Source organism: Capra hircus, chromosome 20 (assembly GCF_001704415.2).
Source record: "Capra hircus breed San Clemente chromosome 20, ASM170441v1, whole genome shotgun sequence".
NCBI lineage: Eukaryota > Metazoa > Chordata > Mammalia > Artiodactyla > Bovidae > Capra > Capra hircus.
The window spans coordinates 22,320,709-22,381,656 of record NC_030827.1 but is presented as its reverse complement, the minus strand read 5'-3'; the positions used below and the strand labels follow the sequence as shown (position 1 = coordinate 22,381,656).

The 60,948-nt window shown below is 39.0% G+C and overlaps 2 protein-coding genes and 1 non-coding gene across 4 annotated transcripts; 2 read left to right on the top strand and 1 right to left on the bottom strand.

Annotated features, from left to right (window-relative positions):
* Positions 6,265 to 14,516, top strand: SETD9 (SET domain containing 9). Its single transcript, XM_005694689.3, has 6 exons — positions 6,265 to 6,560; positions 8,287 to 8,654; positions 10,399 to 10,522; positions 11,575 to 11,690; positions 12,375 to 12,480; positions 14,039 to 14,516. The coding sequence occupies exons 1-6, from the start codon at positions 6,463 to 6,465 to the stop codon at positions 14,124 to 14,126; spliced, it is 900 nt and encodes a 299-aa protein (XP_005694746.1). The 5' UTR covers positions 6,265 to 6,462; the 3' UTR covers positions 14,127 to 14,516.
* TRNAY-GUA lies at positions 9,697 to 9,767 on the top strand. Its single transcript has one exon. It is a non-coding gene; the product is annotated as a tRNA-Tyr (tRNA).
* On the bottom strand, positions 19,938 to 48,648 carry MIER3 (MIER family member 3). 2 transcript variants are annotated; one of them, XM_018065695.1, is made up of 13 exons: positions 48,544 to 48,648; positions 47,069 to 47,093; positions 43,642 to 43,787; positions 34,887 to 35,021; positions 33,567 to 33,687; positions 32,608 to 32,693; positions 32,346 to 32,418; positions 30,184 to 30,335; positions 27,824 to 27,905; positions 26,326 to 26,420; positions 24,268 to 24,395; positions 24,042 to 24,184; positions 19,938 to 23,927 (listed from the first exon to the last, which is right to left on the bottom strand). In XM_018065695.1, exons 1-13 carry the CDS (start codon positions 48,550 to 48,552, stop codon positions 23,470 to 23,472), a joined length of 1,653 nt encoding a protein of 550 aa, XP_017921184.1. In that variant the 5' UTR covers positions 48,553 to 48,648; the 3' UTR covers positions 19,938 to 23,469. The 2 variants fall into 2 exon arrangements, with proteins under 2 accessions (XP_017921184.1, XP_017921185.1); XM_018065696.1 differs by lacking the exon at positions 48,544 to 48,648 and adding an exon at positions 47,949 to 48,171 and having other exon boundaries at positions 19,939 to 23,927.

The window sequence follows — 60,948 nt, the reverse complement described above, 5'->3', positions numbered from 1 at the left end:
CTGGCTAAAGACTCTTAATTTTATCTCTGATTATGGCTCCAGGTGTGAATATTCAACTATTTACTTGACATTTCTCACAGGTATTTTAAAACTTCACCCTCCACATCCATTCATCAGCAAGTCCCGTCAGCTCCTCCAAAATATAGTCCTAATCCATTCACTCTCTACATCTCCATAGCTACCACTTAGTCTAAACTATCATTATCTCTCACCTGAACTATTATATTAGCCTTCTAATTAACCTTCCAGGTATGGTGACAGCCCACCTATTATCCACAAAATACTCAAACTGGTCTTTTAAAAACAAGAATCAAATCCTATTACTTCTCGGCTCATAACCCTCCAAAGACTTCCCACTACACTAAGAATCTCAGATCCTTTCCTGAACCTGCAGTGCCCCACATGATTCGGCCTCTTCCCTGACGTCATCTTTTCCTTCTCCTTTACTATCATGTTCCAGCCACATGGCCCTCTCTTCCTTGCTTGAATATAGCAAGCTCCTGCCCATCTCACTGCCTTTGCATTTCCTATCCAGAGGCTCTCCCCACAGATCTTCCCACGTTTTGTGCCTTGTCATTTAGAGCTCAGTCATACATGCCACTACCCTATCCAATGTTGCTACACCAGTTCCCACCCCTAAGTGACCTTTAGAAAGAGAGTGAAGTCCCAGGAGGAAACAGATGACACGCACGAAGTCCTCCATCCCACTCTCTTCTCAGGACTCTACCTCATTTTCTCCAGGGCACTCATCACTGTCTGATATTATCTATGTGTTTAGTATCTGTCTCCTACACTAGAGCTTCAGATGCAGCAGGTGCTCAATGGATTATCTGTTGAAATCTCATTCTGAACTAATTCTGGAAGTTAGAATCCATTTAGGGACACACGCAGTATTTGTGGATTTTTAGGATATTAATAATAAACTTTATCTTTCCTACATGGCATTTTTGTGATTAACAGCATAAATGGGCTTTAAATGAAAAAATACAGCACACATATCTTTAACTGGGTAGAGTATTTCAAGAGACTGAAAACAATAGGAAGCAGGGGTAAAGAATCAGAGAGAAGAGGGCAATTTTGGACAACAGTACATCTCCATGCCTACCAATAGTAATCTTTTGATTGTCATATATTTTATATTAGAAAATTGTCTGGCAGTCTGTTGTTTCTCATTTATCTGTACTTAAAATTTTATGTAAATCATTGAAGACACAGATGATCTAAAGGACACTACCAGCCACTATGACCTAATATTTATAGAATTTTAAACCAAAAAGCTATGAAGTATACACTCTTTTCAACAGCATTTGGTATGTTCACCAAGAGAGAGCATATCCTGGGATATAAGACAAGTTAATAAATTTAAAAGAACTGAAAACATACTTATTCTCTAATGACAAAAAAATTAAGAACTAATTACAGTAACACATCTAGGGAAATCCCAAATATTTAGAAATTAAAAACACTTCTAAATCATGAATCAAAAAAGAAATCACAAGGGAAATTTTTAAAGTATTTTATACTGAATGCTAATGACAATACAATATATCAAAATTTCCAGGACTCAGCTAACATAATGCTTGGAAGGAAATTTTTAACTTTAGATGCATATATTAGAAAAGAAAAAAGGTCTAAAAACACTGATGCTAAAGTTCTAACTCAAGAAGTTGGAAAAAGGGCAAAATAAACCCAAAGTGAGTCAGATATATAAAATAATAAAATGAACAAAACAGAAAATAGACAAACAACAGAGAAAATTAATGAAGGAAAAAAGAAAACACAAATCACCAAAATTATGAATGAATTTATCACTACAGATCATATAGACATTAAAAAGACAGTAAGATTATATTTATGGACAACTTTCTACTACCAAATTTGACTACTTAGATGAAATGAACAAATTCCATGAAAAATATAACTTATCAAACTTAAGACAAGATGAAAGAGAAATTCTGAATAGCCCTACAATCTTTAAAAGAAACTCAATTCGTTATCAAAGAAAACTAGAAGCCCATGGTTTCAGTGGTGAATTCTATTAACATTCAATAAAGGAAGAACACCAATCTTACAGTTAAATTTTTTTTTGTTTTTTTTTGTAGAAAATAGAGGAGACAGGAACACTTCTGAACTAATTTCAGGAGGTCAGCATAAGCCTAATACCAAAATCTGAAATAAAACTACAAACAAGCCATGAAACTGAAGAAAGAATCCACGTGCATTTGATTCCTGGTTAGGAAAGATTCCACATGCTGCGGAGCAACTAAGCCCATGCACCGTAACTACTGAGCCTGCCCTCTAGAACCTGTGCGCCACAACTCCTGAGCCCACGTGCTGCAACTACTGCAGCCCAAGTGCCTAGAACCTGTGTGCCACAAGAGAAGCCCCCACAATGAGAAGCCTGCATACTACAAGGAAGAGGAGCCCCTGCTCTCTGCAACTAGAGAAAGCCTGCGTGCAGCAATAAAGACCCAGCACAGCCAAAAATACATAAACAAATAAATAAAAAAAATTTTAAATGATAGAGTGTGACAAAAGTGTCACTCACAACTGAGTAGTGTCATCTCAGGAATCCAAGGATGGTGCACCATTTGACAATGTGGCTTCCCCAGTGACACAGCAGTAAAGAATCTGCCTGTAATGCAGGAGATCTGAGTTTGATCCCTGGGTGGGAAAGATCCCTGGAGAAGGAAATGTAAACCCACTCCAATATTCTTGTCTGGGAAATCCCATGGACAGAGGAACCTGGAGAGCTACAGTCCATGGATTGCAAAGAATTGGACATGACTGACTGACTAAACAACAACAATATTACAATTTACTACATTAACGGGAGAACAGAGAAAAATTATGTGATCATCTCAATAAATAGCAAAGACAAGTATTTGATATTCACCATTCATTTAAAACTTAAGACAAAAATTCTTGACAAGTCAAAAACAGAAGAGAACTTTTTAAACTATAAATTATACCTACCAGAAAACTACACTGAATATTAAACTTAAAGGTGAAACCTTAGAAACAGACAGAAGAATGAAGTATACTTTTACAAACTAACGGGAGACTCCAAAATATATCTTTAATAAATAAAAGAAATTGAGTATACAAAATATAAAAAACTCTAAAGACTCCACCCAAAAACTGTTAAACTAACAAATTCAGTAAACTTGTGGGGAACAATTTCAACATGCAAAAATCTGTTGCATCTCTATACACTAATAAAGAACTAGGAGAAAGACAAATTAAAAAACAACCACATTTACAAATGCATCCAAAAAAATACTTAGGAATAAATTTAACCAAGGAGGCGAAAGACCTAGACAGTGAAAACTACAAGACATTGAAGAAATAAACTGAAGAAAACACAAATAGATGGAAAGATATTTCATGCTCATGGATTAGAAGTATTAATATTGTTAAAATACCCATAAGACCCAAAGCAATCTACAGATTCAGTGCAATCCCTATCAATGCAATCAACTTCCCAAAGGTATTTCTCACAGAAACAGAACAATCCTTAAACTTGTACAGAACCACAAAAAATCCCAAACGACCAAAGCAGTATTGAAGAAGAGCAAAGCAGGAGGCAGCATGCTGCCTGGTATCAAATATTACAAAGCTATAGTAATTAAAACAGGATGACACTGGCATAAAAATAGACACACAGATCAAAAGAACATAACAGAGAGCCCAGAAATAAAGCCATGCACATAAATAAACTTACAACAATAAATTGACAAGAAAGGAGAGAAGAATACACAATGGAGAAAGGACAGTATCTTCTATAAACAATCTTGGGGAAACTAGACAGCCACATGAAAAAGAATTAAACTAGACTACCAATTTACAGTATATACAAAAATTAACTCAAAATAGATTAAAGACTTGAATGTATAAGACCTGAAATCATAAAACTCCTCAAAGAAAACACAGGCAGTAAGCTCATTCTTACCAATGATTTTTTGGATTTGACATCAAAAGAAAAGGCAACAAAAGCAAAAATCGAAAATAAGTGCAACTACACCAAACTAAAAAGCTTATGTACAGCAAAGAAAACCATGAGCAAAGTGAAAAAGCAAGCTTCTGAGTGGGAAAAAAGATCTGCAAACCACAAATCTGATAAGGGGGCTACTGTCCAAAACATATAAAGTGAAGTGAAAGTCACTCAGTCATGTCCCACTCTTTGTGACCCCATGGTCTCTATAGTCCATGGAATTCTCCAACTCATACAAATCAAAGCAGCAAAACAATCTGATTTTTAACATGGGCTAAAGATCTGAACAATTTTCCAAAGAAGATATCTAAATAGCTAACAGGTACATGCAAAGATGCTAACAACACTAAGTAATCAGAGAAGTACAAATCAAAATCACAATGAGATATCACCTTGCATCTGTCAGAATGGCTATTATAAAGAAGACAGCCAAAAACAAGTGTTGGTAAGTTTGAGTGAACTCCAGGAGATGGTGATGGACAGGAAGGCCTGGCGTGCTGCAATTCATGGCGTCGCAGAAAGTTGGACACGACTGAGCGACTGAACTGAACTGAACTGAAGGATATAGAGAAAGGCAAACCCTCGTGCACTGTTTGTGAGAATGTAAATCCATGCAGTCACTATGGAAAACAGTATGGCTGTTCCTCAAAAAAATTAAAATTAGAACTACCATATGATCCAACAATTCCACTTCTGGTTGTTTCCAAAGGAAACCAAATCATAATCTCGAAAAGCTATCTGCACCACGTTCACTGCAGCATCATTACTGAAACCACCTAAGTGCCCGTCAATAGATGAATGGATAAAGAAGATACAGTAAATACACACACACATACAATGACTACTACTCAGTCACAAGAGAAACATGAAACTTTGCCATTTGCAACAACTGGATGAACCCTAAAGGCATTATTAAGTGAGATAAAACAGAGACAGACAAGTAGCATATATTCTAACCTATATGTGGAATCAATAAAAAAGAACTGGAAAAAAACAAAAACACAAGCTCATAGAAACAGAACAGACTGGTCGTTGTCAGGGGTGGACGAAATGCATGAAGCGGGTGAAAAGCTACAAACTTTCTTTTAGTAAGTCATGGGGATGTAATGTACAGCATAGAAATGACAGCTAATAAAACTGTACTGCACATTTCAAAGTAAGAGCACATCTTAAAGGTTCTCATGACAGGAAAAAAATTTTCTATATATGGTGACATGTTAACTACATTATGGTGGCAATACATATAAATATCACATCATTATGTTGCATACCTGAAACTAATATAATGTTGTATGTCAACTGTAATTCAAAATAAATAAGTAAATAAGGTCTGGGCAAAATGGTCCTTTGTACTAGGTGTACACCTACATGATTAAACCTATGATAAAAAATGTTAAAGCACTGGAAATATATATAAAAATTGCTTTTTTGCTTTTAAAGATAAGTATATCACTATAGGTAAGAAGTCAACTAGTCCTCTTTGGTTCCTTTTAAGTCTGGAGACCTTAAAGTTATTCTCTGAATGTCATTTGTTACACATCCTGGAACTGAATTGTCTCCATTTAGCAAATCAGGTTCGAAGAAGGCAATGGCACCCCACTCCAGTACTCTTGCCTGGAGAATCCCATGACAGAGGAGCCTGGTGCGCTGCAGTCCATGGGGTCGCGAAGAGTCGGACACGACTGAGCACTTCCCTTTCACTTTTCACTTTCATGCATTGGAGAAGGAAATGGCAACCCACTCCAGTGTTCTTGCCTGGAGAATCCGAGGGACGGGGGAGCCTGGTGGGCTGCCGCCTATGGGGTCGCACAGAGTCGGACACGACTGAAGAGACAAGAGCAGCAGTAGCAACAAATCAGGTTAATTCTGGAGGACGTCACTTTACCAAACACAACACCTGATAGCAGAGCTTCTGGAGTTTGCCAATTATCCTATTACAATAGGATGAAATAGAAACTTTGCTGTATTTTTTTTTCTTTTTATTACTGTTCGGAATAGAACAAGTTAGTCCCAAGGCTACTTGAATCTCCCTGAATTTTCACTAGATCTGAATAATTCGATTTAGACTTTTAGGTTAGGATTCACCCTCACTCTCAGGAAAAGAACTGGAAAGCAGACTTTCCATTCTGAGGAAATGGCAATGTATCTATTTCTTAATGAACATCTGCTGATCTGAAGATGACTGAGTTAAGTCTCGTGTGTGAAAATACACGAGTGAATGGAGAAAGGAAAAAGAAGGGGCCCTCCTACAGCTCTATGAACCTCTGTTTCAGCGAGCTGGCATCAATAAAGCGGAGGCACGGAGAAGCGGCAACTCGAGCCAAGGGGTACCAGGACAGCCAAGCGGAGCGAAGAGGGCTGAGACCACGAAGGGGCGGGACTGCTCGGCCTCCGCTCCTCCTCGGTCGGGGCGGGCCCGAGACCGCCACCCTCCCGCGCCGTCCTCGTCCAGGAGCCACGGTACAGCCATGCCGGGCCGCCTGATGCGGGGCCTCTGGCAGCGATGGCGCCGTTACAGGTACCGCTTCGTACCCTGGATCGCGCTGAACCTAAGCCACAACCCGAGGTGAGAGGGCGAGGCGGTTCGACCCAGGCCGTTTTCCTACCTCCCAGCGCCGCCATCGCGGCCGCAAGGACTTACGCTAGCGTACCGAGGTGGGCGGAGCCCTAGGCGAGTGGAACTTCAAGCAGGCGGAGCCTAAGACGGCCTACGGGCCTGAGGCGGGCGGGACCTGAGTGGGCGGGGCTCGAAGTGGGCAAGGCCCCAGGTGGGCGAGGCGGAGGCTGGCTGAGTCAGGCCGGCTGGGGGCCCGAAGACCTCACGGGGCTTTTAGGTGGGCGGGGCCTAAGGCGTATTTCCCATCGTTCCCGGCGCTGCGAGGTCTTCAGGCCTTGTTGCCCGCGGGCGTTGGCTAGAGTTTTAAGTCTAACTGTCTGCGGAGGTTGGGTGCTTGTGTTTGGGCAAAAAATAGGAACTTTTGAAAAAGGGAAATAACTTGCACGGCGTGAAGGTGCGTGGCCTTCTTTCTATCAAGGCAAAGTTAGGACCTTGAAGTGCCTTAGAAAAGCCAAACCGTGGTTTATTTTTACAGCTCTGTAGTTTGTACGGAGAAAACAACGCCACTTGGCTGTGAGGGTAACAGCTTGGAGTAGTTGATGTATAACGAGCAAAAAGCCACTAAAAGCAAGTCGGAGTATTGGTTTTAGAATACGGATTCAGCCCCTAAAGAAGGCGATCTAGCTGAGTAGATGGCCGTAGGATCAGTGCTAATACTGGCTTTAGTAAATTGCCTTCTTGGAAGAAGTTAATGTGATGCTCACTTAAATAGGCAGACTAGCTAGGCTGAAGGCTGGTGAATAGCCAAAAAGCTCTCCCAGTTTCGTACTACAGAAACGTAAATTCAGATGCATCATTACTACTATCAAACTGAGGTGGAAATTGGTACCTTGTAAGTAAAACAAGAAGTAAAATAATACTTAAAAAGTGATCATTAAAGTACTCCTGAGAAGACTGACGACATATATAATGTCAAATGTGTCTTTGAAGCTGCTGCTGCTGCTGCTAGCTAAGTCGCTTCACTCGTGTCCGACTCTGTGCGACCCCATAGACGGCAGCCCACTAGGCTCCCCCGTCCCTGGGATTCTCCAGGCAAGAATACTGGAGTGGGTTGCCATTTTCTTCTCCAATGCATGACAGTGGAAAGTGAAGTCGCTCAGTCGTGTCCGACTCTTAGCGACCCTATGGACCGCAGCCCACCAGGCTCCTCCATCCATGGGATTTTCCAGGCAAGAGCACTGGAGTGGGCTGCCATTGCTGCAGCAGCAGAGCGAGACTGATGACATATATGTTAAATGTGTCTTTGAAGCTACACGCATGTAAAAAGGGCCACTGGAATTTGAGGACATAGTGGCTTTAGGTGTACTGGGAACCAGCCTGTTTTCTGCTTCTTGTTCTGCCGTTTACCAGCTTTAAGACGTTGGGCAAGTTTCCTTAACATCTCTAAGCTTGAGTTTCCTTGTCTGCAAAAATGGGATAATGAAAGTAAGGACCCAATAGAATTTGGTATGGAATGGGCCTTTTATAAATATTAGCTGTTGTTGACCTGTGTAAGTATTGTTGGGAGTCAGGTAACTAGAACTGAACCCCCAAAATTCTTTTCCAAACTTCTTAGTTTTATGCCCTTCAAACACATGAGAATTATCTTCATAAAGGCCAGTAACCCTGAGGACATCAAGACAGTCTGGCTTTTATCAGTTGAATGGTAGTGAACAGAAACTTTTCCCATTTTCAGGACCCTCCGATATGTTCCAGAAGAATCCAAAGACAAAGTTATCTCAGATGAAGATGTCCTAGGAACATTACTGAAAGTTTTCCAGGCTCTATTCGTAAATGATTTCAGTAAACAATCAGATATCTTGACTGTGCTTCCAGAACCTGTTAAATCAAAATATCAAGACCTACTGTCAGTTCAGCATCCAAGGGTAAAACAGCTTGAATACAGACATCAGCAGCAAAATACCTTTACACCAGAAGAAATTCTTTATAAGACATTGGGTTTCAGTGTTGCCCGAGCACCTAGCTCATTGATTTCTGCTGGAAAAGGTGTCTTCGTTACTAAAGGATTGGTACGGAAAGGCGCGGTTGTATCTATGTATCCTGGTAATGACATAATTAGTACTTGACCAAGAGTTTCTTATATACAGATAAACATAAGTTCAACAAAATACCTAACCCTATAAGCCTTAGAGTAAGGGGTTGTATTGGAAACTGATTTCCGCAGATTTTTTTTTAATTGGCAGATAATTGCTTTACAGTGTTCTCTTGGTTTCTGCCATACAACAACCTGAATCACCCATAGGTATGCATATATCCCCTCCCTCTTGAGCCTCCCTCCCACCACCCCCAACCCACCCCTCTAGGTTGTCACAGAGTACCAGGTTGAGCTCCCTGTGTTATACAGCAACTTTCCACTAGCTATCTATTTTACATATGGTAATATATATGTTTCAATGCTATTCTCTAAGTTTGTCCCGCCCTCTCCCTCCCCTGCCATATCCACAAATCCATTATCCATGTCTGCATCTGTATTCCCTCCGTACAAATACAATTTCCATGGACTTTTAAATCTTGAGTTGGAAATTAACTGTTTGTAAATTATCTCATGTATTAGAAAGTATCCAGGAGCATTTTGGGATAAATGCATTTTTCTTTTAAGGAAATTTTTCTAATCAACATTTAAATTCAGGTGATTATAGTATGGCCTACTTTGATAAGACTGATTACTTAGAAATTACTAGAGAATAAGTCAGTTTGGGTTAGATAATAATTAAAGGTAAAAAATGATGTGGATTAAAACATAAAGATTAAATTTAAATCTATAAATCACTGAATAAAGATCTTCCTGCCATTTCTAAACTTGAAAAGTAAAGCAGTTTCTTTGCAAAAGATCATTAACTGGAATGCTCAGTAGAATATATTATTTGTTAAAACTATTATTTGGTGCAGTAGAAAGTATGTGTGAATGTTTGTCAGACAGACCTGTTTTTTAAGAAGTCATTCTACTATCTTCTAATTCTATGTCCCTAAATAGGAGCATCTCAGTTTCCTCCTTCACAACTATCCTAACTCCATAAAGACTAAACAGAACAAGCCAGGAACAAATAAATACTAAAATAAATTTAATAAGTAGATTAACAGGGCTTCCCTGGTGGCTCAGACGGTAAAGTGCCTGCCTGTAATGCAGGAGACCAGGTTCAATTCCTGGGTTGGGAAGATCCCCTGGAGAAGAAAATGGCAGCCCACTCAAGTACACGTGCCTGAAACATCCCATGGCTGGAGGAGCCTGGTAGGCTACCGTCCATGGGGTGGCAAAGAGACAAGACTGAGCTACTTGACTTCCAACATGCCTGCAGCATAGGAAGCCCCCTGTAAAGATATGCTCCTTTCCTCCATTGCAGATGAAAGGAAAAACAACCTGAATGCCAGCCTCATCTATTCCCATTTTTATCTATACTAATTGATTAATAACAAAATACATTTCTTAAAAGTCTCTTTAATAGATGTCGAATAGAAATCTACTTTAAAAAATAAAAGCAAAAACACAACTTTGAAACTGCGCCTAAAATGTGGTGTTCACATTTTTGTTAACCAAAATAGTCCTATTTTATTTGACTGTGTGGACAAGTTGGTTCTGTGTTCCTTCTGCTATTGGGCACTTTTTAACGAGGGAAGTAGCCAAAGAGAATGTGATAGTCTAGATTGGAGAATGGAAACATTAGAAAAAGGTAGAGAAATTAAAGCAAATTCTTCCATGTTATGTTTATGTTCCAGAGAAAAAGGTCTTTTATCATGATGGTTACGATTTTTATAGGTTGCTGTAATATGTGTTTGTCTTATATATTAGGTACAGTATATCAGAAGTACGAGCCAATCTTTTTCCAGTCCATTGGAAATCCATTTATTTTTAGATGCCTAGATGGAGTACTCATTGATGGAAATGACAAAGGAATATCAAAAGTCGTGTATAGGTAAGTTGTGCCATGTTCAAATTTAATTGTAGGAGACAGAACCATACCACAATGACTCTGACCACTGGCATTTGTACTTTAAATAAAAATCTATTTAGCAAGCCAGAACAAGACATGGAGGAAACTTAAAGGCATGTTACTAAGTGAAAGAAGCCAATTTGGAAAAGGCTGCATAATATATAAAGTCCAACTATATGACATTCTAGAAAATGCAAAACTATGGAGACTGTAGAATGATTGGCATGTGCTAAAGTCTGGGGAGGTGAGGAGAGGTCAAAAGGTGGAGCATGGAGAATTTTTCAGGCAGTGAAAATATTCCATGATACCCTAATGATGGATACCTCTCATTATACATGTATCCAAACCCATAAAATGTACACCAAGAGTGAGCTGTAAGGCAAACTATAGACTCTGGGGTGATTATGATGTGTCAGTGTAGGTTCATCAGTTGTAGCAAACATACCACTCCGGTTGGGGATGGTGAAAACTGGGGAGGCTGTGCATGTATGGGAATGGGGGTACCTAAGAAACATCTGTACCTTTTCCTCAGTTTTGCTGTGAACCTTAAACTCTTCTGAAAAAATCAATTTAGAAAATTGACCCTCCCAAAAGAATCTTTTAATTGCCTAATTGATTAGATAAGTTTTTTAAACACAGACTTCAAGAACGAGCTTATGGTTGCTGGGGGGTGGGGGAGGGTAAGAATGGGGGGAAGGGATAATTAAGGAGTTTGGGATGGATAGGTACACACTGCTGTATTTAAAATGGATAGCCAGCACTGTATAGCACATGAAACTTTGCTCAGTGTTATGTGGCAGCCTGGATGGGAGGGGAGTCTGGGGGAGAATGGGTACATGTATATGTATGATTGAGTCCCTACTCTGCTCACATGAAACTATGACAACATTGTTTGTTTATCAGCTATACCATAATACAAAATTTAAAAGTTTAAAACAACAAAAAACAGTTTTTAAGAAAAATTTCACTGAGGGTTAACTGAATTTTAAGGTACAGAGGAACAGTTTCTTAGCTAATGCTTTCACCTGTTTCAGATCTTGCAATGGGAGGGATCAACTCGGCCCTTTAAAAATGAGTGATAGTACATGGCTAACATCAGAAATTCATAATCCATTGGCTATAGGACAGTATGTGAACAATTGTTCAAATGGTAAGTTGGCACCCTGGGGCTGTGAGATAAAAATACAGCAGTGGTAATGTTCCTCCTTTGCCATATGACTGAGTGCCAGAGGCAGTTAAGTTTAATATCTCAGCTATTGAAAGCCCTGAAGTAAATTTTATAATGGCTGATATCAACCAGAGAATTTGGGGAGATAATGATATACGTTAATTGGAATTTTTTAACTTTTTATTCTGATTTTGCAATAAATAAGGCAATTGATAACTGCCCTTTTGATCACTATTCTTTTAGTTATTTTTCACTAGTTAACTTAGAGATTATTTTGTCAGTTCCTCAACATAGCCTTATAGATTAATCACTACACTGGTTCTGTTACTAAGTTTGTGAGTTACCAATCTTCTCTAGGGATTTATTTTCCAAAAGCTTGATCATCTGACTACATTTAACACAGACGTTAACTTGAAGCCTGACTCTTCTGCATAACCTTTATTCTCTCTGAGCCTCTGTTTCCTAATCTTCAAAAAGTAAATAATAAAACATGCAAATATATGTATATATATAAAATCTTGCAGTGCCTGGAACATAATAGTGATTATTAATTTGAGCATTTTCTGATAATTTAGAAAACTATATATCAAGTGCCATAATTCAGTACTGTTTTCCATGACCTGATAAAATGGTTCTGTTTCTAAAAAGTTTTCTACTTGTTCTTAGACAGAGCAGCTAATGTCTGTTATCAGGAATTTGATGTGCCTGCAGCTTTCCCTATAGAACTGAAGCAGTATCTTCCAAACATTGCCTACAGCTATGACAAACAAAGGTTAGTTCTTCTCGAAGAGTTTTTCCTATCTTCTGTCTTATGCTGTACCTTAAAATATATATATATTTTCTAAGAAAAAACTAGAGAGTTTGGGGGGTTTTTTTAGTGAAAAATTATAACTTAGATTTTTATGTTCATCATAAATGTGTTAATGTAGGTTATTTTCCATTTACAGTCATTACAAAATATTGGTTACATTCCCCACGTTGTAACTGCATCCTTGTAGCCTGTCTTATACCCAGAAGTTTGTACCTCTTACTCCCCTACCCTTTATTTCCCCTCCCACCCACTGGTAAGCACTAGTCTGTTCTCTGTATCTGTGAGTCTGCTTTTCTGTTGTTATATTCACTAGTATGGTGTATTTTTTAGATTCCACATAGAAGTGATAAGAATAAATATTTATTTATGGCTGCACTGCATCTTCTTTGCTGCACAGAGGCTTTCTCTAGTTGCAGGGAGCAGGGTCTGCTCTCCAGCTGCAGTGCACAGGCTTCTCATCACAGTGGTTTCTCGCTGCAGAGCATCGGCTCTAGGCACACAGGCTTCAGTAGCTGTGGCACGTGGGCTTAGAAGCTGCGGCTCATGACTCTAGAGCTCCGGCTCAGTAGTTGAGGTGCATGGGCTTAGTTGTCCTGCAGCATGTGGGATCTTCCCGGATCAGGTATCGAACCCGTCCCCTGGCTTGGCAGGTGGATTCTTCACCACTGAGCCACTAGGGAAGCCCAAGAATGTGTATTTTTAATGTAACATTTATTTTTTGTGCATTAAGTGGAAAGTCTACTGAGAATACTCAAGTAACAATTTTAAAATATAAGTAATTGTATATTTAAGAGTTTTTTTTTCAATTAACAATACTGTAGGAAGACATTACCTTCATATCATTTCACTTAGCTGCCAGTTGCTAGCAAACTTTATTTTTTACAGGTCCTATTAAATTGTTCTTTGAAAATGAATGATATTTAAAACTTAGACAATTCCCTGTGCTTAAAACTTGATAACTTTTATGTCTCTATATGTATGTGTGTGTGTTTTAACAATGAAGTTTTTTTAACCTGATATTCTGGGGCATAATGTTATTACTGTTCAGCAAGCACAGGAAAAGTTAGAAGAGTAGGAACATTGAAGGTATGCGTATGTCTTATTGTGTCCATAAAAGGTATTTTTTTAAATTCCAGTAAATGTTAAGTAGCATTTCCAGCTTTGCAGAATACAAAGATACAAATTAATTTTTTTTGAAGTGTTGAACTATAATATCATTTTAAAATGCTTTTTATGATACCAGTTTTGAACTGGAACATAGAAACATTTTCAAAGAAGTAGTCAGTTGTATAAACTTATTGATTTTGTGGGCTTTTTAAATGATGCAGAATAAATATACTCTAAAATGCCTCCATCAGTGATGAAAGCTATTTCCTTGTGGAAATCAAATACATAAATTAAGATGATAGTAAGGAATCTGAATAAAATTATCAATAAAATCCATCTTGATGGTATTAAAAATATGAGCTTGTATCTGTTAACACTCCTAACTTTTGCCTATGTTTCTTTTTGTTTTCAGTCCACTACGATGTGTCATTCTTGTTGCACTCAGGGACATTGAACAAGGAGAAGAGCTTTTTTCAAACTACTATACAATTGTCAGCTAACTCTATGAAATTATGTTTACTACTCAGTTATTGAGTTAATTCTAAATGTTTTTTGTAAGTTCCATTTGCGGAACAAATGTTTTGATACCTAATTGGAGTGGGAATTTTATTTTTATTGATATTAGTATTTTAATTCATCATAAAACCTATTTGCTTCGTTACAATCTCAAATTTGTAATGCAATTCCAGTGTTAATTTGGTTTTCACCTAAGTACACAGTAGCTTACTAAATTAAAAGCCACCATCTGAACTTGTAATTTTAACTATTCTTTAGATTATCTTTAGTAGTTTATCAAATTTTAGCCAAGTCATCAGCAGTTCTTACACTGTTGATGTGTACTAACATCCACAAAAACTTATTTTTTTCAGAATAAACCAAGACCAAAAATATTTGTTGTGTTGTCATGAGTTAATTTGGAGAAGGCAATGGCAACCCACTCCAGTACTCTTGCCTGGAAAATCCCATGGGCGGAGGAGCCTGGTAGGCTGCAGTCCATGGGGTCGCCAAGAGTCGCACACGACTGAGAGTCGGACACTTTCGTGCATTGAAGAAGGAAATGGCAACCCACTCCAGTGTTCTTGCCTGGAGAATTCCAGGGACGGGGGAGCCTGGTGGGCTGCCATCTATGGGGTCACACAGAGTCGGACACGACTGAAGCGACTTAGCAGCAGCAGCATGAGTTAATTGGGGTTTGTGTGTAATTTCAAGATTGTTTTAGCTGGTTAAGGGGGCAATGGGGAGTCATTATACTATTTTCTCTATTTGAACATTTACACACGCATGCACACCTACAAAGCTTAAGAGACTGTAAGAGATTGTTTTGGCATGGAAATATAGTTAAAAGATGGTGGTGGGAGGAACACCTATTCCCCATTTCTCATGTTTAGTGGGCTTCCATTAGTAATTCTGCCTCTCTCTCCACCTTTTGGAGGAAGAATGATTCTCTGAGATTGTTTTTAGAGAACTAGACACCATGGCCCCAACCCCACTAGTTCCTTCTCTGTGGAGTCTCCCAGTAGTCTGTTCTGGGTGGTTCTCAGCCCTGCGTGGGGAGTAGCCTGTAGTCAGCCCAGCCAGGAAAGCAGTGAGTCTAGTTCAGAGGTGGAGTATCAAGTGAGCTGGCCTGGCATCAGCTCTGAAGCCACATTCTCCAGTTCTATTAGTAGGAGTTACTTTGATCTCCATCGATCCGACTCCTGCATCCAACCCTCAGCTCCATACTTGGATAGGGTGGGTGTTATTTATGGGCCTCTCCATGGCACCTGTACAACCAGATTCTGACCCTCTTTACTGCTACACCAACAGCTTTTCTCACTTGTTTATTGTAATTTCAGTAGCCTCCTGATTGCTTTCCATGTTTCCATTCCTGCCCCCTTTTCAGAATAGACAGCCAAGAGTGATTCTTTTAAGCACAAATCAGATCCTGCTGGCATCTGCTCAGAACTCTGATTACTCCTACTTTAGAATAAATGCCAAGTCCTTCACTACCTCTGATCTCACATCCTGCTCTCTCCACACAGCCTCAGCTGTCTCCTTGCCACTCCTGAGACTGCGCGGTGCACTCCCACCTCAGGGTTTTTGTACTAGTTCTGCCTCCAGAAACCTCCCCACAAATAGCCATATAGCTCATTCCATCACCTTGCCTAACTAAGCTACTGAAATTTACAATCCTCAACTGCCAACCCCTAATACTCCCCATTCATTTATGTAGCGTTTATGATGTATATGCACCTAAGTCCATGGGAGCATCTTTTTCTCAGCCTCATTTGTCTTTTATTTGTGCCACCAGGGGAACTCACTTTGTTAAAAAGCCAAGGGCTTCCCTGGTGGCTCGGTAAAGAATCCACCTGCCAGTACAACAGACATGGGTTCAATCCCTGATCCCACATGCCTTGGAGCAGCTAAGCCTGTGCAACACGCAGGCTATTGGACCCGTGCTCCAGAGCCCAGGAGCCTCAACTACTGAAGCCCGAGCACCCTAGAGCCTGTGCTCCACACAAGAAGCCACCGCAATGAAAAGCCCAAGAACAGCAACCAGAGTAGCCCCCACTTGCCGCGACCAGAGAAAAGCCCCCGTGCAGCAACAAAGACCCAGTACAGCCAAAAATAAAAGTATACATTCTATATATATATATATAAGCCAAGCTAGTTGATCAAGATCCTATTGTCCAGAACTTTATGTTAAAATACAGAAGTGAAACTCCCGTGGTAGTGTTCGGTAGACTGATGTATTTAGGAGTGAAGTGTCAGACTTTTTAAAAACAATTCATTAAAAAGTGCATATAACATAGAGTACAAATATGGTACAACATTAATTGTTCAATCAGGATTGTTCTTTATACTCTTATTTTAACTTTTGTCTTTAAAGTTTTACTATCTCAATTTGGGGGTAAAGTTACCATCAGCTTAAGTGTAATATAGAAGGAACAAACATCAAATTCATCAAACATTTACTGAATGCCTACTATGTGAAGGGTCCTAGAAGATTCAAATAAAACAGTTCCTGCTGATAAAACGCTCACAATGGGAGAATAAAGCTTGCCCAGTATGATGACTTGGTCTGGACTAGAGGGATGAAGTTATTTTTTGAAAAGAAAACACTGCTATTTTTTTAAAAAAAATCATTTTTTCCTTACTGGAACAACTTTTCAAGATTTATGACATTTCATTTCTGACATGTTTATGAAATGCTTTTATTAATTCTACACCAGGAAACAACTTCATGGCAGTATTAGCTTTACTTGTGTAAAAACAATCTCATCAAAATCTAGGTATACTATGAAGCATGTCTCTCACTGAAGTGAATGCCAGCTATAGTATATTAAGCCTGGAAAAATGTGAGCATTTCTGATCTAGGACTAGGACTTCAGTGACCCTGTTCAGTTTTGTTCAGAGAACCCCGCCAGCCACAGAAAAGAGAATATGGATTAGAGACTTACCTGGGTGGGCAATCTTTAACAGTGCTATACCCCAAGACTATTTTAAATTAAAAATGGAAACGTGTATAACAAACTACCCAATTTACAGATACCATGCAACCTTTGAAAAAGGAAGAGAAGCAGCATGCTGGAAAAGCAAACCATGGATAGATGGAATGGGTTAAGGTCTACAAGTGTCTAGATTACTCTGCCCTCACTAGGCTCTCTTCCCTCCCCTAAAAGCCTAAAGGGCTGTTCTCCCGTATGGCACTCGGCTGCACACTTCACTGTATTTAACCAAGAATCACTGGTGTTTTTCCACACTTTGAAGGCACTTCTGTGTATGTGTCCACCAGGGAGGCGTGCTCATCAAGGCTGTTTGGTGTCTGTGAATGAAGAAATGTGATTTTAGATGAGCAACTGAAGCAAAGATGTCCTCTTGTCCTTGTACAAAATGTGGACATTATGTGCCATCTGATCACTGCATATTAAGAACTAGACAGGAAAAGCTCTGGTCAGAACAAGTGAATTACGGGACCAAACTTGTGAAATTAGGCCAAAGTGAGATATTTACCTTGGGAAGATGGAAGAGTTGGGGAAGTTATTTCTGGAGTTTACCAAACAGGAGACAGGGATCAAGACCATCCCCAAGAAACAGAAATGCAAAAAAGCAAAATGGCTGGCTGAGAAGGCCTTACAAAACTGTGAAAAGAAAAGCAAAACGAAAAGGAGAAAAGGAAAGATATACCCATTTGAATGCAGAGTTCCAAAAAGCAAGGAGAGGTAAGAAAGCCTTCCTCAATGATCAATGCAAAGACATAGAGGAAAACAATAGAATGGGAAGGACTGGAGATCTCTTCAAGAAAATTAGAGATACCAATGGAACATTTCATGCAAAGATGTGCTTGATAAAGGACAGAAATGATATGGACCTAACAGAAGCAGGAGATATTAAGAAGAGGTGGCAATAATACACAGAAATTGTAAAAAAAAGATCTTCACAACCCAGATAATCACTATGGTGTGATTACTCACCTAGAGCCAGACATCCTGGAATGTGAAGTCAAGTGGGCCTTAGAAAGCATTACTATGAACAAAGCTAGTGGAGGTGATGGAATTCCAGTGGAGCTATTTCAAGTCCTGAAAGATGATGCTGTGAAAGTGCTGTACTCAATATGCCAGCAAATTTGGAAAACGTAGCAGTGGCCACAGGACTGGAAAAGGTCAGTTTTCATTCCAATCCCAAAGAATGGCAATGCCAAAGAATGCTCAATCTACTGCACAATTGTACTCATCTCACACGCTACTCAAGTAATGCTCAAAATTCTCCAAGCCAGGCTTCAACTATATGTGAACTGTGAACTTCCTGATGTTCAAGCTGGTTTTAGAAAAGGCAGAGGAACCAGAGATCAAATTTCCAACATCTGCTGGATCATGGAAAAAGCAAGAGTTCCAGAAAAACATCTACTTCTGCTTTATTGACTATGCCAAACCCTTTGACTGTGTGGATCACATAAACTGTGGAAAATTCTTGAAGAGATGGGAATACCAGACCATCTGACCTGCCTCTTGAGAAATCCGTATGCAGGTCAGGAAGCAACAGTTAGAACTGGACATGGAACAACAGACTGGTTCCAAATAGGAAAAGGAGTACGTCAAGGCTGTATATTGTCACCCTGCTTATTTAACTTCTATGCAGAGTACATCATGAGAAATGCTGGACTGGATGAAGCACAAGCTGGAATCAAGATTGCCAGGAAAAAATACCAATAACCTGAGATATGCAGATGACACCACCCTTATGGCAGAAAGTGAACAGGAACTAAAAAGCCTTGATGAAAGTGAAAAAGAGAGTGAAAAAGTTGGCTTAAAGCTCAACATTCAGAAAACGAAGATCATGGCATCTGGTCCCATCACTTTATGGGAAATAGATGGGGAAACGGTGCAAACAGTCACAGACTTTATTTTCTTGGGCTCCAAAATCCCTGCAGATGGTGACTGCTGCCATGAAATTAAAAGATGCTGGCTCATTGGAAGAAAAGTTATGACCAACCCAGACAGCATATTAAAAAGCAGAAACATTACTTTGCCTACAAAGGTCCGTCTAGTCAAGGCTATGGTTTTTCCAGTAGTCATGTATGGATGTGAGTTGGGACTATAAAGAAAGCTGAGTGCAGAATTGATGCTTCTGAACTGTGGTGTTGGAGAAGACTCAAGAGTGTATTGGACTCCAAGGAGATATAACCAGTCCATCCTAAAGGAAATCAGTCCTGAATAGTCATTGGAAGGACTGATGTTGAAGCTGAAACTCCAATAGTTTGGCCACCTGATGCAAAAAGCTGACTCGTTTGAAAAGACCCTGCTGCTGGGAAAGACTGAAGACAGGGAGAAGGGGATGACAGAGGATGAGATGACTGGATGGCATCACCGAGCTCCAGTCCATGGGGACGCAAAGAGTCAGAGTGAGTGACTGAACTGAACTGAACCAAACTATAAACATTATAATAAGGAAGACTAGTTTACTCTAAATATACTATGAAATAATAACATCTAATCAAATTTCAGATTTCAGGTTTCCCTAAATGACAAGTTACTGAGAACAGTGTATCAAACGTAACAGACATTCAATAAGTATTTCCTGAATGAAACTGAAAGTACATATAATCCTCACTTTGGGATAGCTAGAATTTTATTGTACTGATAGATGGACATTTATTTTAGAGGATTTAAGGAAAACTATTTTACCTATCAATTGTATTTACCTATCAAATATCTTATTTACTACATCTAAAACCTACTTAACAGTGGTTAAATATCTGCCCATGTGTTACAGCTTAAGAGTCATTAGATAAAAATCTATTTGTGGCAAATACTCACACGAACCAAGAAAAAAAAAGATTTCCAGATTTTTATTTCTGGAACTGTACACCAGGTATTAAAGTACAACAAATACAAAATAATGCTCAAAAAAATCAGTGTTTATGTACAAATATTAAAATCAATGCAACAATAGCAACTTCCTCTTGAACATCTGATACTAAAACTTGTTCTGATTGTCACTAATCAATCTCATACTCACGGCGTACTTATTTCAAACCGGGACAACTGGAATCACTGGTCATCTAAGAGGAGTTTTAATATCTACCATATTTAACAATAAAACTAACAGTTTCCTCCTTTCAGTGAAAAAATTAAGAACTTTTTAAAAAACATAGTACTGTCAATATTTTTATAAATTATTTCAATTTCCATTTGTAGACAATGTGCTTTGAAACTCTGGGCAAACAATCTCCTTGGTGGTCAGGTTTATTCATTAGTTTACATTCAAAGTTGAAATATTTACTAGAGACTTTGGTTAAATTAAATAGCTTCACTATGCTCTATTAGATTTGATGTTCTCAAATATTATGACCCTCAATTGTAAAAATTAAAAAGGAAACAATTGCACAGTTCTTTGACCTAATTGTACAGACTTTAGTATTGTTTAAACAGTATTCTACATCCTTCAAGTAAATTCAGCAGTTGACCATAACAAGAGGAAAACTAAACACTGAAAAAGCTAGCATGAAAAAGTGGAGTACAACTAACAAAAGTAAAGTATTGCTATAATCACAGCACCAGTTTCACTTCTAAATGAATCCGCTGTCCTCTTCAAACCCCCTGTACATAAAAAGACACATCAGCCAACACTGCAACTGCTCACCGTGGATTTTTGGTTTGTTCATATGAAAATAATATGGCAAAGAAAAAAAGAATTTATCACAGTTTGTTATAAGAATTGTGCTTAACACTTAATAATAAAGGCATTATTGTTTCTTCATAAGACTGCAGATCAGTTCTTTTCACGCTCTCAAACGCAATTCTTCTAAGAAACAGTAACAAATTCTCTGTTAAGATGCTTAAACGGAGAGGAAAAAAAACCCAGTAAATCCAGATTTAAAAGGAAATTCAATAAATAGTTATTTTACATGAATAAAGTCATAGTGGTACAATTTATGAATGTCACATCAAGCATGCACAAAAATGGTATTATACATGGAGGAAGCAGTCAGAAAATATTGAATTAGATCTAAAAAGATATGAAGAATTTACATATATATACAAAAATCTTGCAAATTATTGCCTCATTTTAACAAGGAATTAAAAGTAAACGTTACCAGCTAGTTAGCACTCTCTAAGAGGCTAAAATCAGATTGGTGTTTAAAAATCTATTAAACTAGCTGGAATTTATTTTTCTCTCATATCATTTCTGGATTTTGGTCAAAAATCTTTATTTAAATAACTAAAGTGTCCATTCAACTTGCTGATAATCAAAACTTTAGATAAGAAACACTGTTTCCATCTTATATCAAGATCCCAGCAATGCATAGATAAACTGAATATATTACTGCATCAGCTACTGAGAATGGGCATGTTCATTTAAGTGCAACTGGTATTAGCATTCAGTCATCTTTGTGTAAATTATTTTATACAGACCAGCCACTGTAAACCCAGAGTAAAAATTAAAGTTATAACAATGGAAGATTATGGCCAGTATCTTACTAAATTATAGATGTATTCATTTTTAACAAAAGAAATTAGGTTCAAAGTTTAGCACAACACCACAGCAATATGAAGCTGACAACTCGGATAAAAATATCTGAAAGCAACAAAAAGCCCAGGCTACCCATTATTTACTGTGTGCATACAGGAATGCTGACTTTAGATGTATAAATTAGAGACTGACTTTAAGTTATTAATTTAACTACTTTCGTCCACTGTGCTAAACTAACTTTTTTAGTAAATGTGCTAATGCGTAAACACTTCAAAGCAATCTTCATTAAAATGCTGCAAAGAAAAACAAGAATACAAATCATCCAAAACTAAGGATGTCATTGCAGTTCACAGTTTGTATAATAAATACCCTCCCTTTCCATCACTAAGGTCACTACATTCTATCTATTCATCAGCACAACCTTGAAGCGACTTATACTTAAAAATATCAGCAATGTAGCCAAATATTTAAGTTTTGGCAAAGCAAAACAACTAGTAGAAATTGAAAATTTTAATTAAGACGGTGCAAAAAAAAAAGGAAAATTCTGTTTTAACTGAACTATAAAAGCAAAGCTTATCACATCCTAACACTGCATTACATATTGCGTGAATTCACCTTATAACTTAAAGATGCATGTCTACAGAGCAAAAATGGCCAGAGTTTATGACAATGGTTTCTCATTCACAATGTTTAGAATAAAAATAAAAGTGAGTTTTGAGACGCATCTGAACGTCAATCACTTTTTAGAACTTAAAAGTGGTAACGTACCATTGTATTTCAGATAGAAACTCACATTTTTTCTTCCCAACTGGTCCAAGCTAAACAGAAAAGTTTAAATATACTTCAAGGTTCTACTGCATTATGTGCAGGATCTGGAAATCCCACCTAAATATTAACATTTGAACTGCAGCACTACTAAACAATTGAAAAAGTGTCCCAAAATGTAAACCAGTCTAAGTGGCAACATCCTCGGCTTTGTAGACTGTGCCCTGCAAGTCAACTGCCTCAGGAAAAACTAAGTTATCAATGACCAGTATGATTTTTATGATTACAATCTTGATAATGGTGGACAAAACCCCATCTAAATACCGTATCTTCAAATGCCAATTTTTCAGCCAATAAATGAAGTTACACAGAAGTCTTCCGGCAGTAAAATGACCAATTCTGTGTAAGGTAGCCCTGGTCTAGAATTTTGAAACAGGATCCAAGCAAGCGTCTTCATAATTTGCACGCAGTTCCTCGTGCTGGCTTCTATAAAGATGGACTTGCTGTTTTGTAAACTGAAGTGCTCTAGTTGAATAACATGAGAGAAGTTTCCATTTTTAAAAAAATCCTTGCATGTTTGTGCAGTTTAAAGAAACCTACCCCTGCTTTTATTTAATTAAGAAAATAAAACCAAAAAATGCTACATTGAGCAGGGATCAGGATCGGTACCTGTAAACATTGTTATTCCACTGCATCCATTACGGCAAAAGGAATTTACACGAATAGAAGCCACTCCATTCAGTTCAGAACATCTGTGCTGGTTTTGAGCTGGTGGCCTCTGTCTACAGGTTTTAAAATTGGGAGTGAGGGCAGTGGGGAACAGAAAAGAATAGAAAAAGAAGGGAGTGGGGAAGAGGTATTGGGGATGAGGAAGAGATAAGCAGAGCTTAAAGCTGCACCACAGAGTTCAATCTTAGTTCCCAACTCTGCTGATCATAGTTCATTTCCACATTTATGGATTGAAAATGAAAATACTCTTGATAAATCAAGATATAGTTCTATACATACTGACATCACTGATGTCATAGTGAAAAAAGTTCAAACTTCCAGTGAAAGACTAAGCAAACCTGATACTTTCCTGGTACTGGTACTGCACACCCACTGTTTCTGGGCCCTTCACTCATTTCATTCAGAATGCAGGGCGGCATGCTGATGCAGAGCGTGGGCACTGATGAAACCATTGGTCTCGTTGGCAGACAGACTGCCAAAGTCAGCCACAGACACGGCCATTTTGGCACTGGTGATATGATGTGTGTGATTTTCAAAGTCTACACCCAAATTATTTACAGAAACCTCATTCATAAAGGATTCAGGAACAGCAATGCCCATTTTCAATCTCTTTGCTGGTCTTTCTGACTCTTCACTGCACATGTTCATGGGGTTCAGCTCTGAGTGATAAAATCCAGTCTCAAATAAATTAAAACAATCACTTTCCCCATTGCTGGGCAGGGTGAGTAACTCCTCCGTTACAACAGGCACATGATTGACTTGTCCACGGGGCGTGTTGCCCAGTGGAGGAAAGCTATCATCCAAACAATTCACATCCGTTGGATTGCAGACGGTCGCTACGCTGCTGGTCAAAGCTAAAAAGAAATGAGAAATAGTTTCAGTAAGTGGTCCTACATCATGCAACAAAGAGGAAATAATTCTGTCCCACATTACACTAAAAAAATGCAAAAAGATGCTCATGTTCTTACCTGTCAAATCACTGGCAGTGAAAGAGTTGAGAATGCTTAGCTGTTGATCAGGTACAGGCTCAGGTCTGTTAGAAGTTAAGGCTGAAGAATTTACTGTCCCACCCAGAGCTTCTGTTTCATCCACCAAACGATCCATGTAGTCCCTAAAAAACACACCCAAATAATGTTGTGACTGCATATCACAGTTAAAAACAAAAGTCCCTGAAGTCAAGCCCATGGTACTTACGTAACTCCAGGGTGATGGTTGTATCGTTTCTTTCCAAATTTTGTCTGTTGAGCAAAGTAATCATAACGCTCAGATTTCTTCCACATATAGTAGAATGCTACACATTCAGCAACTGTTCTAGTTCTCACCTAATAAAAAAAAGTTGAATTTTTTTAAAAAACCAAAACATTCTACACATTTTTAGTAACTTTTTAACACCCATTAGTCTTATTTTCTATCTTCCTAATTATGAAATTCTGAATATGTTACTAGTAAACTGTTTTTATTTTAACACTATTTAATAATGAGGCTACCTTCCAAAGCCCAAGGCTTTTTATTTAAATCAGAATGTAATAATAATAATAAATGTGCATTCAGAAATTATCTTACACCTTTACTGAAAATCTTAAAACACTGACATACTTTACTTTTCTTCACTGAACTTTCACCATGATTCTGACTGAACCAAGGGTACTTGTTAACACTAATTGATCCATGAATGAGCCTCAATGGGATATAGTAATTCCCAAAATGTCATTCAAGTACACTTTTCTGGGGAGAAGGGTGCAGCTTCATGAGATTATCGAAGGGCTCCATGACCCAAAAGAGACGCTGTTTGTAAAGGGATCAGTACTCAACCGCATCTGGAATTTAAGATGATCGCCAGCTAAAGGCAAGATTTTTCCTCTATCATGCATTTGGCTCTTAGCTGCAACAAAGCCTGGTAGAAAATCAAAAATGATAATAAAATTTGAGCCTTACTCAACGTGGCTCCACATCCAGACTAGGGTTTCTCTAACTATATACAGCTAAAGGTATGAATTCAGATGTACAGAAAAATATTCCGTATCTTTACCCAATAAACAGTTTCTCCCCTGCTTAATTACCCAATAAGGAAGTTTCAGAACCTCTATTGTGATTAGTGGCTTTGTTATAAGATCATAATATAGGAACAAGCATTTTAAACCAAGAAATAAAGTATACCTTTCAATAAACACATTAACTGTAAGTCTCCAAAACTTGAAAGCAATCAAGATGTCCTTCAAATGGTAAATGGATAAACAAACTGGTACATCCATACAATGGGATATTATTCAGTGATAAAAAGAAATGAGCCACAAAAGAACATGGGGGAACCTTAAATGCATATTACTTAAGTCCAGAAGCCAATCTGCAAAGGCTACATACTGTATGATTCCAATTATATGACACAATTTTTAGATCACTGAAACTATTCTGTAGGACACTACAGTGGTGGGTAGGTATCGTCATATATTTTTCAAAATCCATAGAATATATAACACAAAGAGTGAATCCCAATGTAAACTATAAACTGTGAGGGATAAAAATATGGCAATGTAGATTTATCAGCTGTAACAAATATACCACTCTGGTGTGGGATGCTGATGGAGGAAGAAGCCATGTGTGTGCAGGAGCAGGAAATACATGGAACTTCACTCTACCTTCTCAATTTGGCTACGAACTTAAAACTGCTCCAAAAAATAAAGTCAATTTTTTAAAAAGTGTGTATATATTCTAAAAAGCTTGAGACAATTATATCTCATTAAAATATGTTTCGTTTATTCTTTCTTTTTATCCTAAGGAAACTAGAATTCTGAAATATTTAACTGGATATTCAATGCCTATTGCTATTCAATATTCTAGGCCTACTGCTTTTTAAACTAGATTTTGTATTTCAGAGCAGTTATTGGGTTTGTGGCTCAGATGGTAAAGAATCTGCCTGCAGTGTAGGAGACATGGGTTCAATTTCTGTCTCGAGAAGATCCCCTGGAGAGGGAAGTGGCAACCCACTCCAGTATTCTTGCCTGGAGAATCCCATAGACAGAGGAGCCTGGCAGACAATGGGGTCACCAACAGTTGGACACAACTGAGCAACTAGATGACATGACATTGAGTTTACAGAAACACTGATCAAAAAGCAACCAATATGTTAATAGCATGGGAGCATTAACAAGTTATAGCTTTTTTCCCCCACCCAAGTGACTTATAAATTATTTGCTTATATTCATTGTAATCACTAAGCAATTTTTCTGTTTATGTCTAATTTGCCTAACTTACCTTATTCTTCTGTATAAGATGAAAATCTTTTCCAAAAAGCATGAGTGCATGTTCAAAGCTCCGGCATTCTTCTTCTGTCCATGCAGTCATTCCTTCTAAAGAAATTTTAAAACAAAATAAATTGGCCTCAAAACTCATATATACAAATCACTGATTTACTTACAGTATGGTTTCCTAATAAAAGACTATAAACTTCTACACACACACACACACACACACACCAGTCCTTACTGAAAGTATGCTTTTAGTAATCCTAACCAAAAAAATTTAGAATACCAAAATATAAACATTGGGTTTTTTTTCTCTGTATAATGAGACAAGAATTTATTTTTTTCCTACAATTTATGTTCATTGTTTTTCTAATTTTTTTTAAAAGAATGAGCATTTTTAACTAGAAAAAAATAAAATGTTATTTCCTCTATGGAAAAAAAAACGCCTTACTTTGGTCTTATATCAAAATCATTTATGGTCTCTTTAATTAGAGACCATAAATAATCAACACATATTTATTTAAAGTCAGTTTGCAGAGTGCTATACTGCAGAAATATAAAAGGAATAAAAAACAGCTTATGCTCTCAAAAGACTAAGTCCCATTCAACTTCCCAGCAGATATTAATGAATATACAGATACTGATGAATTAAATCTATTTGAAGCAGAGGAGACCTGAAGTGCCTCACTCACAATGGAGAAGTGGTCCCCAAAGCCATTCACAGTAGTCCACCACAAAGGTGAAAAACAGTTTGACTGAAAAAGAAAATCTTAGAAACCATGAACTAAAGAAAAATTAAATGCACTTAGCTTTTCAGAGTTTTGAGAGCTTAAAATAATTTTTTTCAAAAAAGCAGCTACTACAAGGAAACCTTTCAATAGACTATTTCATCCACAAGTTTCGATGCACTGTTTTCAGCGTTTACATTTTTCCAAGTTTATTTACATTATTAAGCATTATTTTACTCTACATATACTTAATGACAGCTGTGGTGCATGCAATCAATTTGTATGACAAAAATATTGAAATTACAGTTAACCGTTTTCCTTGACACACACAAATCAAAACCTAAGCACTATAAAAGTATTGTTACATGATTACTAAAAATATACTTCTTGCATGTTTATTATACATGTTTGGAATATATTTTATGTTTCTTTTTTAATTTTTAATCTCCTTTTCATTTCCTGTCTGGTTTGAGAAAGAAAAGACAACTTTTTTCCCCCAATGAAATCATAAAATCATTCTTGTTAATTACTCTGGATATACTGTCATCTCTGGGGTCTGCTTTGTTCTGGAGGTGACGGGGGCTAACTAATTTGTATTTGAACAATCTCTGGTATGTCTAAAAGTGGAAGGCAAGAAAAGGAAAAAATTATTTGCTATGAAGATGAACACAGATCTTACACAAAAGTGTGACAGAACTACTCCGTCCTTTAACTCTGCTTATTCTGATCCCAAAGACCAGCCCCTGTCCTTTCCCTCTCTCGACCCCAAGTGCTTCTTACCTTGAGATGCCTTTCCGTTGCAACAGTATCTTTCGATTGCTTCCTTTATGTTATGGTTACACTTGAGAAGTTCATATAATGCCTAGGGGAAAGAGGAAAAAACTATTCAATAAAACTAACCAAAAGTTCATACTTAGCAGCATTAAAAACAAACACACACACAAACAAAAACATGTGCATTGTAAGAATCCTGACAAATGCCAGCTGAAATGCTAATTTCAGGACATCTGAAGCGTATGTTCGCCTAGACATTTAATTTATCCTATACACTGACTCTGGTATCCCAGGAGTGTTTTCATTCTCACTCTGCTGCTCAGAAGTCATCTACCAAAATCATTCCTCGCTTTTTAATTTTTTTAATTGCTAGATCTTCTGAGCTGGGAGACTTCTTCTATTTTAGCTGTTTATTTCCAGTTGGGAAAAGTAAGAATCATGGTCTTGTCTCTTGTTACCACCTACTCCCTGACTTTTAGAGTTGTAATAAAAGACAACAGCAGCAGGCCTAGAGTAGAAGGATAGAGATTTTAATGACTGGGGTTTATAATGGTCTTAGTTATTTCCATCTACTATGGAAGATAGCATTTTTTAAAAATTAGAATTTCCTCCCATTAAATCTGTTTGGAATTATGAATATGCTAAATAGCAGCAGACAGAACTCAATTGAAAGTTAATTAATAATCTAGTTTGTCAAGTAAATGTCAAGAAAGGCAATTATATGAGTTAACCTATTAACACATTAATAGGTTGATAATCAATACATCAATAATCAACCATTAAAAACAATCTCAACAGTTGCTAAAAAAGCTTCAGATAAATCAGTACCCATTTTTATTTTTAAAAAGACAAAAAAGTGTAACAGTTGTAAGTAGCTGGATATTATCTTATTCTAAGAAAACAGCTGGCATCAAACCATGGCTGGTATTAGGCTTAATGTAAAAACCTGAGGTATACTCTGTGGTCACTCACTCAGCTGTGTCCAGCTCTTTGAGACCCCTGGGACTATAGCCCACCAGGCTCATCTGTCCAAAGGATTTTCCAGCCAGTACTAGAGTGGGTTGTCATTCTCTTCTCCAGGGGATCTTCCCAACCCAGGGATTGAACCTGAGTCTCTTGTGTTTCCTGCATTGGCAGGAGGATTCTTTACCACTGGGCCACCTGGGAAGCTCTTTCAACCAAAGCAGGCCTCAAACCACTATTACTACCAAAAGTCTCTGAGCGTTATGGCTAATGTAGTAGGACATATAATAAGAATAAGAGATATAAAAATGGTGAGGAAGGTATAAAAGTCTAATTTAATAATAATTTTAAGACTAGAAAACCTAAGAGAAACAACTGAAAAATCATTATACTAAATTAGTTTCAATAGCTTGAGAAAAAAATTTTAATCTATATATTTCTCTAAATCAATAATATACAAATACAAATATACTAGAGATCCCATTTACAAAGCTAAATACACACATACATTTCAAGACAATGAGGAATCAATTAGATACATGCGATATTTAAACAAAAACATTCAAGTGATTAAAAAAATCAAACAGAGAATCAGATCATGCTCTTCAAGTAGAAGGTTTAATGTTTTAAAGGCACTAATTCTTCCAAAATTAATTTACAGTTTTAACAAAATATCAGTAGAAAAATCCAACAGGATTTCCTGTTGACAGCTGACGAAACTGCTCTGAAGTTCAGCTAGTATGGCTTTGGAAATTCAAGTTTGAGTCCACCTATCTCTGGGCACCCATCAGTCAGGATTAGCTAGACTAGCAATAACAAGTGAAAAGGTATACGAGAGGGGCAAAACAATGCCAGGGAGAAAAAACCCTGAGAGGCCCTGCTCCTGCGCTTATCCCATCAGGAGACTGCTCTGCATCTACAAGTACACAGTACTTAACAGACCCCCCTAAAGCAGATTTATACACACTTAATAGACATTAACTTCAACCACTTCCTTAATAAAGTTCAAGAATAATCCAAGAAGTAACTTCATTGTAAAATCTCAAAGTCCAATCATAGAGAATGTCTAAATATACGATGGAATATACAGTCACCAAGTCACCAAGAATGAACTATTAAAGAAATCTCAATAGCAAAGAAAATGAGATTAAGGGATTAAAAGGATACAAAATGGTATCTAAAGTGGAACATATGTGTGTATAAAGAAAAAAAAGCTAAAAGATATGAAATAATACAGAACGGTGATCATTAGGTCCTCAGGTTTTTTTAAACCAGTATCTTCCAAGTTTTAGAATCAGAAAGACACAGCCAGTTCATACATTAAAAATGTTTTAATCAAATACAAGAATATCAAGAAGATACTACATTAGTTAGCTGCTACGTCAACAAAAATTGATGTATACCTGTTCATTGTCCCTTGTATGTGTTCCTGCAGAAATTCGATCCATTATTTTTTCATTTCCAGTTCTTAATGAGGTCTCAACAAGGTACTCCTTAACTTTGCTCTCCAAAACCACACCAGGACGCCAAAGTAACTGGTCTTCATTTTCATACACTGATAAAGAAAATCCCGTTAACACATTAAATGCATCAACACACTACAAGATGTACACAAACTGTTCTCCCTCTTCCTATACAAGTAACTAACTTTGAAGACCCTGGTCATCTGATTGTCTGGTAAGCTGAGTCTTTCATCAATAAAGGTTTAAAACAATTTTTTTTTAAATTTTATTAAGGACCAAGTATTTCAGTGACTAAAGCAAGCAAGTTTTTTTGGTGGCTGGATTTACCAAATTAGAGGCTTTCTATGTAGTCTAATAGAGACTTTTCTAAGTAGTCTAATATAAAACCCAGCAGTGGTATCTTATATTCTTCTAATGAGGGGGTAAAAGTAACTTGTGTAAATTCCGTAATAACTTTACTGAAAATTTCTTTAACTCCCTAAATGACTCTATGAAATGTCTAGAGGTTAAAAATTGCCAACAAATTAAAACAAACCAACAGAAATAAAAATATCAGCCAGTAATGAAATAACTAGGAAAGATCTATTTTTACTTTAATATACTGATGAAAAATGGAAAAGAATGGTAAACAGTAAGAGAAGCAAAGTTTCCACCTTTTAGAGAAGCTCATACTTAATAAGCAAACGTCACTAAAACAAACTGTATATTTTATTAATGCAAACACTGCTGCCATTCTCAAAGCTTCCACTCCACACTATAAAGTCACACAGATGGCCCAAGTATTTATCCCATTGCTCCAACTTCAATCCATTCTTTAAGTGTATAATAATTACTAAATATAGCTAATGAAAGTAATTTACTGAGAGCTCACTATATAGCAGAGACCATAAGTGCTTTACACTCACAACTGTATAAGGCAGGCACTACTACTCCCAATGAGCAGGAAATTAAACAAATAAAGTGTGCCTATGAAGCAATTGGACTGAACTTTTGAGGTAAGCTTCTGGAACCAGTTTCTTTATTCTTCAGTCAAAACTTAAATAGGTAAAATAGTTTGAGTTTATCTCCTCTTAAGGGAGAGAAGGTATACGCTCCTTTCTGAAGGTGCAGAACTGAGCGAATACCACCTCCATCATGTCTCATCTAAGGACTGGCTGCTGCTGAACATGTACTCTGCCCAGGGCCAAATCTATGTGGTTTCCAAGTGGAGCTAGCAAAGTGTACCTGGATTTTTACTTCCCACCACCTCATCCATCCACATTCTCAGAACTAGCTATAGTTACAATCTACCAAAACTGTGAGGAAAACTGATCACACTTAAGTAGGAGTGTGTAACAAAAGCAGCAGAATCCTTGAAGTGAAGTCAAAGTCGCTCAGTCATGTCTGACTCTTTGTGACCCCATGGACCATACAGTCCATGGAATTCTCTAGGCCAGAATACTGGAGTGGGTAGCCTTTCCCTTCTCCAGGAGATCTTACCAACCCAGGGGTCAAACCCAGGTCTCTCGCATTGCAGCCGGATTCTCTACCAGCTGAGCCACAAGGGAAGCCTGAGAACACTGCAGTGGGTAGCTTATCCGTTCTCCAGCGGATCTTCCTGACCCAGGAATCAAACGGGGTCTCCTGCATTGCAGGCGGATTCTTTACCAGTTGAGCTATCAGGGAAGCCCTGAATCCTTACATTCTATCTTTTCAGAGCTGAGGCAAGGGAACTTCTTCCAGGTTCATTTTTCTTAAGCATTTCTTCCCCAAAAGATTTTATCCCTACTGTTTTCATTATCTCAGGTGATACAGTGCTACCAGCTCCCACTGGAGTGGGATGTAGGCCAAAGAGCTGTACATTAAGAGCAGCTCCACTATTTTAACAGGTGCTTAGCATACTAAGAAGCACCACAAGAGCTGGGGGGATGGAGGGGGTGCGCAGTGGTTCTCTGAGTCTCAAGGTTAATTTTGATACATTATTCCTAAGTCAGGCTAACTCTTCCCCTACTCCAAATCTATCTTTACATTCACAGGATGAGTATACAATCAGATACTGAAATAAACATATTGAGAGATAACTTGGTTTACCAAATATTATCAAAATTAAAGGCCTTTCTTACCTTTCTCATTACCAGCATACTCTCCGAGATAAGGTGGAATCTCTGCTTGATATTGTAAACCAATCATTATTTCCTTCAGAAAAATTTAGAAGTAGAAACAACTTATTATAAAAATAAATACTGAGAAAAAAGTTCCAATTCATTCATCAGTTACTACCAGTCTAAAGTCATCTTGCAAAATTACCTTTAAATTATTTCAGAAATGTTTTTAAAAGCTACTTTAAGCCAAATGATCTAAAGTTGCAATGGTAACTTAACATACCTTCCTCAGATCTTCAGGTGAATTACCGCTGTCTGTTTCAACATCTTCAACCTCTGATTCTTTATCTCCATCACATGTAGTATTTGCTTAAAAGAAGAAAATTAAATTTTAAAAAGGGTTTTGTTGCCTTTCTTTGCAGCACCTGAAAGAGTGGCTGATATTTTGTGATAAAAATTTGCAGAATAAATGAGATCAGCACAAATACACTAAACTGCTTGTACTATTCTCACTTTTACACAAGTCAAGACGTTGAAAACATGAAGAAAACGCATGTTATCATTATAATTATTTGGTGTACGATCATACAGTTTGGAAAGGCGAGAGGAGAAAGCAGAGCACTGGACTACATTAATCCAGAGAGAGTGAGTCACAGAGCGGCACAATGAGTTCATAAAAATAGTCTTTTTGCACACGTATGTGTATTGTATTGGAACTTGTTAACTGAACAGTTCTTCAACCATAAAAATATCTGAGAAATAAGCAAAACTGCATGTAAGAAATTATTTCCGCCCAAAGACCTTTTGAATATTGCTGATATACATTAAAAGATAACACCAAGGAATTAAAAAGAAAGCATTAAATCACTAAAACTACAAAAATACTGTTGGCAACTGATGGCAGTTTTCAAAACCAGGAAAATAGGAGCTTTTTAACAGAAACCTAAAAAATGTCTATAAAATTTCATGGCTGAACCAAGACTGGTTGCCTTAGCAACAGATGAGTCTTGAGAAAGAAAACAGCTTTGCAAAACCAAACAAATGCTTTAATTTTTAAACAGCGTATTAGTTTACATCTCTCCCAATAAAAAAATGTTATAATCTTATTCAGATTATAGTAGTATTTTATTTCAATTAAGTAAAACACTTAAAATATTCTGATAAAAACTACATTACATAACAAAATGTACTCAGGCCAGAGTATCAGTGCTACTACTACTCAGTAATGATTGGATTTCTTACATCGTAGAGGTCTAGGGAAGAAGTCAGAAGTTTCATGGGAAGTCACAGATGGAGTCAGATCATCTGCGGAAGACTGAGTTTCCTCATCATCACCTGACAATAGGTCTTTTGCTATTTCCTCCTATAAGAAGAGGAATGCAATGCTAGGGTTAGAAATAATTATATCCCATCAATATTGAAAAAAAATCTTTATAACATTATTCATAAACATGATGGTATTACAGTACAGTTAAGAACTATTAATAGTTGAAGCCTCAGTTTTGAGGAAAGTAAATATGAAATTCTCCTATAATTTACTTCATGTACATAATTACTTAATAACATTTACTACTTAAGTATATGTAATATCTAATGATCCACACTATTATACATTTATGATATAACAATCTGCCCAATTTGTGGGTATTCAGAGAACTTATCTGAAGTGACAGACTAATTTTTAGTGAATTTACAACATAATCTTACTTCTAGGCAGTTAAAAGTTAAAATTCACTTTCTGCCAACTTAAATAACTAAAACAAAACAGTCTCCAAACTCCACTCTTTCAGTAACTTTAAAAAGTTCAACTAATGTACCACTCAGATTAGTGATATAATTTTGAAACAAACAGTTCTGAATTAATTTTATGTAAGTATATAGTCATCCTTGTGCCTGGCACACAGTAGGCACTTAATATCTGCTGAATGCCTACGGCCATTAGGGTCTTTGGTACATTAACATCACTTTTGAAAAGTGGAGACAACACAACTCCCAGGAAGAGGTTCCAAGATGTGGACTCCTCTCCCTGCTTGAGACCTGAAAGTCGAGGAAAGCTTCCCAGGGGCCCAGCAGCAGAGACCATGCCTCTGAACTCTCCTCGCCAGGGACTGGCCACCCTACAACCAGCCTGTGCTAAAGACGCACCCCTGAGGTCTTGGCTGCTATGGCCGCTGTCACTCCCAGAGCCCAAGAAAACAGAACTTCTCTCCAACCACTCCATGCCTAAGTCAGCTTGTTTGAAAACGTCTGGGGATCTATTAATCAATGCATTCATGTATCCACAGGATCAAAAGAAGTTAGGGCAAAATCTAAGTGTAGATATAATACAGCTACACAGGAAAGATAAAAAGTTATGGAAGAAAACTCTAATATTCAAATTATCATGAAGTTATTACTACTTTTAAAGTAGTGAGATCAAAGCCAAACAATATTCAAATCAGTCACCAAAATGACAACAGTCCACAAGAAGTTTACAATTCAGAATTACGAAGTACTTTAAAGAAACTAATAAAAGCAGTCAACGGTAATAGATCTGGAATTCTTCTCCATGCTCATACTTACTTTGTCTAGTGTCATATCTGGTAGTTCATCTGCAAGTTCACTTGGGGAGCTATTTGCACTGGAATTTGCAACAGCTGGAATTGTAGGTTCATAGCCATAGAATGCCAATAAATCTTCTAGAGGCATGTTTCCTTCCTATTCAAGCCAGAGCACAGACATGAACTCAGTAGATGCCACAATGCTGAACGGTAGATAAACCGTGATGCCATTCATGTTCATAAAGCACACATATCAGAAGAGCAGTACCAAATCAAAAACCAAGTTTTAGTTTTGCTTTCTGTACAATACCCAGAAAACAGGATCAAATACTAAGAGCTGTAATTAATATATGAACAAAAATCTAGCAAGTAACACCTTAGTTTTCATTTTCTAGCATCATTTTACTTTTTCAAAACTTTGTCAAATATTTGCTTTAGGGCATACTTTTTCTTCCACTTTTCATTACTATATTCACCTTGAAGAATGACTTCATATAATTTTTAGCTCGTTTTCCTGCAATTAACAGTTGACCATTTGATTTATTCTTTGTGTTAATGGGAAGATAGCTAATAAGACACCTTGGCTGAACATTTATGAACACTATTATGTTTACATATTAATGTTCAAAACACAGTTATCCTTTGATATTCCTACTACTGTATCTACATTCTCTACCAGTTATTTTTTCCCCTACAACTTTCTGATGAAGTTTGCATTACCACCAGCTTACAGACGAGAAAACTGGGGCTTAATTCTGCATCTGCATTCCAGGCGCTCTAGCTCTCTTACTGGCAATGCTGCTTTGATAAAATTACAAACTCGCTGCAGTGCTGCCTGTGTTATGAATGCTTATGCGATGCCACACAGTGGCACTCAGTCGCTGTTTTTCCCCTTCACTAATCTGAAAATAAGTGCTATATTTCCTTTTTAAAAATATTTTCATTCAACCACAAAGTGCACAGAACCATTCATAACTATCATTTATATAACTTCAAAATGATACACCCCTACTGTATAGCACAGAGAACTCTACTCGGTGCTCTGTGGTGACCTAAATGGGAAGGAAATCCAAGAGAGGGGAGACATGTATATGTTTGGCTGATTCACTTTGCTGTACAGTGGAAACTAATATAACATGGTAAAGAAACTATACTCAAAAAAAAAATTTTATAAACCCATACATCAATGAACTAGCTAATTTCTTAAATATTTTGAAGATGTTTACGTCCATCTATTAAGAGGTTTGCTTTTAAAACTTGCTCAGGGTTCAGTTTTCCCCTTAAGAAAACACATCTAACTTATGAAGCACACAGCATGAAACTGTGAAGCCAAGTATGCAAAATATGCCCAGTTGACCAAAACAGTGAGCTAAGGAGGACCAGTGATGCTCCCCACAGCCCACAGGGGACACAGGTTCTGGAGATCCCTAAGAATTGGCCTTCACTTTTATAGCTGGGCTTCCCTGGTGGCTCAGACAGTAAAAAAATCTGCTCACAAAGCAGGAGACTTGGATTTGATTCCTGGTCAGGAAGACTCCCTGGAGAAGGAAACGGCAACCCACTCCAGTATTCTTGCTTAGAGAATCCCAGGCACAGAGGAACTGGGTGGGCTACAGTCCATGGGTCACAAAGAGTCAGACACGACCGAGTGACTAACACACTTTTGCAGTCTAGAACTTACATTCTGCACTATGCCTGAATGAAACAGGATCATGTTATGAGCTTAGAATAAGGTATATGACAAAAGGCCAATTTGTAAATTTGCAATAGGAGACACGCACCTTTCCAATGACCATGCCATTCATGAAACCTTTTCAGCTTGGAACTAAAATCAGTCAAAACTGCTTCAGAAGCATGGACAAATTCAGCTCAAATTAAGCTGTATGGTCAGGATGAACAGAGGTTAACCCACGCCATGGGAAAACTTTATGAATTATTTCTCCAAAGAATGCCTTGAAGGTGCCAGAACCACAATGAGAATTTCTCCGGTCCTGCTCCTTATAAAGTCCACACAGCCCATTCCCTTTCATTCACACTACTTATGAGACTGGGTTGCAGCCTTTGCCAACCACCTGTTAGCGATATTTCTCTAAAACTTTAAAGTTTCAGATTCCCTCCATGTACTAGGGAGATGGCAATTTTCACTCACCATGCACTGACAGTCCACCTTACCATCAATACAGCATTTACTGGGTTCTAGGAACTGTGTGGAAGACTACCGGCTACAGAAAAAGAAAATTTCCCAAAAATTTCCTGCTCTCAAGGAATTCAGTCTTGGTGGAAGGAACTGATAAGTTAACAATTATAAAACACCATGATAGCTGCAATAACCAATTCTGAAACTGGTGCTGTGAAATGGTGGGAAGGAAGACCTACACTCCAGGATCTAATTGCATATGATAGGGAAGTGTCACACAGAGGATAATGACTGAGCGAAGTCTTGAAAGACGAAGACGCTTGTAACAGATGAGGGTTGTATTCTAGGGACCTGTGGCTTGTCGTCAGAAACACTGACTGAGTAGTGACTGCCAGGAGGCAGGCGGTGCTGTGAAACACAGGTCTTACCCTTCTACAACTTCCAGACGAGGGGGCTACTGACAATCCTCAAATACAGAACTGCCAATTATCATGCATGCAAAGGAAACGGTCCTGAGATACAGAATTACGTGGAGAGCCTATTGTTGTGGGGTTGCAGAGGAAGACCTTCAGCTGAGGGCAGAAATCTGAGAAGTGACCAAATCAATCCTGTGAAGAGCATTCCAGGCAAAGGAAACAACACACTTGAGGCCTGACTGTGGTTTTCCACTAAGCCAATGGCCAGAACACAAAGAGTAGAGTGAAGCAGGGTTCAAGAGGAGATTAGAAAGAGAAACAGAGGGAGATCGAGAAAGGGTTCTCGGCAAAGAAACTTGGAATTTACTCCCAACGCAATGGGAAGCCACTGGAGAATTATAAAACTAGAGTGACATGACTTTATTTCTTCTTAAATCCTGAGCAGCTGTATGAAGAAAAATTGCGGGAGGTGGAGAGAGAAGAGAAAAGCAGGGAGACCACTTGGGAGACTCATGCTGGGTTAGTGATACAGACTTGGAAAGAAGCAAATAGGTGAGATACAGTCTGAGGTGGGAATCAAACGGACCAGGGAGTAAAAGGGAGAAAGAAGGACAACTCCCCAGATTTCTATCTGAGCAATTAGGTGGTGGTGACTTTTACTGAGACCGAAAAGACTAAAGGACAGGAAGGCTGCTGAAGGAATTAGGAGTCCTGCAGAGGACACAAGTTAAGTCTGAGAGGACTATGAAACATCCAAGTGGAAAAGTCAAGCTGGATGAGAGCCTGGAGCTCGGAGGATCAGGCGGGGCTAAAGATACAAATCTGGCATTCATTAGCATCTCGATGATATTTAAAGCCACAGGAGTAGATGAGCTCACTCAGGAAGAGTAGAGAGAAAGGGATCTATATTTTATTAGAAGAATTTTTCAGATATACTACCCTATAGGTAATGGGACACGTCTGGAAAATTCTGGACATGATTTTCATTCGGGGAGTAGAAGAGTAAGAGCCCGAATTAAAGAAGGGAATTATCCAAGCAAAATTAAGAAAAAAGAATCTGTTTCTTGACTTACTTGATAGAGGGAATGTAGATTACCCAGTAGTCTAAGTAAACTGCCCATTTCTGGCCTGAGAAGGTTAAATAGCTACAGCGCAATTATAAGACCAAAACAAAAGACAAACAAGGGGGATGGTAGATGACGATTTAAGGTGCAAGTTGAAGCAATGGGCTTGAACGAGTCATCCAGGAAAGGCAGAGAGACTGAGAAAGACAAAAATTAGAACCCTGGGGTACAGGGTTTAATGGATGGTATTCATCAATTAAAATAGGGGTAAATAAAGTAAAGCCCATAAATACAATGGAGAGAGATGTCAGAGGGTAGAAGTAGAACTAAGAGAAAATGCAGGATTATTAAGTTAAGGAAGAAGCAAAAATGGATGGTCACTCAGGTCAAATATCAAAGAGAGATAAAGCAAGATACAGACAGATGTGAATTCTTTGTATTTGTCAATCAGGAATTACTGGTGACCTTACAATCTGTTGGGAGAAGCAAAGCTGAAGACTGAATGAGCGGAGAGACAATACATACACTATAAAAGGTGAATGAAGAAAGCAACACAGGGTCAAAGGAGAATTTCCAAATGTGAGAAATGTATCAGTAGGATTCCACATTGAAATTTTAAAAAGGGGGGGGGGGGCAGAAGAATAAACTTAAGATTAAACAAATGAAAATTCAGTACTAACCTGGAGTGTGAATGATACTTTTGGAACCAGAGGGGACAAAGAAAGAATAAGTATAAAAGCTAAGTTTGCATGTGTGGGGCAAACAGAAGCTCTGAGCAGTTATTCATGAAAATTCTACTTTCTCTATAAAGATACAGGTATGATCATCTGTTGAAGGAGGAAGTGACCATCTTAGTGGAAAGCTCATTATACCAGTCAAGGAATGACAATACAATGACCCTGAGAAGGGGCTGGTGCTGAAACACAGAAATTATCTGTACTAAGACTTTGTACTAAAGCAAAACTGGAAAAGATTAATCCAGTCTCTGAAGTACTTTACAAATGAGCTTTCTATTAGAGCCTATTAATAAATCACTTAGTCCTTTGAAGCATAGAAGCAATGTTTTCAAAATTGAATTAGCAAATCTCTAAGTCTCTAAGGATCCATGGTGTTGAGATCAACTCAGAAGTTTGATCTAGCACCATATTCCAGGGATGAGGACTTTATTTCTAAGGCATTTTGTTGAATCTATTTAAATTTCAAGGGTCACATTTGAGTCCAGTCATACTTATATAAATGAACTGTTTTATAAGTTGAAGGATTTCTAACAGGAAGAGCACATGATTTAGAGACAGAGGACTCCCTAATTGTTAACTACTACTGCGGGCAAATCACCTACACCTAACCCCTCTCATCTCTATTTCCTCATCTGTAAACAGAAAAACACCTTATTTCCTTAATCCTGTGATGCACAGCCTCACATACCAGAAATCAGGATGCATCCTATTACCAACGTACAGATTTCTCAAAGCAAGGCTCCTCTCTGCTCCCATCTATGCTATTTTTGAATCTACAGTACATCTTACAATCAACAAGGCCTCTGAGCCAAGGAAATAATGCTAATATTTCTCTGACACACTTGACAGTGTTGCTAGATAGGGTCAATGACATTGTCTAAGTGAGGTACAAACTAATTTTAATATAACACCAGTCTGATACCTTAAAATACAGGCTGCAAAGCAGAATACATGTAACTTTCTAAAATGCTTTAAAAATAAATAAATAAGGACTTAAACCCAAGTCTAAGTAGTAGAAAAGATGTTTTTTTACTTTTCTCATTTTACAATGAATATCAGAGGAGAAATCTCTGTATTAATAAAAGCAGGAATGTAAACTACTTTTTAAAAAGTTTTAGGTCTAATTCTAGGATTATTAATTAAAACCTATCAGGAAATGATAACATGAATAAATTAAAATATAGTACAATATAACACAAACCTTATTTTAGTATTTTTGGTAACTAAAATCTTGTCACACAATCTATTCTCTATACTTACCGAAGTGCCACTATAAGAAAACTAACTTTCTACCTCTTTTATTTTCCATAACATACAATGTACTAAAAATTTTTAAGAACCAAAATAAAGGGCATATATAGACTATAAACTACCAAATTTATTTACTATAAGCATTAAAAACTTCTAATCTTTAAAACATGAACATCAAATCCCTAGGACTGTTACCATGTACCATCATCTGAATCACTGTTCCATAATATAAGATTAATACATTATTTTAAATTGTACAGAAATAATTTTAAATTTCTTTATAAGTAAAATGATCCTTACTCTTTACATATGTATCTTATCTACTATTTCTTTTATTTTCATGTTTCATTAAATATCAATAAAGAATAGAGACCACATTTACAATTATGAGCTTCCCAGGTGACTCAGTAGTAAAGAATCCACCTGCCAATGCGGGAGACTCGAGAGACATAGGTTTGAGGCCTAGGGTGGGAAGATCCCCTGGAGTAGGAAATTGCAACCCACTCCTTTCTTACCTGGAGGGTCCCATGGACAGAGGCGTCTGGAGGGCTGCAGTCCATGGGGTCACAAAGAGTCAGACATGACTGAGCAACTGAGCACGCAAGCACTACAGTTATACTCTACTATAGATAAGAATCACAGTGCAGAGGAAGCGAGCAGCCAGTCACTCTTAGAAACAGTTCTTCTTGTGCCTTGCTCAATGAGAGAAGGATGAGCCTTCTGAGCATGGACATAGCACTTGGGTCTTCACTAGAATTTATTTAAAAATCACTTGTATTTTTCTGTCCCAATTTCCAAGAATGTGACAAAATGCCAAGAAGAAAAACTGCCTAAAGAGAAGCTGAAATATTTAAAGACCTATAATTTTTCTGAATCTACAAAATTCAGTGATAGACATCACTATAAAGCAAAGATTTAATTACTGGATTTTATACTAAACAAAATCAAAATCACAGGAATAGAAACTAGGTATTTCTGGGAATAGCTAAGTAAATAACTCTTTGCTGTTGATTATTTCTCTATATCTTCCCTAATTTTCTTTTAAAACTCATTAAACACAGATTAAAGTAGATATTACTATAATCTCTGGAAGAATAAAACCTACAAATCGGAAAAACAAAATTTTACTGGTCCATAGAGCTCTACCAGATTACCCATACTCAAGTAGTAACTATGTTAACACATTAAAAGAAATTTTAAATTTATACTAGTTTAATGACAATACATCTATTTGCATAGCTAAAGCACAGTCTAGCACATTAGTATTATTTTCTTATATCATGCTGTAACTAGATTGCTGTCTCCCTATCTTTAACAGCAAACACACAATTAAAGAAGGTGTATCATGAGACCACCTAGGACTTTTGCTCATGCCCACAGCAGTATCCTGACTTAAAAAAACTAGAGGAGAGAGGTAAGAAGCAGCCTTCCACGAACTTCCACATGAGGCTAAACATCTTTTACTACACATAAATCCTTTCTCCCATAGCTCTCACTGCTTACTGCTTTCACAGTTCTTAGCAGAGGACATCAAAAAAAAATCTTTGTTCCCATTTGTCACCCCACACTAGACCGTAAGCTGCTTGAGTCCAAAAACACTGTCAAACTGCTAATTTTTGCAATCCCATAACCCACCACAATCCCTGGCTCAGTGATAATGCTAGTTGGATTATAATTCTCAGTTATTCCAGGCTACCCACTCATGAGAAGTAGAAAGGAATTGCCTGGAAAAAATTAAGGCAGACCTTGAGAATATTGGGCATCTTTTCTTATCAACAGGCAACACACTGTCATCACCCCTGAAAGAAGTAATAGGCAAGACTTTTCTTGAGTATTTCCTAGCAATTTTATCTCTATATTCCCAAATCTGTTCAGCTTTTGTAGAAGATACACCTATTTTAAAATAATTAAATCTAACTGCAACTATGTTGCATTAATTTGTCAAAGGAATGAACATGTTTAGAAAATTTCAACTCTTCAGGAGCAAGCCTGGGGTCTAGGCCCTGAAGATTCTTGTGTGTTAAGACGAAGGAAGAAACATAATAATAGCCCAGCTTTGCCTCACGAAAGCAGAAAAGATCATATAAGAATGTTCTTTGTCTTCTTCAAGAAAAAGAAATATGAAAAATTCAGTAGTATTCCTGAAAAATTTGTTATTCTGGGTTGATTAGAAATTTGCAAATAAGGTTAATTTATAGATAAATATAATCTTTTCAAGGAATCCTCTTTCATGGAGGCCTCTCTCTGTAGTTTCTGGTTATGTGTTTAAAAATTGGGGGTTTTAAAAGTTATAAACTACATTTACCCTACCAACTTTTTAAAAGATAACTGGAGGGTAGGATACAGGGTATTACTAATTCAGTAAAACAGTGTGGTATAGTGCCAAGAGGCTGGGCTAGGATTTAGAACTTAGTCTCCTTCTAGAGAACTAAGTTCTCTAGATCTCAGTAATCTCATCTGTAAATGTACCTATTTCATTGTGCTGGTATAAACTTAAAAATGGTTGGAAGCATAGCACAAGTGTTAGTCACTCAGTCATGTCTGACTCTTTGTTACCCCATGGACTGTAGCCCGCCAGGTTCCTCTGTCCATGGAATTCTCCAGGCAAGAATTCTGGAGTGGGTTGCCATTTCCTTCTCCAAGGGACCTTCACAACCCAGGGATTGAACACCAGTCTCCTGCACGGCAGGCAGATTCTTTACAGTCTGAGCCACCAAGGGACAACCCCACCTCCCACCAAAAAAAACAGATTAAGAGATAAAAAATAATTTTTAATTAAATGAAAGTGTACTTATTAGGCTATTCTTCAAAATAAGAAAATCAGTAACATTCTGTACAAAAGTAAATATGCTGATACTATTTTTTTAATTGAAGTATAGTTGATTTACAATGTTGTGTTAGTTTCAGGTGTACGTTCAAGTGATTCACTTATTTATATATGTGTGTGTGTACATACTCATATACATATATATTCTTGTTCAGATTCTTTTCCATTATATGTTATTACAAGATACTGAATATAGTTCCCTGTCCTATACAGTAGGTCATTCTGATACCATTTTTATTTCAGATAGGCTATAAAATAATTTATAATGGAATTCGAAATTTTTACTATGTTTGTATAAATCTTCACTGTAAGTTTGTATTAAAACCCTGAAGTAAAAACCTTTACCTTTTCTAAGTCTTCAATTTCAGAACTGAAGTGTTTACCCTCATCCATCATTTCCTCTTCTTCAAGAGTTCTTTCATCGTCATAGTCATGGACCAACATCTCAGCAGTGGGGTCAAAATCATGATCCTCAGAAGACAAAGACCCAACTAGAAAGAAACACACTCAATCACTTTACAAGTTCATAAGGCTATTTACAAAAGAAAATAATCTGTGTTCTACTGCCAGCTCCTTTTAATGTTTATATGTAAGCTTTATTAAATGCATTTATTATGTACTTCACAAGTTATAAAGTTAAGACCATACAGTTTCTGAAAAGATATTTAAATCAGCAAAAGAAAAAAGCCAGTTTATAACAACTCTTATAAGCTGTCCAATCCATGAGAACATGACTTCTAATAGCAACAGTGATTTAAATGGAGTGGTCTTTTAAAAAATGTTCTAATAGAAAAGTCACTTATCAGTTAGTTTTATACGTTTGTCTAAAAGCAGTAGAAAAATGTCAAAAGGGTTATGAATAGAAGACTTCACAAGAATCTGCTTATACACTGAGGCTAAAAACTTCAGGAGGAGGGAATATAAATTTTACTCAATTCTTACCCTCAAATAAAAGTTCAAATCACAACAGAAACCTGGTTTTCTAGAACAAACACAAGTTTCTATGAGGCAGCTACACAGCAATTCAGTCTTGAAAAGCACCACCTCACTTTTCCTGTCTATAACAGTATTTCAAGCTCTCCAAAACTAAATCGTAGGAGAATGCCTTTCTGTGGACTACTTATAAGTACTTAAGACTATGTGAAAGGAATACAGAAAATCATATCTATGGGCTTTGGAAGATATATCCCATTGCAAGCTGTTTTGGTCAACTCAAACTTGTTTATAAGATGGTAGTGCCTGGAAATCCCCCAGCGGTCCAGCAGTTAGGACTTCCACAGCCAGGGGCATAGGTTTGATCCCTGATCAGGAACTAAGATCCTGAAAGCCTTGAGATGTGGCCAAAAAGAGATAGCAATGAATGATTTTTAATGGCAAATCTGAAGTCAACAGGATACCCTGAAAACCAAGTGGAGAAATGAATACTATCTATAATTGCAAGAGAATAAGGTCACGTTTATGAAAAACAGAGTTTTCTCCATTTGTTTTACTCTAATATGTAATTCAGCTAGACCAATGACTCTCAGAGGGGAAAGAAGTAGCAGAATCTTAAGAGTAGAGAAAGGGAGAATTGGAAGGAAGCATATTCAACACAAAAAAGTCTGATGTGTTTTACTCAAGCTTTAATATTTTAAAACTTCAAACACTAAAGGACATTGAGCTCATTACCAAAGCACTGAACTAGACCAAAGCTTTTTCAAAATCACAGACAATTCAATGTTTTTGGCTGAGTTCAGAGGACTCTAGTCATTAGTCCTGAAAATAAAAAAATTTCTATAACATGTTTTTAGGAGGTGTGCATTATGATGTTGTTTTTCACACGCAGAAAGATTTTAACCTGCTGATTTTAAAAATCTATTGACATACAGGTGGTTTAAGCTAATTTTAGAGAAAGATGAATACTTGTTAAACAGCAGAAAAGCAGAACAATAACCATTACAAATTTTCTTTTTTGGAGAAATTCCTGGATACCTTTGGGGTATGCCAAAGTGTAAGGTAGGAAATGCGAAGTGAAGTCACTCAGTCGTGTCCGACTCTTTGAGTGAGACCCCATGGACTGTAGCCTACCAGGCTCCTCCATCCATGGGATTTTCCAGGCAAGGGTACTGAAGTGGGTTGCCATTTCCTTCTTTTCTACCTCTTTGATGGCGGAGCTCTACCCTCTTCCTAATCCACATCGCTTGGCTCACTTCAAAGTTTCCCCTTGAGGAAAGCATTCATTCAATAAGGGCCAGAAATGGAAGGGCCTCAGAGTCTACTCTTGGCTCTGTCCCTGGCTTTCTGGGACCTGAGGTAAGTTATTTAAACTTTCTGGGCCTGGGTCCAGTTTTTCATTTGTAAAATATATAGGGTTGGCTTAGATGACCTCTAGTCTCTTCTGGTTCTAAAATTCTCTTAAAAATTGGCTAATTGATTAAAAATAAGTTATAAGTTTGTTTAAACTCCAAAAATCACACTGTCTCTTGCTTTTTATTTAGATTGCAACTTCTTAAACGCAGACAGTGATGCAAAATGGAAAACTTCCATTATCATCCAGATGTTTGGCATCTTGTACATAAATATTCTTTCCCTGAAATCAGTTCTAACAAAGAAACGTCTGTCTCAAAATTAAACAAACTTAAAAACAATTTAAAGACTATTTTCAAAAGCTATTTTCAAAATAGCCACAAATTTCTTCTATTTGGTGTTAATTATAATACCTTAAATGATAATCAAATGAGACCTTGAAGACTGACCAAATACACAAAGTAATATACAAGGAAAATGGTCTGTTCACTCTAAGGCAACATGTGGTAACTAAAGACTTGGGAGCCCATCCAGACTCTGCTATTAACTAGGTAACTCTCAGCAGAATTATTTAAGTCTCCTCCAGTGTAAAATAAGGGAGTTGAACTAGTTTAGAGGCACTTTTCTTGGAGACTGTGAGGGAAAAGAGGCAGCCAAAAAGGGGCTGGAAAGGGAATGAAAAACTGAAACAAAGCTGTCCTTACATTTTAGCACATGAGGAAAGGTTTTTACCATGGGATAGGTTTCAGGGGTTCCACAAACCCCAAATTACATGCCATTACCCATTATGTGCAGAGTTCTGTAAACAGAGTCCCTTGCTTTCATCAGATCCTGACAGGGGCTTCTGACACCAAAACAGTTGAGAAACACAGTCCTAGATGGTCTAATGTTGTCTCACCTCAAAAATTCTGTATGACCAACCTCAGAAAGTATGTGTTTCTTTTAATTAGGCCAGCTTTACCTAACTCTCAGTTGTCAATTTAACACAATCTACAGGCATTTCTCAATTCTGAAAAATGTATGAGACAAAGTAAGGGGAGACGGGGAGAAGTGATTAATGTCAATATAAGCAACCCCGAAGTCCTGACAAATTAGAAAGACGAATTGTCAAAGAAATTAAAATCTAAACTGCTGAAGTTAGAGGAAAGTTTGCGATAGATGCGGCATTAATTGTTTCAGGGTTGGAGAAAAATAAAAACAGGGTGTGTGAGAATTAGATATATTACTTTAAAAGAACATGTCAGTTAGCAGCTTTGTAACAAAGTATTTTTTTCAACATGAAAGGGAAAAGAGAGAGAAAATATGAGATAGAATAGTAGCTCCTTCCTCAAACAACTTAATTACCAAAAAGAACACCGAAACCTCTTAAAAACAAGTGATGAAAAACTCGCAAAACAAATTTTTGTTGGAAGAACTGAGCAATAGATCTTTGGGCCCCATCACCACCCCCTGGGGCCCACCGAAAAGGTAAGCGAACAGAACAAACCTGGGCTCGAACTTCCAAAAGAAGCCTAGGAGAGAAAAGAAGACGTGCGGTTAGATCGCGAAGCCAGGGGAAGAGGCAGCGCCGGCAACAGGGCGCAGAGGAGGCGGAGCCCAGCGCTCCTCCGCAGCTGCCAAAAGTGCAAGACGTAGCTTCGCTCCACTCGCTCCTGGCCCCCTTCGGGCCCCTCTTGGCTGCCTCGCCTTCCTCCCCGAGTCCCCAGTGTACAAACTCGCAGACCCGGGACGAAGCCCGGTGTCTAACAGGCAACTCCAAGCCGCCGCTTGGAGCTCAGCAAGTTACAAAGCAGAGAAGCAGAACCCAGAACAGTCGGCTAGCAGCATCAGTCCCCCATACCCTAGCATTTCAGTAGTCCCCCGAATCCCACCGGCTCTCCACGGCCCCCAAACAACACCTCGCAAGGCAACACCCTTTCCTGGAAGGGACTCGCCCTCTGCATCGAGTCCACCCCCTTGGGGCCTGGTAGCCCCAACTCCGGGGCTGTCCTCTGTCCCCGAGCGTAGGCCAGCTCGAAACCGGACACTCGCCCCCAAACCAAAAGCGCAAGCCCCCCATCCTCTCTCCCGCGTCTAGAGATGCGGATCCGCAGTCCCAGAGACAGTGGTATTCTCCCGGAGTATTTAGTCGCTCCCCGAGCCCAACAGCGAGCTCCTCGACCTAGTGGGCTCCTGCCAGGGGGCTTCTGCTGCGCCACCCGCCCCCATCCTCCCGCCCCAGCTCACTAGTCCCGGGGGACACGTCCAGGGCAGCTCCGCTCGCCCTGCCGACCCCCTTAAAGGAAGGAAAGTGGGGCTACCGAGAGCCCGTGGAGAGAGCGTCGAGGGTCTTGGTCTTCCCCGTTTACCCCCAGGGGCTCCCGCACCTCCAGGGCTGCGAGGCGGGGAATCTTGCCTCTCCCGAAGCCCAGCGGCCGCGCATCCCGCTCGCCTCAGCGCCGGAGCAAAGTGGAGCGTGAGACTCCTTCGGCCCGCAGCCCGGACCCAAAGGGCCGGGGGCACAAAACACTCCTCCCGCAGGGCAGTGGCGCAGCCCGCTCCCCGCTTTGCGATCCGGTCGCGGAGGGGGGGGGCTCGGCCGGTTTCCACCCACCCCGGCCCCGGGAGGCGGCGCGGAGGCTCCAGCGGCCCGCGCAAGCTGCTCGGCGGCACGGCACGGCGGGGTCCCCCGACCGGGGCTCGCTGCCGCCGGCCGCCGCCTCTCGGCCGGCCCCGTCGCCCGGCCGGGTCGGGGCCGGAGCCGCCGCGGCCTAGTCCCGGAGGGAGACCGCTCCCGCGCCCGCTCCCGCCCCCCGGCCGGCCCCGCCGCCGCCCGTCGCCGCCTTGCGGCCCCACACCGGCACGCCGCCCCCCGCAGGGCCCCGGAAAGGCCTCGGCTCCCCCAAGCCCGGCTTGGGGACCGCGGGAGACCGCCGGGCGCCCGCTCCAGCCCGGCCGCTCCTGCCCGGTTTCCCTGCTCACCTCCGCCATATTGGTACCTTTAGGGCGAACGAGCAGCGCCGAGCCCAGTCCCCGGATGGGGCGCCTGAGCCAATCGCAGCAGCCGCCGCCGCCGCCGCCGCGGTCCGCCCGGCACCCGCCCGGCGGCGGAGGCGGCTCGGCCCCTTATAGGGCAGGGCGGCCCGCGACACCCCCAGCCCGCTCGCAAGCCCACCCCGCCCGGCGCCCCTTGCCGCGCCCCGCGCCCGCTGCGGGCGCCTCGACCCGCACCAGCGCTCACCCGCCCTTCCCCTCTCGGCTGGAGTAAAGTTCCTGCCGAATTGGAGGCAGACGGGGGACGGATGGAAACGCCGGCGCGGGACAGACTCACGTCCAGTCAGTCGAGGCCCAAGAGCCGGTCGGGGCGGCTGCGGACCGACTTGACAGACCCTCCGGTCTGGGTGGGCGTAGGGGAGATGGGCAAGAGACTTGGAGGGACAACTCGACAGACTTCCCTAAGTAAGGAGAGAGGAGGTGATCGACGGCCGAGAGGAAGCCCTGTGGGAGGTGGACTGAATGGATTGACGGATGGACGTGAATAAGCCCAGAATGAGAGGACAGCGACCAGGCATTTTGCGGTTTCCCCTAAGAGACCTGCAGAAATGGGAAGTGCTGATCAGCGTACACTGGCCCATGGAATAAACGGTGGAAGAGGTCATTAGCCAAACAGACTCTGGAAGATAGTGACAGTACAGAAAAAAGGGCAATAGGGCAAAGAAGTGATGCCCGATTCAGAGAAGATGCTTATAAAGTACAAAGTGTGCACGCGCGAAAAAAAAATAGAACAGTACTAGAGGTTGTTAATCACCAAATAGGGTGATTTGGGGATACAGTTAATCCCTCCTCCCCCCCGCCCCCCGCCCCGCAACAGGAATGACCCAGAGGTACACATTCCCTGGACCTGGGGGAGGGCAGAAATAGTATATCAAGAGTCCTGAGCCCAGTCTTAAGAACTCGACCTCCCACTTCCGTCCCCAAAGTTCAAACACTAGCTTAGGGTCAAATGGGAAGCTACACCTGTGGGCACGTGGGTGGGTTAAGGATGGAAGACAAGGTTTAAGAGGTGTGCCTTCTAAGCATGCGTTTAGCAGTTTGGTCTTCATTGGGAGGCCTAAGTAACTCCTGGCCGGTCAGTTTTCACGCAAACAACTTTGAGCAAAGTTCACAAAAATACCAGCTACTGGATGGTAGCCCACAAAGGTAAATCTTGCAAGAAGTTTGAGCCCACATTCCTAGTCGGCTTGGCACACAGTTGACTTGGCACACAGTTGTCTTGACGCAGGAGACAGAAATAATGATATGTATGGAAACCAAAGTAAAAAAAAAAAATGTGGAAAAGAGAAGTCGACTGTAAAAGGTCCTGCATAAGTGATGCAAACACAGAGAAGTATGGCAGGACCCTATGAAGGCTTGGACAAGAGTGTAATCTCTGACATCAGGGCCCTTCTAATCAACTTTTGCTGAAACACTAATATGAAAATATAGAGTTGAGGTTATCTGCCATAATCTCACAAATTGAGAAACTTTTTAGAAGCTTCAACTTTCTATTCTTTTTGTCCAAACATGAAAGATCTAGGTTGTAATCTGGGGTTGCCTTTGATTCTCCCTTCCAATGCTGGAAAATAGACTATAGATAGGAGTGGAGAGGGTTACTTCCAACATTTTTAAGCAAGGCATCTCAAAATTAGAGTTATTCCACTGGTAAAAGTTATTTATTTATAGAAGTTTTAGGAGAAAAGTCACTTCAACCATTTCAAAACATCATAAAGACATGGAAAATTACACTTTCCCTGCTGTGAAAGATATCGTTCGACCTTTTGTCCAGTCAAATAACTCAAAAACAGCTGAACTTTGAAACCAGAGGGCTTGGCACACATTGTATGTTCTGTCCTCAATGAAGCGTTTAGAGTTTTCAAAGTAAAAAATGGCTTGAAATTAAGTGCAAGTGATTAACTTTAGAAATGTGGCAGTGAGCACATCCCATGGACAGAGCCATTAAACAGTGCCCTGAGCTTTTGACCACAGGCCAAGCCACCACAGAATGGGGCTAAGATAGAGTCACGAAGTATCTCCAACAGCCTGCCTTGTCATACTTAACAATAGGAGAAACGTTTTCTTCATAGCAAAATGTGGCCCATCCAAACTATAAATCTGGCCTTAGGTTCCATTTTGCTATGTCTGTGAAATATACAGACTTGCATAAAATATACTTAAAATATACACTTGCATAAACTTAGTAGAGTGTCTGCAGATTCTCTTTTTATTAAATTATGACGATTTTGTGTAGACATTTGTAATTTTGACTGCTTATATTCTCTTTATCCTAGTACATAATTTATGTAGTCTATGTCCAAGGTATTAAATAAGGAGTCATAGAAAGATAAGTGAAGCTAAATTAATTTGAAAAGTTTCAAGAAACAGAGCCACTTTCCACTCCTAATCCCCAGAGAAAAAGTTTACCACCAGTCTTACATAAGATATTCCTTTTATGATAGAGTATGTAAAGTCTACTATTCGTACATGGATCTTTCATTCTTTTTGATGACATGACTTTCAGGAGTCAGTATAGATAAAAAGTCCCCTTGTTCTAGAGAGTTGAAATGAAAAATTACTTTTAAGTGTTGTTATACTGTCACTACACAACAGATGGCATATAGAAAGTAAGTCCTATACTGGATGCTGGGAACTATGGGATCACCGCAAAAGTCCTTGCAAAGCTTACAGTGTAACTGAGTAATTTTTATACGTGGTATATGGGAACCAGAGCAAGGAAAACTCAAAACTGAAACCAGGCTCTCCTTATTCCCTAAGGAGAACCAAAATGTAATAGAGCCTCCAGCCATCTTTAGAAATGAAATAAATCAAGAAAAGATTATAAATGTGTGGTCTGAGATGTCTTACAACAAATACATACGATAAAATAAGAAAATGTAAATACTGTATAAAAAATGAGGACTAGTGAAAATAATTAGCCTAGATTAGGTGAACATTCAGAGAAGAAGTTAGAACAAGAATATATGCAAGAAATGAGGGGTGAGTTGCAACATGAGAGTTAAGCCATGCCTTTGGCTTAGAACTTTCTGGAGTCAAAGCAAAAACATACATACAATCAGTTGCTTGTCCTTGAGATTCTTATTGTCCTTGAGAAGAAATGTACAAATTCTTCCATGGAAACAAAGCTTTTCAGAACCTTTAAAGAAATGCCTTGCCAGAGCTACATAGTAATGTAGAGGGAAATACCCTCTACCAGATCCCCAAAGGGTACTAGTGGGGTTTACAACACTGTTTCTTTTAGTGACCATCCATGAAAGTTGAGGGGACCCTATAAATGTATGACCTACTGAAAGCAATTTTAATAGAGCCACGGTAATGCAATACAAATATTTAGCTTTCTACAGACTCCATCCATTAATAACCCAAGAGAAAATAATAGACTATCCAAACTTAAATTCTCAATCTCAAGTGCCTGTGCTAGTCAGGCAGGCGCAATGAATGAGTGAAGCTGAACATATATTGTGAAGACTAAAGTAGCAGCAACAGCAAGCCAGGAGAAGGTAACCCTGTCCGAATGGAGCAGCAGTTAACTCAGTCTCAGCAGACTGGCTTCCGCCTTGTGAGAATGTGGGCCCAGTGTTCACAGGCATTCTCAATTTCCAAAAACAGCTGGAAAACTGATTATGTGAATCTTCTGATTTTTAAATTTTATCAACTAATTTAAAAACCGTCCAACACAATATAGGACAAATAAATCATGTTAAGTAAATCACGTGAACTGTGAGCTTCCAATCTGCACACTTTTAGAATATCTCTTAACTTTACCTCTTAAGATGGCTTTGGATAAGGTTAATACCAACAATTCAGGTCTCTATTACATTAGACTTCTTGCATTTTTCTAAATATATCCATTTATCATGTGTGAAACTCAAATATTTTTTGATGGATGAACAGAATGAATGACTACTCTCTGAGAAAGCTAATTCACTGCAGTAAGCTTTGCCCAAACAAAGACTGTGAACAGAAAGGAGATGGTCTATACAGTAATTTAAAAAAAGAAAAGAGCTTTCACAGAGATGAAAAAGAGAGAATGAATCCTCAATTCACTACAAAGCAAAAGGAACCTGGTCCACTGACCGGAGAATCTACCGGACCCATGAGTCAAGGTTGTGCTTATAACAAGAAGATGTTTTCAGGCTAACATACTTTTGAAAGGCAACCCAATTGTGAGATCTTATAACTCAGTATCGTCCCCTAAGGGACATTCTCAAAAGAATTTTGAAGAACTGTATCGCTTTTCACATATCCAAAAGTGTTAGTCTCTCAGTCATGCCCAACTCTTTGCCACCCCATGGACTGTAGCCACCAGGCTCCTCTGTCCATGGGGATTTGCTAGGCAAGAACACTGGAGTGGGTTGCCATTCCCTTCTCGAGGGGCACTTTTCTGATCCAGGGACCGAACCAGATATCCAAGTTGACATCTAATTTTTTCATTATAAATTTAAATATTTGCGGGCTTCCTTGGTCATCCAGTGGTAAAGAATCTGCCTGCCATTGCAGGAGACGTGAGTTCTGTCCCTGGTGTGGGAAAACCCCACGCGCCCTGGAGCAGCTAAGCCTGTGCACCACTGCTGAGCATACACTCCAGGGCCCGTGCGCCACAACCCCTGAGTCCACATGCTGAGCTTACTGAAGCCCACATGCCCTGGAGTCCGTGCTTCACAACAAGAGAAGCCTCTTGTTCACAGAATGAGGAGCCCATACTGCAACTAGCGAGTAGCCCACTCGCCGCTGCTGCTGCTAAGTCACTACAGTCGTGTGCGACTCTGTGCGACCCCGTAGACGGCAGCCCACCAGGCTCTGCTGTCCCTGGGACTCTCCAGGCAAGAACACCGGAGTGGGTTGCCATTTCCTTCTCCAATGTATGAAAGTGAAAAGTGAAAGTGAAGTCGCTCAGCCGAGACCCCATGGACTGCAGCCCACCAGGCTCCTCCAACCATGGATTTTCCAGGCAAGAGTACTGGAGTGGGGTGCCATCGCCTTATCCGAGCTCACTCGCTACAACAAGAGAAAAGCCTGCACAGAAACAAAGACGCAGCACAGCCAGAAATAAATAAATTATTCAAAAATTTCAATAGTTGCAAAGGATATTCTTTCCAATGTATTGTAATGGTGGTCATTTAAAAACAAAGCTATTACATAACACTATGAAATGTATGCAGTGGAATTTAAATACCATAGTAAATTTTATATCTCCATCATTCTGTAAAAAGAGACCCTAATTCTTCTTTAACAACAGGAGATTTTACATGATTTCTCTTTCTCCTTCAACTCATATTCTCATTCTATTTCCTCCAAAAATTCTATTCCAGTGTTATATGCTTTATGCCTAAAAGTCTTTTGTGATCTGTAGTATCCTTCTCTGCCACAAAAATATCTCTATAAATCAACACTCAAAATTAAGTAACTTTCCTCCAGACTATCAATACAACTATTATTAATTCACAATTGATCAAAACAATATGAATGTATTATAAATTTTGATTAAATTTTATTGAACAAAAATATAAATTATCTTGGAAATCAATATCTTAGTGAGTTGAACCTTAAAAAAAATTTAGTTCATGTACCTATGGATGAGTATTTCTTAATGCTAGAATGAGAATAAGTTTAAGAACAATTGCATTCTTTTTATTTGTGTAGAAGTAAGCTCTGAGAAACCATATTCATACAATTAGAAGATAGAATGGAAGAGTTATATTATTAAGCCATCACTCAATTCTTTGAGCTTTTTAGTAACAGAGCATGCAGTGATCTAGCAAACATTTTTAATGATCTTACACTGATATTTTGATTGTCCCCAGTTTTAATGAAAATAAAGAATTAAAAGCTACCTGACTTACAAAAGGATTTGTTTCCTAGCCCTTACAGTCCTGCACTATACTCACTTTAATTTTGATGAACACAAGAAAAGTCTTTGCCAAGATTTATCAAATGACATGTACTTATTGTACATGGTTTATAATTTATTTCTCTGTGTAACAGTTTTATTTATTTTTTTCCACTTAGGACATCTGTTTAACCTAACACACTCAGAAAAGGGAGGTAAAATGGAAACATTCTTAATTCTAATACTTTCTTCTGAATACAGTATTTTAAATAAAACTTATTTTTTTTATTATGTCATGTGTTTTAAATATATTTTTGTTAGAAACCTTAGAGCTGTGAACTTAGCCCTTTCAGTTTGTGGAATATATCTTCCACAAACTAGCAAAGACTGTCTTCTTTGTCAAAACAAAGCACCAGGTCAGACTTGCTTTCTTTCAGAAAAAGCTTGCCTTCCTTTTTCAATCCTAATGAGCATGTTAAATCTTATCTTGAAGCATGTTACAAAACCACAGAGAAATAAATTATAAACCATGTACGATAAGATACATTATCATACCACCAAAAGGAGGCAATTCAAAATTAAAACGATGTAAGACCTAATAGAGTTAATTTATTCAGTTTATAAGTTTAAAAAAAGACTAATCAATAAGTAGTTCCTCATTACTAAGGTTGTTGTCATTCAATGTGGTGGTTTAGTTGCTACGTCATGTCCAACTCTTGCCTCCCCATGGACAGAGGAGCCTGACAGGCTACAGTCCATGGGATTCTCCAGGCAAGAATACTGGAGTGGGTTGCCATCAATTTAATGTATAGCTAAAATGGAAAGTTATTTCTATTACAAGGAATATGATAAAAGACACAATATTCCTTTGGCAAATATGTGTACATGTATGTATTGAACCTTGGAATTTGCTTTGGGAATAAAATAGAATTAACCGTAAAAAATCAGAAACACTCCATTAATTTCATTTGTGTTCAAAATTTCTTATGTATTTGATAACAGAGAAAGGTAGATGTTGCTAAAAATAATCAGTCCAGAAGTTAGCCTTTCATTTTGTTTTTAATAGGAAATGGAAAGATGAAGTCATACAAGGATTTTTACCTGCAGCTTTTATCTAGTGTTCATAGAAATGTGGAGCTGTCTGAAAACATTTGGTTCCTCTCAAAACATGGCCTACAGACAGGCATTGAGATTAATTTAAAATACTTGCTTAAATAGTTTTTAATATTTCCTGCCAATTCTTTGTTTTGCTCTTTCCAGAACTCTCCTTCAAGAGCAATGCATTCCTTGACAGTGGTCAAGAGAGAAAAGAAAGTCATTACATAAAAATTATTCTTCCCCTCACTACCTACACTCCACAACATAAGTCTGATGTCAGAAAATTCCAACAAGGGCCAAAGCACTCCATGCCTCATGCCACACTTTATCTTTTACTGAAATTATATAAGACAGGGAGATTTAATATGTATTAAAAATGGTCTAAAAGCTTATTATGTTTCCTTTATTTAATGAGATTTCTTCTTAAACCTTATTTACTCTGCTATTGTTGTTCAGTCACTACGTGTGTCCAGCTCTTTGCAACCCCATGGGCTACAGCATGCCAGATTTGCCTGTCCATTGCTGTCTCCCAGAGTTGCTCAAATTCATGTCCATTGCGTCGATGATGTCATCCAACCATCTCTTCCTCTGTTGCCCCTTTTCCTCTTGACTTCAATCCTTCCCAGCATCAGGGTCTTTTCAAGTGAGTTGGCTCTTAGCATCAGGTGGCCAAAGTATTGGAGCTTCAGCTTCAGCATCAGTCCTTCTAATGAATATTCTGGGTTACTTTTCTTTAGGATTGACTGGTTTGATCTCCTTGCAGTCCAAGAGACTCTCAAGAGTCTTCTCCAGCATCACAATTGGAAAGCATCAGTTCTTCAGTGCTCAGCCTTCTTTATGGTCCAACTTTTCCATCTGTACATGACTACTGGGAAACCGTAGCTTTGACTACAGGGACCTTTGTCAGCAAAGTGAAGTCTCTGCTTTTTCATATGCTATCTAGGTTTATTATAGCTTTCCTTCCAAAGAGCATCTTTTAATTTCATGACTACAATAGGTGGCGCTAGTGGTAAAGAACCTGCCTGCCAATGCAGGAGATGCAAAAGACACGGGTTCGATCTCTGGGTCAGGAAGATCCCCTGGAGTAGGAAATGGCAACCCACTCCAGTACAGTACTCTTGCCTGGAGAATCCCATAGACAGAGAAGCCTGATGGGCTACAGTCCGTAGGGTCACAAAGAGTCGGACAGAACTGAAGCGACCAAGCACAGCACAATGCTTAATGAAGGTATATACATTCTAAAGACATAATGCTATTGCACACTTAATGGAAAATGAGACTGAAAACAAACAAACGGCAACAATAAAACCTAACCCTGTTAATTAAAGACAAACACTGACAAGGAATCTTGGGGCTGATTCTGACCTAAATATAATTTAATCAATAACATGCTCCTTCATTATATATATCATGTTCAGAGGACTCATCATCACTCTTTATGAAATATGAAATTAGAAACTATACCAAGTGGCTCCAACTGTGAATTATTCTAAGATTTAAAACAAAGGAAATTAATCCATGATTGGTTATATAGGTCATGATTTGACTGAGATGCCAGAGGACTGTGAAGCAATCCATAAATTTTCAAAAGCAGAAGGTGCTACCACTTTTGAGCTAGAGAGACAAAAGGAAGAGTCAATGTTCCCACAGCCCAGAGGCCAGTCACTGGGGGAAACTGGCGTTATTGTATGCTTGACCAGCTACAGTGGAAGATACAGCTATGCTGAGGATGCCACCAGGGACAGAGCGAGAAGGACAAATACTCTGGCTTTTCTCTTCCCCTTCCAATTTCCCACCAGTGCCTCCCATTACCTGAACTTGGGAAAAAGCCAGCTGACCCAGGAGCCTGGGAATTGTAGCCTACAGAAGTTGAAGGTTATCATATGGAGCAGTTTGAGGGAAGGATATAGAGTGAAATTAATATACTTTGGTTACCTGATGCGAAGAACTGACTCATTGGAAAAGAACCTGATGCTGGGGAAGATTGAAGATAGGAACAGAAGGAGATGACAGAGGATGAGATAGTTGCATGTAATCACCAACTTGATGGACATGAGTTTGAGCAAGCTCTGGGAGTGGGTGATGGACAGGGAAGCCTGGCATGCTGTAGTCCATGGGGTCACAAAGAGTGGGATACAACTGAACTGAACTGACGCGTACAGGGTAAAGATTGGCCGGGGCTTCCCAGGTGGCTCATTAGGAAAGAATCTGCTTGCCAGTGCAGGAGACATAAGTTTGATCACTGGATCAGGAAGATCCACTGGAGAAGGAAACGGCAACCCATTCCGGTATTCTTGCCTGACAAACGCCATGGACAGAGGAGCCTGAAGGGCCGAAGTCATGAGGTCTCAAAAGAGTTGGACACAACTTAGCAACTAAATCAACAACAAAGACTGGCCCAGAAAACAAGATAGGTTAACTTTGAGAAATTGTTAGAAAGTCAATAATTTTACAGGACAGGGAACTGTACCTTGAAGGAAGTATATAAAAAAACACAGCTATAGAATAGTTGACAGTAGAAAAAAACAGCCCTGAATTCAAATGTCATTAGCACATGTGACTTTAGAGACGTCATTTCATTTATCTGAACCTCACTTTCCTCTTTTTAATCTGTGCTCTAACCCTCTTAGGAACAATGTGCGTTACATCAGAATTGTCCCACTGAGGGGTGAGGAAGCTGGAATTTTATTTGCCAGTTTTATCCCATCTCCCTTAAAGGTCACTCCTGGGCACTTTTGGCCTGCCCTTCCTTCAAGAGGGCCAAGTCCACCCTGTAGCAGGCCAGCCTCCCTGTCCATCACCAACTCCCGGAGCTTGCTCAAACCTTAGGCAGAGAGATGCAGAAAGCAGGTGTGTACAGGTACCGTCTGAAGACGCCTCCAGGGTAGACTGAGGAATATGGATCAAACACTGGCAGTACCTTTTGCTGATGCATAACTGAAAAAGATCTGGGAATCATAATGAAGATACAGCTATGCTGGAGAGGCCACCAGGGACAAAGAGAGAAGGACAAATACCCTGGCTTTTCTCTTCCCCACTCCAATTTCCTGCCAGTGCTTCCCCTTACCTGAACTCGGGGAAAAAGCCAGCTGGCTCAGGAGCCTAGGAAACGCAGCCTATAGAAGCTATCACATAGAGCTATCACATAGGACCCTATCACATAGAGCAGTTCAAGGGAGGATATAATCCTTCCCTTAAACCAACACAGCTGTGCTTTCATGTTCCCCTAGATCAGTGCTCTGCAATCTTTCCTGGCCTATATCCACAGTTAGAAATATGTTTTTACATAATTCCACAGTGACAAGAAAACAAACTCTGTGATTTCAATACCTTTAGACCGTGAAATTTTTGCCCCTTGTTGTATCTCTTTGGATATTTTCCAGTGTCTCCTAGTTTATACTCTTTGGGAACTTGAATAGACTTTGTATCCTACTGTTGTGTGAAAACTGTATAAATCTTAATTATGTTGAATTGGTTCACGGTGAATTGCTTTTCAGGTCTACTATACCCTTCTACTTGTTTGCATATTCATTCTATTAATTTTTGAGAGTTTGATACTGAAACTTCAACTAAAAATCTTAATTCATCTACTTAAAATTGTACTATATAGTGGAATTATATGTAACTTTGTTCTGGATTTTGCAAGTCTCCTGTGTGTTATCATACTTTCATAATTTAAAAAATAAAAAAAGAAATATGTTTTTACATTGTAATACAGTACACCTGTGTGTTTGTATACTTACACATGTTTAACTAAAACAAAATTTCATTAAACAAAACTTATTCCAAGTAGCATGGACTCTGATATCTTCATAAGTCTTTAGTTTTTAAAAAAAAAAAAAAAACGGTTGCAAGTCCCAAAATTGATTTCATGATCCTCTGAAGACCTTAGTTCATTTTCCTTGCTGCTCTAAGTGTAGGCTGCTGCTGTGACAAGGAACTGGAGCCAGAAGATAAACAAACTTTGTCACTATGCCCTAAAGTCATTAAGCACTAAATTCAGCTGACATTTCTTTCATAGCAAGAGATTCTCAATGAAGGAAGCAGTGTGTTGATTCATACTTTGGCTCAAACTCCTTGTCTAGTCAAAATCCAGTAACAAACAGTTTATGGATTCACGCTTTGAGTAGTATTGCCCTAGACCACACTTGAATGGGGTTTTAAAAATGGCTTCTTTTAAGTGTAAAGAAAGAATTTTTCTAACATTTACCCTTCTCTGTTAACAGATCCCTACCCCTCCAAAATTTTACTCAGTTATTTCTTGGAATTTCTAAGGGACATCTCTGATGATGTCATCAAACCACATTTACAGATGGTCCCCACCCTCTCCTTTGTGCCAAAGACTAGAAGCAACAGTAAAGACCACTGTCAACCCTGTCTGCTTACCCCTGCAAGAAGGACCACTTGGTTGGTCCTGGCTCCCTTTCTGCTGCACCCAGCCTATTTGGAAATAAGATTCAAGTTCCACTTTTTTAGGCCAAAAGGGGAGGAAAATTGGGTCCCACACCACAACCATGGACCCTTCTCCAGGCTACAGGTTAGTTCTCTGAAGTCACTACCTCCCAGGACAGCAGTCCTCAAACTGATGAATGCTAGGGCAGTGAGTGTCAGCCAGGACCCATTTTGCCCCCATCCCTGGACACTTAGTAATATCTGGAGACATTTTTGCTTGTCACAATGGGGGCAAAGGGGTTGCTATTGGGAGGTTAGTAAGCAGAGGTCAAGGATGTTGTTGAATACAATGCATAGGACAAATTGCACAACAAATAATTAAATGATGAAAAAGATCAGTGCTGAGACTGAAAATACCCCACCCTAAGGGTACTCACAGGCTTCCTGGGGTCAGCAGGCAGATGGCTCTTAGGTGATTCATTGCCATGACATGCTGTACTAAGTCACTTCAGTCGTGTCCAACTCTTTGCGACCCTATGGACTGTCAACTGCCAGGCTGCTCTGGCCATGGGATTCTCCAGTTAAAAATACTGGAATGGGTTGTCATGCCCCCCTCCAGGGGATCTTCCCGACCCAGGGATCGAACCCACGTCTCCTGAGGCTCTGCACTATAGGCGGATTCTTTATGGCTAAGTTGTTACTTATCCTCAATTATATTTGTAATCTTTCCTAAATTTGGCCTTCCACAGTCTGCAAATTCTCCTTTTCAAAATCCCTTTTACAATGGCCTTTCTCCCAAGTCCCAAATATACATTCCCTGATACAAAAACTTCTGAGGCACCCAATAAGGGACAATTTGAGTCTACGGCTCTCTCCTGTGAGGAAGAACTGTGAGACAATTTCCTGGGTGCAAAGCAAAAGAGCTTCATAAAAACACAAGAGCCACAGTACCTTGTCTCATGCACTGCTCAGAGTTCTCAGGGTGAGAAACTCCTCACAAATCTCTGAAGCTT

What these genes read in the sequence shown, in the direction of transcription:
- SETD9 (XM_005694689.3), top strand. Translation starts at nt 6,463, where the DNA reads ATGCCGGGCCGCCTGATGCGGGGCCTCTGGCAGCGATGGCGCCGTTAC. An exon ending in TGTGAACAATTGTTCAAATG is followed by an intron (nt 11,691 to 12,374) that starts GTAAGTTGGCAC and finishes ACTTGTTCTTAG; the next exon opens with ACAGAGCAGCTAATGTCTGT. An exon ending in TACAGCTATGACAAACAAAG is followed by an intron (nt 12,481 to 14,038) that starts GTTAGTTCTTCT and finishes TTTTGTTTTCAG; the next exon opens with TCCACTACGATGTGTCATTC.
- MIER3 (XM_018065695.1), bottom strand. An exon ending in TTTTGGAAGTTCGAGCCCAG is followed by an intron (nt 43,788 to 47,068) that starts GTTTGTTCTGTT and finishes GTTTCTTTCTAG; the next exon opens with TTGGGTCTTTGTCTTCTGAG. An exon ending in CAACGGAAAGGCATCTCAAG is followed by an intron (nt 26,421 to 27,823) that starts GTAAGAAGCACT and finishes AAATTTCTTTAG; the next exon opens with AAGGAATGACTGCATGGACA.